The sequence below is a fragment of the Megalopta genalis genome, unplaced genomic scaffold (genome assembly GCF_051020955.1).
Source record: "Megalopta genalis isolate 19385.01 unplaced genomic scaffold, iyMegGena1_principal scaffold0057, whole genome shotgun sequence".
NCBI classification, from domain to species: Eukaryota; Metazoa; Arthropoda; class Insecta; order Hymenoptera; family Halictidae; genus Megalopta; species Megalopta genalis.
In genome coordinates, this window is record NW_027476126.1 from 948633 (window position 1) to 1020721 (window position 72089).

At 45.0% G+C, this 72089-nt stretch overlaps 1 protein-coding gene across 1 annotated transcript; it reads right to left on the reverse strand.

Annotated features, from left to right (window-relative positions):
- Positions 1 to 5735: 5735 nt before the first annotated feature.
- On the reverse strand, positions 5736 to 55482 carry LOC143261601 (uncharacterized). Its single transcript, XM_076527933.1, has 2 exons — positions 55354 to 55482; positions 5736 to 6533 (listed from the first exon to the last, which is right to left on the reverse strand). Exons 1-2 carry the CDS (start codon positions 55480 to 55482, stop codon positions 5736 to 5738), a joined length of 927 nt encoding a protein of 308 aa, XP_076384048.1.
- Positions 55483 to 72089: the final 16607 nt, after the last annotated feature.

A 72089-nucleotide genomic window follows, 5' to 3' on the forward strand; every position in this document is an offset into this window, starting at 1 on the left:
AATAAACAAATCCTTTACGACTCTTAATGCGATTATTTATTATTAAATCAGCTTTGCAAATCATTCGTTGAATTCTGTTCGGACATGGAATTATTTAAATTAAAATATCATTTACGAACTTTGTTAATCTTCACTGTACACCTTGCATAAAAATTTCATATGGTACACATGAGGTGTCATGCACACCAGAAAATTAAAACGGCTGTCACGGTTAAACTACATATTATTTCGGGTCCGAAAAATTAGTAAATATTCTACAGACGTTCTAAAATAAAGATGAACAGCTCTTTTTTTTTAAATATCACTTTTACATAGTAAAAAAAAATCCGGAAAGTTCACGCTTCGTGACTTGTTCAGTACTTCGAACGCGGCTCGAGTCCGTCCGGACCTTCTGCCAAAGTCTCGTGCTGCGGGCTCTCGAACTTCGCGTCGACACCGCCCATTGGTCAGTGTTTTTCGTTAATAACTCGTAAACAAAGCTGCAGATTGCATTTTCGCGAAGGAAAAAGTTACTTAGAATGACCTCAGCTACCCCACATTTCCGTCTTGCAAGACATTTTTGGGACACCCTGTATAATAAATACATATTTAAATATATATTTACGTCTTATTATAATATATATTAATATCTATATATAAAATATAAATCACAGGATTATTAAATTTATTAATATATTTTTTTAATAGATCAACTATAAATTTAGAAATATTATCTGTCCTCATAGATATATTTAAATGGATCCATTAAACAAATAATTAATATTTAATAAATATCTTTATACATTCATAGATTAATTAACAATTCTACTTCAAAAGAAGTAATCTAAATTTATAAATCTTTACATCTTAACATTATTCTTAAATATAATTAACTTATGATATACTATTAATTATTTAATAACATATAAATATTTAACCAATAAACAACTACTCGAGGTATATCTTCAATTTTTTTTGCAAAAGTTACGAGGCATCCTATTCCATTCTATTCTATTCTATCATCTATTCTATTCATCCTATCCAATTTCTCCAAATCCTATCTTGATTACTAGGTAGCCATCCGTGCTGAAAGAAGCATCGGCTGGTCCACGCAAACTCCCTTATAAAAAATCCCAATCGCATCGAACCTCTGACCACGCAAAGCTGCCTGGCCCTCGACTCGTAACATAGCAAATGTTCCTGCGTGGTTGCATGCATTGCACTCCTATTATCTCTTTTTACAATTCGCACGTCCAATAATTACATTCCATTTACCCCCGTCCCTGACGCATCTCAAGCAACTTTAACTTTAACAAACTGCGGCAATTATAGCCCATACACACAGATCTTGTACACTCCCACTGCTCACCAGAACACTCAACGTTGAAGTTCTCCACGTCATCTAGAGCAACAACCACTACAGGAGCTACAAGCTCAACAAAGTACAACAATCATAACAACGAACTCCTCTTTCCCTCCCTTCCACCCAACTCCAATAATCTTGAAACCTACCAATTCTCGAGCCTTAACACAAATAGTTAACTCCAACTCTCAGCACTTTTCCACGTACAATCCTAATTCAACTTGACTTGACCCCATCACACCCAAAGCAATAAATGGTAATACACCACTACTCACTCAATCCAACACCCCCACTTCCTCATCGCTGACTCACCCTACCCTCCTTTCCTCTCCACACCTATCCTCTACTTATCATATTGTTGCGAATCACTCCGTTTCTCTCGCGTCGCGGCATTTTATATATATTTACAATAAAGAATATAAACTATAATACAACTCAATACGATTATATTTCAGATCTTTCAATTTGAAATGTTGCTCGTTCGACGGTCCGATTTCGACTCTCCGATTGTCCGTTGGTAACACTCTTCCGTGGCAACACCTATCTTCTATTATTTTTTAAGGAGTTGTTCACAACAGGGCAGTTTCACATTACAGCGACTTGATTTGGACAAGTCACCGTAACAATATAATCATATTATTCACCATATTATTCAACGGCATCCTCTCAAGCCGGAGTTTTTTTGCAAATTTTTCTCCTTCAGTCACTCATTAAAATGAATTTTTTACATCCTGCAGGTAACCACAATCACGTAATTCACTTGATAAGTCTGGATTACAGGCAGCAACGGATCCAACATCACAGCATAAACAAAAAAAAACCACTCGTCAGCGTTTCACCAGGAGCCTAGAAGCAAGGTGCTACTTGCAAAATCGGCTCCCAAATGACACTGCCCCGCTATATAGATTTCGTGGCGAGTTCACAAGTAACATGTAATATACACTATATTTCTGAACATTTCGGGACCCAAAGTTTCGGGTTCTGACCCAAACTCAAAGAAAATTTTCGACCCTACTCTAACCTGAAATCTCAGATCCCTGCTTACCTCTAGTGTACAGTAAAGTGAACATTCTGACACCATATAGAGGGTGTACCAAAATTATGTTACTTGCGGAAATGGAGGGTTCCTGAGGTCAATTCAAGTAACATTATTTTGAGAAACCCTGTATAGCAGCGATAAAAATAGCCTCTACAGAATACGATAGAATACAGAAGTAAAATTCGCCCCAGGAGTTCACCCGCATTGACTTATTTAATTATATCATCAAAAATAATTTATTTATGATTATAGAGAAATAAGATTTTTGAATATTCTAACAATTTAATTGATGACGTTCGTCAAATTCGAAATTGTCAAGTTTACTGAAAAAGATATTGTCATTCCGAAACTAGTCTCGAACGCATCTCCGAAACTCGATCAAGCCCAAATTATGCAAATGACTTCATTTCACATAAAAACAATTTTTGAAATTGGAATGTTACGACCCAAAATATTGCGAAGAATGTATTGCACTGTTATATAAACAATATAAACATTTACCATTTCTGTCTTTTTTAAAAACGTTTACAAAACCTCCAATAAGAATGAAAAATTTCTTTCCTGACCGAGTCTTTTCCGTACTTCAACCTAAACCAATGCAGTGTATCGCAATCAGTAAAAATACAATCAGTTCGAAATACACAGCGTTCGTACTCAAGCACATAATATACAATGCGATTCCATTTCACAAGAAGAACTGCGATAAATACTGTCCAATATAAATCATAGACCTATTTAAACCAATGACACAACTATGAAAAACCTCAGAAATAAGTTTATTAATTGCATTAACTCTGCAATGCTATAAATGCTTGAGTTTGCTCGAAAAGATTCGACGCACCTACTTTTTAACTTTGCAGCTTACTTAATAGACAACAACAAGGTTTTGTCCTCGCAAAAGTTGCTACAACTAGACAATCTGCATTATCAATTTCATCGAATGAATGTTCCAACTTGAACATTTTAAACATGGATTTTTATAAATCTAGAGTATTCGATTTAATCGTGTCAGAATAGGAAGCAGACAGTAAATTGATCAACGAACTCGAGAAAGCAATATCTCTAGTGGCAGTAGGATTTGAATGTAGAAATCAATCCTCTGAAGCTGTATTGCTTGTTATCCAAATATGGTTGCAAGTTTTTAATTAATGGAAGGCAACAGCATATAATGACGAGTAAATAAAAATTACCGATCCAGATTTCAATGACTCTTGGTACTATTACTGCACAATTCTCAAAGCCTTGCTTCAAAAGTACGTCGAAATTCAGATCAATGTAGTCTTACTTTTCTTGTTGGTTACTTCCGCAATAGTCATCTGGATATCTGCTGAACACTGACGTGAATCTTGACATGAAAACTGCATCACTCAACTTCCATGTTGACCCAATCGGTTTTTGTTAACGGCAAAAACTGTAAATCATCAAGCAAGCAAATTCCTGCTTTCTGTATTTCCACTTCAATATTTACTAGGAATCGTGCATTCTTGCTATTTTTCATTATGTGATTAATATTTGTTGCCAGTTTACCAAGAATGTATCCACTGCGCGTTACTTTTCTAGTTATGTACACTATTTGAAATTTTGTAACCCTGAATTAATCAGCAATTATTCCGAAATACATTGGAAATTGAAGTCGATAGTTGTGAAGTTAACTTATCATTTTTTGAAAATGGCTATATTTGCCTGTAATTAATACTTAGGTAAGAATCGTTGTCGTATCCAGCCATAGTTGTCTTCGACTAATGAAACCAACGACTATTGTTACACTGCTTTCCTTCCTCCATATTATAACCATTTCAGGAAAACATTTAGTTATTTCGGGCGCGTAGAGTACAAGAAATGTTCTGCAAACTACCAAGAATGCATAGCTCTGCAGTAATAAAAAATGGAGAATTCTCAATCTGAATGTTCTATTTAATGCAACTCTTCATTTGTGGTGAAATTAGATGTTGGCGATTCCGTTACTGATTCCGAATATTGGAAATTTGTCAAGCAAAATGGCCCCGTATCTCCTAAATCAAATCGATCAATTTTAGATCGCCAGTCCATTACCTCCTCTTTACTGGTATTACTTGGATCGATGCATAAGAACTCTAGCGCGACGTTAGTTTTTTTACATTAAGTCGAGCTCAGCTGTTCGAGTTCGACGCCCGTCTAGGTAGACAACCCGTAGTAAACACTTCAAACAGTCTTTTTTTGCAGCGTCGCAATGTATTTATCACCTTCCAATAATCCCAATATCAAATCCGTTACCTATTTTTCGTTGTTTCCCATGCAGCGCTCTTCGTTAGGTCATTGCCTTCGTGCACTGTAACGAACTTTCAGTGCTGCTTAGTTTTCAATATTCACAACGAAATAAATAGGCCCTCACACCGCGAACGTGGCATTAGTTATCAACTACTGTTACGTAGATACATATAGTTGCGCTAGTATATATAACTCTAAGTTCTCTGCTCTTGCAGTCCAGTGTCTGTATACTTTTGTGCTTGCAGCCTAGCTTCGCTGTAATCAACTGCACTTGCAAATTTCGCTACAGCTTTGTAATCATAAATTGATCGCTTGATCGTATAAATTAGTGACCTTCATGATACATCATTAGATTTTATCATTCTATTGTATATTATGCTGCTCTGTACAAATCTTATTGGTTAAAATATATTTAGTGTTATTACACTAGCGTTCTTTACTATACAGTCCACTCTATCCAATTCATCCTTCCAACACTACTAGAGTTCCCAACGAAAAGATATATTTGCAACATAAACTTTTATAAGAATAACGAACTAGTAATTTTGAAAATTGTCGAACATTTAATTTATTTTTGCACTTCATGAGCCTTCCTGAGTACTACATATTTCCAAAACTTCATACTCCGGTTACGTAAATACATACAACTGTAAGATGTAGATGGTTCATTCTATTATATATTTCACATAGAACGTTATTATGATTCAGATTTTGATAATACTTGAGGAGGTGGGATCGGCGACGGGAAGAGAGAATTGAACCCGGTTACAATTAGACTATCTTTATTTACAATCGGAACTAAACCCGCGACGCTCGCGTACCGTTCCCGATGAGGGTTCTTACTGAACTAACCATTCGCTCACCGATGCATCCCATCCAGATCATTCTTTCTCATTCTCACGGTTCGCTTTCACTCTGTCCTGGCTAGACGCATTCATTCTACGCGACACTCAAACCAATCGTCTAGACATTCGCTCGACGCTAACGCACAGCATGCAGCCCGGCCCATTCGTCCAAACATTCTTACGCCTTAAAACTAAACACATGGCGGAGACGTGGCGCCGGCTTGTCGCCGCCACATCACCCCCCCGCCAGTGATTGACTCGATCACGAAACTTGCAATCGGTCCGGGAAACGCACTCTTCTTCCGGACCGTGTGGTGCGTAAACCCGCACCTGGTGGTACTACTATGGGGGGCGGCACCGCCGGACCCCGAGATGGTGGCGATGGTTGGGGCGGCTGCCCCGTAAACTCGCTCGGAGTGGGTGGTGATGATGGTGTTGGTGGCCCCTCGGACTCTCCAGGTAACGCTGGCTGTGTTGCCCCTGGTATCGTCGGCGGTGCTGGATCTGTAGCCAGCAAGTACGCCGGCTTTAGGCGATCTATGGTCACTGTGACCGCCTTGTCCCGGATACTGAGGGAGTAAGTCCGGTCCCCTCGCTCGAGGACCCTGTATGGGCCGTCGTATGGCGGCTGGAGGATTCCTCGCACGGCGTCGTTCCGCACGAACACATGCTCTGCCGTGGCGAGGTCCTTGAAAACGAAAACTCGTTTCGTCGAGTGATTGCTGCCAGGCGTTGGGGCGAGGGTCGCGAAATGCTTTCGTAATCCCGCGACAAAATCCCCTGGCAGCGGCAGCGACTCCGCTCTCTGTGGGACCAGGAATTCCCCTGGTAGGCGCAGTGTCTCGCCGTAGACCAGCTCAGCTGCGGTGGATTGTAAGTCCTCCCTCCAGGCTGCGCGGATGCCCAGCAAGATGGTGGGAAGAACCTTTGTCCAGCTGACGTTTTGCTGGCAACGGATTGCTGCCTTAAATTGGCGGTGGAATCTCTCCACCATTCCGTTTGCCGCTGGGTGATAGGCCGTTGTCCGCCAGTGGGCTGCGCCTGTTAACTGTGACAATGCCTGAAACAAGCGGGACTCGAATTGTCGACCCTGGTCGGTCGTCACGCGCAACGGGGTTCCGAACCGTGAAATCCAACCCTCGTAAAAGGCGCGTGCCACGGTCGAAGCTTCTTGGTCCCGAATTGGGAAAGCCTCGGGCCAGCGCGTAAAACGGTCGACGCAGGTTAAACAGTACCTGAACCCCTCTGAGACCGGAAGAACTACAATGTCTATGTGCACGTGCTCGAATCTTCCGGTCGGCGCGTCGAAACTTCCCGGCGGCGCGAAAACGTGCTTGTTTATTTTGGCGCGCTGGCACGGAACGCAACCGCGAGCCCAACTCCGGCAATCGGCTTTGACGGACGGCCACACATATCGTTCCGTCACGAGTCTCACCGTTGCTTTAACGCCTGGATGCGCCAAGCGGTGCATCGAGTCGAATGCGGCTCGCCTGAATTGTCCCGTGACGAAAGGTCGCGCAATCCCGGTAGACACGTCACAGATCACTTCAGTGTTCGAATCGGGCGGGCGTATCCGTTTTAGACGTAAATTGTTTTTTATTCTCCCGCTCATGTACGCCTGAAGTTCCGCGTCGCGCTGCTGAGACTCCGCCAAATCGGTGTAGCTGAAAGACTCTACCACTTCTTCCAACCTGGATAGCGCGTCGGCGACGACGTTGTCCTTCCCGGCGATGTGGCGGATGTCGGTGGTGAACTGCCCGATGAAATCCAGGTATCTAAATTGCCTGGGAGAACATTTCTCGGGCTTTTGTTGGAAGGCGAATGTCAACGGTTTGTGGTCCGTGTAGATGGTGAATGTTCGCCCCTCCACCATGTGTCGGAAATGCTTGATTGCCGAGTAAATGGCCAACATTTCCCGGTCGTACGCGCCGTAATTCCGCTCGGCGGCGCTGAGCTTCCTGGAGAAGAAAGCCACCGGCTGCCAATCCTTTCCGACCCGCTGCTGCAGTGCCGCACCTGCAGCAAAATCGGACGCGTCGCAGAACAAGGCGAGTGGCGCGTCGTCCCTCGGATGCGACAATAACGCCGCCTGCCTCAAACTGTCCTTCGCCTCGGCGAAAGCCGCGGTAGCTTCCTCGGTCCACGCCAACTTGGCGTTACCCTTGATGCCGTCGTGCAGTAGGTTATTGAGGGGCGCTTGTACCTGCGCAGCCCTGGGCATGAAACGCCTATAGAAATTTAGCATACCCAGGAACTGCCTCAGCCGTTTTGCGGTGGTCGGTTGGGGGTAGTTGGTGATCGCCTCCACCTTTGATTCCAACGGGCTGGTGCCTTTGGACGATACGGTGAACCCCAGGAATTTAACCTGCGCCTGGCCGAAAATGCATTTCGCCCCGTTGACGGTCACGCCGTACTTGTCGAGGCGTGAAAAAACTTCCTCCAAGTGGCGCAAGTGCTCCTCTTCTGTCGACGATGCCACCAGTATGTCGTCGATGTACGCGTACACAAAATCCAAGCCGCGCAGCACCTCGTCGATGAAACGTTGAAACGTTTGTGCCGCGTTTCGCAATCCGAACGACATACAGGGGAACTCGAATAGTCCGAAAGGGGTGGTTATCGCGGTTTTGGCGATGTCCTCTGTGGCCACTGGAATCTGGTTATACGCGCGCGCCAGATCTATTGTGGAGAACACCGTCTTCCCGTGAAGCGCGTGAGAAAAGTCCTCGATGTGCTTCACGGGGTACCTATCCGGCACCGTGCGCGCATTTAAAGCTCGGTAATCCCCGCACGGTCGCCAAGCGTCCTGTTCTTTTTTGGGCACCATATGGAGAGGCGATGACCACGCACTTTCCGACGGTCGCGCGATGCCGAGACGCATCATCGTCTCGAATTCTTGTCGCGCGTGCCTCAAACGATCCGGCGCGAGACGCCGGGGCCTACAAGCCACAGGCGGACCCGGCGTTGTGCGGATGTAGTGCACCGTTTCATGTTGCACTTGCACGGGTGTCCCCACTGGTCGCGTAATGTTCGGGAAACGTTGCAGCAATTCGTGGAATTTCGAATCACCGAAAATTGTCTTCACCGAGGGCGCCGATGGCCCGCACTCGCGCACTGAGCGTCCCGGCACCGTCATCGACGTCACCTGGTCTAAAAGTTTGCACTTTCCGACGTCCACCAATAGTTCGTAATGCGCGAGGAAATCTACGCCTATAATCGGCTTTGACACGTCGGCCACCACGAAACGCCATACGAAAGCGCGACGGAGCCCGAAGTCGAGGCTCAGCGTAACCGTCCCGTACGTGGCAATTTCCGACCCGTTCGCCGCATATAAAGCGTAAGATGCGCGTTCGCGGAACCCGCGAGTTTTCGATCGAGGAAAAACGCAGAGATCGGCACCGGTGTCGATTAAAAACTGCGTTCTCGTTACTCGATCGGTGACGAACAAACGGCGCGATGGTGGGCAGTGGTCGCTGGCCGTCATTAACGACTGCCCATCTCGTTTCCCGACGCGGACCAATTGCATGGGTGTTCGCAACGGAACGCGTTCGCGCCGAACTTGTGGTGGTAAAAACACTTCCCGCCTCGTAGCGCGGTTCGTCGTTCTCGGGATAGCGATCGCGCTCGGCCCGGGGTGGATGGTCGCCGTTGGGAAAAACGCGGACCGGGGTTTATCTCGCGACGAATTGCTGCGAGCTCCTGCCGAAACGTCGCCGTGAGCTGTGCCATCTTCGAGCACAGTTGTTCCTCGACTTCGCACATATCCCTCGACGGCCGTGCGACGGCACCCGCAGAGGCCTCGGCTACCCGCGTGCGTGGGCCCATCGTGTCAGCGATGGTGTCGGCCAAGTCGGCCACTCGGTCGAGCTCGACGTCTCGCTGCGTCGCCAGGATGACCTGCATGCTCGCGGGGAGCCGGCCCAACCACAAGGTACGCAGTATCTCCTTCGACACGGCTGTTCCTCCCAAGGTCCGCAGGTGGCGTAAGAACTGCGACGGTTTGCGGTCGCCCATCTCCTCGTGCTCGAGGAGACGCCGAGTCTTCTGCTCCTGCGACGCCCCGATCCGCCTTATCAGCTCTGTCTTGAGCCTAGTGAACGGCTCAGCCGGGGGATTCAAGATGATTTCGCGGACCTCGGCCGCGTATTGTGGTTTGAGCGCGCCCAGGACGTACCCGAACTTCGTCTTTTCGGTCGTAACGCCGCTCGTCTCGAAACTCGCCTCGACCATCGCGAACCACAGCTCGGGGTCGGTCGGCGAAAATTCCGGTATTTTCACCGCGACGCGGCTGACTGTCGATGCGGGCGGGGATGCCATCGTACCGGATAAACGTGCGAATGTCCGTGTTCTCTTCCGAAAACTCCCGATCCACTGCCACGAAACCACGAACGAAATGCGACTGCAAAATTCGTGTCGTTCGCTTCCTTTAGATCACGTCGGGGTCACCAATGAGGAGGTGGGATCGGCGACGGGAAGAGAGAATTGAACCCGGTTACAATTAGACTATCTTTATTTACAATCGGAACTAAACCCGCGACGCTCGCGTACCGTTCCCGATGAGGGTTCTTACTGAACTAACCATTCGCTCACCGATGCATCCCATCCAGATCATTCTTTCTCATTCTCACGGTTCGCTTTCACTCTGTCCTGGCTAGACGCATTCATTCTACGCGACACTCAAACCAATCGTCTAGACATTCGCTCGACGCTAACGCACAGCATGCAGCCCGGCCCATTCGTCCAAACATTCTTACGCCTTAAAACTAAACACATGGCGGAGACGTGGCGCCGGCTTGTCGCCGCCACATACTCAACATTCATGTTTAAACCCACAATTTAATTTAGTGTTGATAAAAGTGATGTCAATTTTGCAGGTTGTCTTCGCTATAGCATGCATGAAAGTAATATAGTAATACTTTACTATCCACACTTTATTTATGCATGATTCGTACTCAAGCCGCTATATGCATTATTCCGACTTGACGAGAAGGCGACTATACACAGTGCGGACACGTTGGTCGCAAAAGTCTTCTCGTTAGCTTTAAACTATACGTTAGTAGGAGTTACCGTGTTCGTTTGAACAGTTCAAACAGATATATGTATAATTTCCTTATAGTACAATACTGTGTATAGTACAAACAGAATTAAGTCTCATTACGAATAATTTCTTTCACGAACCATCACTGAACGCGACATCGGGTCGACACATTCGATGGAAGAAATAGAAAAGCTCGTCTCGATGACTACATTGTGCAACATATGTCCAAAATGATCTATTGGAATCAAAATATACTCCATAAATACTGCAGAATTCATTTGAATTGATAGAATTAAGAATTAACTTTCCTACCTCGAGTATAATGATATAAAAAAATGATCACGTTTTCAGTTAGCATTTATGCATTACTATCCTACAAATGTAAGTTTTATAAATAACGCTAAATATTTATTAATAAAAATAAGATCAAAATAAATAAAACTAATTAAAACAAACACTATATGGTACTACAATATAGTATATAGAGTATTTTCCCGAAACTACAGAGATTTAAATTATTGTAATATCATTAAAGAAATTTTTTTCACCAATTTTTAAAATACACCTGTGAGATTTATTATGTATACAACATTATTTAGAATACCAAAATTATGAAATTCTTTTTCGAAAATCATCGGTTGGTGTGAAATTGGTTTAGTCAAGTGTATCGACTGAGCACTGGCCAGAAAAGCATAGGACTACATATTTCCAGACTTGTGGTCGGGAGATTAACCGAATCAATTAAACCAGTTTGTTTCGCACTTATCCGGCTCGAGGGACCGGAATGTGTCGCGGATCCGGCTCGAAGGACAAAAATGTGTGTGCGAAGCGAGTCGAGTTTTTTCGACCCGCGATTGCGTTCGCTCGTTAGCGAATTTATGCCGCGGATGAGGATTCTACGGGAGGTCCTACGGAATGGAACAAGTTTATTACAAAAGATAAAAGGTAACATTTTCTATTATTCCAAACATGACTAGAAATATAAGTCAACATAATAAAAAACAGGGAGAATGTGAATGTGATTGTTATTATTGGGTATGGGCCTTGAGAAATGAAAGAGAGTGAGGAGAGTTCGTCGGAGCGTGTGCAGTTTCAAATGTTATTCTCTCGATTAGAATACGTAATTTCTGTTCACAATTTCGTTACTGTGAAAAATCATATCTTGCGGTTCTTCTTGAAGTTCTTTCGTTTCTTCATTTAGGTTTCTTCTTTCTTCCTCCTGAGAGCCTAATAAAAATTGTATGACATGTATCGGGGTGCATCGTTCTCCTATAATCGTACTTATAATGTCTAGTTAATCATGTTCAAGCTTTCTCGTGTCTGATTGAATGGAATGAGCATTCTTATATAATAATCCTTCCATTCCGAAAAGCGATGAAACGTATAAAAGAGCTTTAGAAATAGTAAGGAATTTAAAATTAGTTAATGACAGTGTAAGACGAGGCTTGAAGTTTATCATGGAATGTAATAGCTTATTAATGAAAAGTGAATATAATAAACAATTTATTTTACAAGTATTAGAAGATTATCGGTGACGTCATCCAGATGCCAGCAAATCAATCTGAATAAAAGCCGTATATTGACCAGTATGTGACATTTTATAAGATATTTCAATTAATTTTATTATAACGTATAATTATAAATTAAGTCACGATAATATTATATACATGTAAGATTACATTTTCATTATAAAAAATATTTAGTACCGCCTCTAAAACAGTGGTACACATTTATATTAAAATTAAAACGTACATAATAGAAATTTCAAATCTTTGAACCCGATGCGACACGGGTTACCGTTATCCAGTCGCTTTGAAATTTTACATACATTATTTTTTCACCCTCAGAAATCATTTTTGATGTTACATAGCATATTATAAACAAAAAAAAATCAATCATAAAAAATGTTTACCTTGAATGAATATCTAATAAGAAAATACGTACAACTCTAAAAATCCTCCACGGTATGATACTTCTTAAAACATTCCGGCAGAAGCTACTTTACCTTTCGCGCATTCTCACTTCGTTTCGCTTCGAATTTTATATTTATGTATGAACTTGGAGTCGAAGAGGTGTTTCAACTGATCTAAATTTTCCACGCATTTTGTAGTCCGGTAATTCGACAATTTGTAAAATTGCTTCTGCTATATTTATACCGTAATCAACATAAGTCTCCCTTTTTCAACTGTGAATAGCTTTATGCATAATGTAGGTATTGAACAGAGCCATATCTGACATGCAAAAGAAAAGTTTTCGGCATCCTTCGATGACTTTTTTCATGATTCGGAAACAGGCAAACAACTGATCTTGATGATCAACTGCACCCATAACCTTGTTATATTCCAGAATACATTTAGGCTTCATTACTTTCTGTAATTCTTTGTTTGATTACTCGACCATCTCTGCAGTTTCGTGTTTCATTGATATCATATACACGTCGCGCTTGTCCTTCCACCTCACAGCTATCAAATTATTGCAACATCTTCATATACATTCTCCTTTCTTCAAAATATGCTTTTGATTGGCGTTTGGCATATTTTTCCTGTTCTTGCGCACTGTCTCGATTACGTTTGCCTTTTTCTGGTGTAATTTTTAAAAACAGATTTGGTGAAGAGTACCAGTTATCCAGAGACAAAGTATATTCCTTGTTTATTATAAATTTTGACAGCTCTATCACAACGTTCTCTAACGCACTATCATTTCGATCAATTTTGTACTGGCCAGTATATATTTTAAATCCGTGACAGAAACCGGTACTTGCCTCGTACAATTTGTAAATTTTTAATGCAAATCAGGCTCTTTTGGATGGATTGAATTGTTTGTACGCTAAACGCTCTTTATATTTCATTAAGGATTCGTCTATACTGACATATTCATTGGGTGTGTAAATTTCTTTAAATTTTTCATTCCAAAGGTTGATGATAGATTTTATCTTTAGAAGTCGGTGATTACTATCAGCAGTTTCATTATCAGAGAAATGTAAAAATCTTGAAATTTGCCGAAATCTCTTAAAAGGCAACGTTTGTTTAAATATTGGCGTTTCTACTACAGCTCTTCTAGTTCAATACAGTTAAATATTTGATTTTTTTCACTTGACCCATCAAAATTCACAGTGCATAATGGGCCTTTATTTCATCTAAGATAACAGGATACCAAGTGTCGTCCACATGCCGTCTTTTCGCTCGTCGTGAATTGTCTGATGTGCGAAGCGATTTGTTTTCATGGTCAGCATTTCCCGAAACATGTTATCAAATGTAATAAAAAATAGGTCTAACATTGTTGGATTCTCGCTTAAATTATTTAAAATAGACGCTTTTATTCCATGATGTTCAGAATACTTCCAAACTATTGGTGTGTTTTTTACTTTCTGGCAAATCCATGATTGTCGTACCTTTCTCTTCACTACTCCCAACTATAATCATACGCTTTACACGCTTTGTGATTGGCGCAAACACGTTACTATCACTGGATTCGTTATCATTGCTTTTATCTAACACTTTTGTATTTTGCATTTTGTAGAGATTTCTTAAATTTTAATAACTAAACTGCTTTGTAACAACAATTATAAGAATCGCGACTAACTCTCGTTCGCGAGCCTGGCTCGTAATATTCATTTTTAATAAGCGATAGTAATATACAACGAATTTGTACAAGAAAACTGTTGTGGAAAAGACCAAGAATCTTTTTTTCAGGTTTAACGTCGCATCGACCTTCATGTCATTAGCGACGGTTTATTGTCCTGTTTCTTGTTTTTATTTCTTGGTAGATGTTGGTTTCCTTTAGGAATTTTACGACGGGTAGTATCTTGTATTTTTGTCTTGATATTTCGTATTTTCTGCATTCGAAAAGGACGTGGTTGGTCGACATAGTTTGGTTGCACATGTTGCAAAAGGGTGGTTCTGTTCGTTTGATTAATCTTTTTTTAATGTTATTGGAGCAGAGATCTTGAAATTCAAGTCGCTAATTTTATTGGGTTGATATGGCTTTCTTCTGATGTTATAGATAGCGGTCTCTTATTCTCCGTTTTGTTTGTGTTGGATTCTTCTGTCTCTATTTCCATTGTATTTGTCCTGCCTTCTTGATATTCGACAATACGTTGACCGATATGAATATATCATTGATGATTGATACGTTAATGCGGGGGGAGGGGATTTATATTCGGATCGGTTTGGGAACCGTTTTCGTTCGTGTTTGTATTGTTAGGACATTGCTTATAGCTTGATTGATTACGATTGAAGCAGATCTGTTTCTCTGAAGTGGTGAATATTCAGAGACTTGTTATAAACAAGTTTGTAGACTTGTCTTCTTCTGAAACTTAATATGTTTGCAAAATCTGGGTCTGTGATTACTGCTTTCAAGTACAGTGACTCGCATTAATATTCGGACACGATATTATTATAAAAATTATTACTCACTTTTATTATTTATGATAGTATTATTGAATCAATAGTTTTCTCATATAATAAAGCACTTCTTATAGTGAGTAGAAACATAAATTTTGTTTATTTATTGCGCATATTCTTTTGTATAATAAGCAAATCTGTTTGTCAGTAGAGGCACAAATTCTGTGTAGGGTATCGTCAAAATTAATTAAGAATGTGCTTGGAAATTTGTTCAGGACGTCGATATCGACGTATACTTGACGTCTGAAGCTGCACAAATTCAGGGTCAGATATCTCTGCTCTCAGGTCGGTTATTCTTGAGCAGAGTTTGATGTTATTGGTTCTAAATGCATTTTCAATTACTGAATTTGGGATGATCGATGCTACATTTGACAGCTCGATACGTTGGGTCGGCGAAATCATAGGACGGATTTCAATATTTATGTTGCTGATGGTAATTGATTTAAATATTGCTGTTATGTTGCTGATAGTTTCTTTGTTATCTAGGTACGTGCATACCCTACCGTTTGAAATTCTCGATATGTATTTGATAGATCTGGGGCCTATTATCTTTCCTATGGCTAATACATAGTCCCTGACGGAAATACCATCTACAGCATGCAGTATTATGGCTTGGTCCTTGGTTGGGGCGTATTCTCGTTTGGCATTTTCGTAGGAGGTGACTGATATAGTTTTGTTGTTGGCTCGGTTTCTTGAACTATTGGGGAGTTGGGAAGGATTCCTGTAGTCAGGATCTCATCCCAGATCTGATCGCTCGACATTTGTATCATGATACTGTAGGAAATGAATCGGCAAATTTATTATTCTGAGTCGAAGTTTTAAATTGTTTATTTCACAAAGGCTCGGCTCGAATAAACATCGTAATGTATTAAACAATCTTCTTATCGATCGCATCTCACAGCTAACACGATTCATTCTACAGATCGGCCAATCCTGAACTGTAGAATGACCATCCATGGTCACCAAAGAATCACAACTTTATTTCCAAGAGTTAGATCTTAAAAAATATACAATTCATATTACACAAAACGTAAATAAGAAATAATAAAAATAAGTCTTACGGAATGCAACAAATACGCATACAAACACACACAAACTTAAACTTATTCACAATGCGGTATCGTTTTAGTTTTCGAACAATCTGACACAATGCTTCATTTCAAACTGTGTCAAATTTCGAATCACTTCTTCAGATCTTGTCGATCTACAAGCAAACAGTCTAACGAATTTGGTATAAACCCATCCACTACTGCCAAAACATATATAAAACCTTTTCCACACTTCTCCGTAATGATCCACATGAATTGTCTGAAATGGTAGGTCACCTTTAGGTAAACTATGCAAAAACCTCTCCTGTCTACCACTAATTAGCTAAAATTCAATACATTTCAAACAATTGTTAATATATTGTTTAATCTTTTGTCGCATTTCCGGAAACCAGTATATTTGTCTTATGTCATCGATGACTTTGTCAATACTTACATGCCCCAAATTGTCATGAGCCTAATAATTTATATATATTTATATATATTTATATAATATATATATATATATATATATATATATATATATATATATATATATATATATATATTGTCATTAGCCTAATAATATTATTTTCTAAACACGCGGGTACGTAAAATAACAATTTATCATTATTAATTTTTCTATTTTCCTATAAACTAACCGTCCCTTAATTCATAATGTTTTTCCTCGCTTGTTTCCAATCTATTTCTTAATGCACGAATCGTATGGTCTTGATATTGTTTAATTCACAATGTCTCTTCTAAAGTATTAGGTTCCAATACTGCGTCAAGATATCATAGCTCGCAACTCATTTGAGTCGCTCGAATGTCCCGGTGAAATGTCGGGACGCACATTGTTGTTGTTAATCCTGAGCTCCTTAAACCGGTGGAACACGCAAACGTTCGTGAGTAATATCCTATCACTAAGCTTGTTCGACCACGGACCGTAAGTCCACAATGTTGAATCCTTCGGCGATGATGGTTCATGCACGTGATTTCTTCTGCATCCCTGCCTCGATGATGAAATGCTTTCTGGCAATGAATATGGGTTTGAGATTTTTCGAACATTTCTTGCATAATCTTCATTTCGTCGACTCCTGCGTTGCGCATCATTTTTGTTCCTACAGCTTGTTTACTTCTGAAAAAATACAAACATGCAAAATATATAGACATGTGCTAGAAAAGAACTATGTATTGCGTAGCAGTTTTTAAAAAATGCGGATCTATCAGGGACGGTGGTGGATTGTTGTTATACTAATTGACCGCGAACTAATTCGTAGCATACGATCCATTTTTTTATTCGATTGGATTTCACACCTCGTACCCAATTCATAATCGATTCGATTTCATCAAAATTCAATTCATGGCCGATATAGGTGTACTCTATTATTATCACTTTTCTTTTACTCATTATATCATTACCAAGTGTATTCAGAGTTAATAGTACATATATTTATTAAAAGGACAACCAATAGTAGTAGTAGTAGTAATAGTTGTAATCTAAAATTGTTGAAAAAGTAACTGTAGCCTCGGACAAAAATTAATTTATACTTTACTTGGGACTGAAGTTCGAAATTATCAGATTTCATTGCGCCGGTTTCTTAAGCGCGCACAGGCGGTAATATAAACTGTAACTTATAAATACACACCGCGATACACACCCATTATCGCCGGTGTCGTTAGAGCACACTAGCGGTAGCATACAATGTAAAACGCGATAAATGACCGTCTTTAATTGGTGGAGAGGATCACATCAAAAAGGTATATACGCGGACGATATTCAGTCGCGGTCTGTTAGTTGAAATTGGGCGATCAGTCGTTCGTGCATAACGTACATATATCTTCTTTAAAATAAAAATTATAATAAAAGTTTTAGTAAAACTTTGTACAGTAAATAAATAATCCAAGCCATAATCCCAATAAAAATAAATAATTAAATAATGAATTTTTAAAAACAAAGTTACAATTTTCTTCCTCTGTCATAATTCTTCGTCATCCTCATTATACAATAAATAATCATCTTTTCAAAAAATTTGTGTTTCCTCCTCTAACATAACCCTGCTTCATCCCTTCCATGTGTTATTCATTTCTGTTCGGGGCTGGAACTATCCCAGAATGGGAGACTGTTAGACGGAATGGTTGAACCTAAATAAACGATTAAATACATGTAAACACGTCGAGTCTTTATTACAGAATCGCAGACGCGATCAACAAATAAATGGTTTTAAGTATATACTTGATGAGAAAAATTCTCGGTCTACGTGGATGGCACAAAGTGGAAAAAAACAATTGGTCCCAAATGGTAGTCGCTACTTTAGCATAAACGAAGTACATATAGGGGAGGGGGAGGATACTGGCCTAATTATTGGCACACGTGTATTGTGCTGTGATCAGCGAATTATGCCTCGTATTTGCATGTTACTTGCGCGGTTTTATTCAGTAATTTACGTATATTAGCCGTGGCGTAATAATACAGAGCTAATAAGTAAGGTAAGAAATTTATTATGCTTGATTACCAATGAACGACTGTTTTATTACTCTTTTATACCTTTTGTCATTGTGGCGTACGTGATCGAATGCATGTACAATTATAACGGCGTACATGATAGCGCAGGTAAAAGGGATCGGATGTCCGAAAGATAGGCTGATCGAATGCGTCTCAGGTGGTCTCGCCTGGCACTCTACCCGAACGAATTTTCCTGCGTCATGAATCGAATTCCCGAATATCATGCATTATGTCGGGTGGTCTGCCTAGGAGCCTGTAAAATCCCGGAGTTGGCCTCATTTTCCAGCTTAACCACCGGTCAAAACGGGAACAACGTCAAAGCATTTTTGTTTCATATTTAAAGTGCCTTATCATTTCGTCCACACAAAATTTCACTTTTTTGCGTAAATAACAAATGAATCGAACGATTTATTTCATTTCTTCATGTATTACGTCAAAAATACTACCATATTGTGACGTGTATTCATTTTCCATGTATATGAACAAATAGGTGTTCATCCTCAGAAATATTGAGGTTCCTTATCATTTTGTCCGCCAGAGTATTTGTAGGATTGGGATGGGCGTATTCGAAGTATAACTTTAATGACGAAATAATTTAATAAAAATGTAAAAATGTAAAGATATAAAAATGGTACAATGGTCATGTGTACATTCACGATCGAAACTGATACATATCTGCGGTGACTCCGCGATCTTCTTTTATTTCTTCCTGGACACGTTCCTGGAATGCTGGAGAATGATCGCGACGTTCTGTTTCTTTCGGTTCAATATTTCGGAAGCTCTCGATCCTCCGGGATGCTTCGTTGCAGCATCGGTATCGCCGGTCTCGTTAGCCAATATCAGCCGATTACGATGCATCTGAAACAATAGTGTAAGAATGCCCGTAAGGATGCCAAATGAAAGGTAACGTAACGACCTTTGAGGTCCATTTATACAAACGTCACCGCGGGTACATCGTAAAACTCACACCAACAGATCAGTACGGTCCACAGACATGGCCTCGCCGTAAGACGGCCGGGCTGACGGAAAAGTGTTGTTCTGAACTACATCTGACCGTTACCAGACCGGATGACGAGGTCCTAACCTCGCTATTAAACTAAAAGAAGAATGGATTCTACTCAGCTACATCGGAAGCTAGGCTAATCCTCACGACTTGTTTTTATAGTTGTTGACAATCGACGACTATAATTCCGTATCGGTACACGGCTGGCGACGTTTTCATCAGCGAAGTTTGCTGTAAACGTGAAAATAGTAAAAGAATAAAGTCATTTCCAGGCTTATAAACATCAGGGAAGATATTTCTCACCTAAATATCAGATATTTCTCACATCTGAAAGCGGAGAGTTCGAATGGATATTTGATCGCCGACCGTGTGTCGCTGCAAGGCATTCCTGTTTCTTATAAGTTTCTTGATAAACTATTTTTCGCTTGTAGACATTTAAATTACAGACAGGCTGTGGATATTATTTCTCACAAACCAGGTATGTATTGTGAAAGGGATGACTGATATGCTATTTTTGAATGTATTACTTTACGAATGGAATGGAGCCGTTCTTCATTGAATAAGAATTTCATTGGCAGAAGTTGACGTTCCCATTACGACAGTTCTAGGTACTAAGTATTTTTTTACAATAGCAGTTAATGGTTGCTGTATCATATGATTCTAGGTAACTCATATTTAACAGACAGTTATTTTTATATTTTTAGGTCAATAACTCGCAGGGTACCTTATCACTTTAACAGCTATCCTAACAGCTACCTGCGATGAATGCTCAGTCAAGTGTTTTAGTGCATTGTATAATAATTAAATGTAGAGCTCGAAATGTCGACTAAAAAGTCGCTTATATATTAAGTGGCCGCGACATTTTGAAGTCGGAAACGATTGTCCTCGTTACTGCAACATGGCTACTTTGGGGCACTGCCGATCTTATGATAATTTCTGATATTTATTCTCAATTGATCTAATATATTCAAGATATATAACAGAATGCTTCAGGAAACATAGTGTCACAGAACGAAAACCATTTAATTTGACTAGTTCCCTTCACCTGTAATTTTCACAACCGAATCAAAAGTTTAACATCCTAAGATTTATGAAATGCGGAAACTAGCTTCTTAAATTTCTAATAATGGTTTGACGACATTTTGCCCTATGAATCAGGTTGCAAATAAAGACGAAAAAGATACAAAAAACATGCTTTCCAAAACAAAAGAATAAACTATTATATCTATAAAACTCGACAAAATTACAGAAAAATAATCAATAATCCACTGCCTAGATACATTTACGTCTTGTTTTAAGTTTTCGAAGTTTAGTATTTACCTAGAACTGATTACATCAAATTAGATCTAATTAGATCAGTGCACAGAAATCGACACACGGTAACTAGATGAGTGATCAGAAATTGGCACATGGTAATTAGAAAAGGCTCAGTTACTGGCGCATAGTAATTAACTTTTCATTTTTTAAGAGCGCAGTAATTCGATCGTAAACTGATTTTTATATTAGATTTTGTTAATTATTTTGTGTTCTTTTATACATTTCGGTTATCATAAAATTTGTATTTATATTATATAATAGACATCAATGTTAGAGGTGTGCGAGTACGGATCAGGACGGGATCTTGAAACTTTCGAGTTTTCCGAAAATGTTTAGGACTTCTTAAAATACTGGGAGCGCGTCTTTTTTTTAATACGGTCCTAGTTAAAAATTTTTAATTTCCATTGTTGCAGTTTATTTTGCAAAATTTTATATTTTTTAACAAACCAGAAAAGTAAGATATGTATAGTTTGATTTAAAATTCTCTACGTATGACAGTATGTAATAGCTTGGTTCTCTCGATTGCAACGATATTTCCAATTGTTGATAATAATAATTGGTAGCATAGGAAATCGAATGTTTTCAGGAATCTTGAATATTGTCGTCCCGATCTCGTCCCGACCCGATACACATCTTCTCATCCCGTTCCAAGCATCGGGTTTCGGGAAATCTCGAGTTCACGCACACCACTAATCAACATATATTTTAAATATTTTAAGAATTACGATAAGGGTTAAGAAAACCATTTAATTTGTCGAAAACTTAGGACGACACTTTAATGAACACTGTTGCGCACGGCACAAAATAACCGCCGGAAGTCGTGAGGAGACGACAACGATTTATTTGTTGGACTCCGCAGTCCTCGTTTACAATTCTTGGAGCACGGCTCCGTTCGACGTATAAATTGCAGCACGGCTACGAATTTGTTACGAAGTGAAGCACGGCTTCACTGAGACTATGAAATGGAAGCACGGCTTCGTATGTGCGCATGGGCGCTGAATAATACTGGTCTATAAGCGATAACGTTGTCTACCAAAAATCCCCCGTTATCAAATTTGCGGCAGTATATATAGACACCTGGCCGATGTTCAAGGAGAAGCATCGTCAGGCGTCGAAGGCCGGGTCATTGCCTCCTAAGGCAAAACGCCGCGTGTTTACAATGGCCGAGGCGAGCGTTTGACGGTCGGGCCAACGCACGTCGATCGTGTTATTGTCTTGCCGCCTCGCCGTTTATTCAACAAAAACGGCGAGACGGCGTACATCGAATGTCGAACGTGCGTTGACCCGCGGTCCGCGATTCGGCCGGAACAAACACAGTAAATAACCCACTTACCCTAGTAAATAAATATAGAAAAGAAAGAATATTGCACCGAGTGGCAGACCAAAAAAATTAACAGTACAAAAACATGAAATTCTTAGGATTATTAAAAAGAAGCCAGATATAAGTGCGTCTGAGATTGTATCAAAAGTCCAGGAACGAAATAAAAATCAAATGCATACAAGAACGATTCAGATTACATTGGGCAGGATTTAAAAGCAAAATTGTGAGGAAGCAATCGTACATCAGTGAAGTGAATAAAACAAAGAGAGTGGAATTTGCGAAGCAAATCTCTCTCTGAGTCGGAGAATTAGTGTTTATAGACGAAATAATGGGTAAACACTTGAATTTTGACATATGAAAGGAAAATTAACAAAAAAGTGCGGGTTAATTAGGAATGGGAATGACATACTATTTTTAATGGGATAACGATTCGAAACTTGCGGCTGATATGGTACGTCAATGACTTTTATGTAATACTATATGACTCCTATCGAGATCCATCCATGTAAATCGAGGATTGAAATTATCGAGCATGCAGCATTGTTAGTAGGCGTAGCCTCGCGTTACACTTGCGTCTACTTGAACATACTCGAACGACAGTGCTTGACAAGACATTCTGCAAGTCAGACGTTTGTTTCATGTCACCACACTCCTATATATGTATTTGTTGTTTGTAAGGAATTTATATGTTACGACCAACCTGTTCACGAAAAAGGCTACGCAAGGAGTGAGGACAAGCGACGCATGTTCGAGAGTCCCGCACAGCGACGTGGCGTGTCTAGCGGGTGAAAAAGTTATAATGTTCAAAATTATAACGTTCACGCGGTGGACGCGCCACAGCGCTGTGCGGGACTCTCTTTCTTCGTCACGACCTTTACAGCGTAATTGTATAGCTTTGGAAGTTGAGTTGAGAAAGTTGAGGAACCAACCTACAGTGGATTTTCCTTAGTTGGAAAAGTACTTGAGCGATTTATGGAATGCTCTTTAGAAATTGCGGTCTTTTGCGGACAATTCATCAAATCCTTATCGGTTAAGGATAAGGATCTGGCGAACATTTGAATTTCTCAAGGAATTATAATTACAAAGTAATTCAATTACAATGTAATTCGATATTGAGATCGCCATTTAATTAAAATACAAGGTGATTTGTAATTCAATAGGAGTATAATTACAAAATACTAAGTATTTCAATTACATTAAATACGAATTACAATGTACTTAATAAATAAATTAAAATATTATTAATAACTACGACGTAATTATTATTTATTGGACACGGTATACCGCATGAATAATAAATACTTAACCATTAAATGATAATTAATAAGTAACAATTGAAATCGTATTCGTAGTTAATAAACAAATTTTATTATTTCAAATAATTAATAAGTAATTGTTTTCTCTTTCATTTAAACTTTCAAACAACAAATAATTATACATACATATATATTATATTGTATTTCAATTACACTCGTGATTAAAATAATTCGTAATTGAATCAACATTCTAAATACATTCGAGAGGCCAATCATTCCCACGTTATCGCGACTGTGAACACTCTCCACTCATACAGGATTGTATACGCCTATCTTGAAATGTGATTGGTTTCTTGAAAATTCGTTCAATACCTTCTTGAGTGGTACCACTTATTACGTTTGCATAGGTCATTTTGCTTAGAACACGTAATTTTTGTTTGCATAAGTGCATGGTAGTTCTAGGTAGTTTTTCACTTACTACTGAGGGGGGTTGGGGGCCCCCCTTGACATGCCGAAAAAATTCAAAGTCGAACGAGTCACATGGATCGTAATCTAATCCGGGCTTGAATATGAGACAACAGGTACAAAATACATAATGCAAAGATGAAACATCCTTCTTTTTGTTTATTTTTAAATAAAATTTGCGTAAATGTGTTTGTAAGATTTTTCTGATTAAAATAAGAACAAACAAATTTTTTACCATAAATTATAATCAAGTAAGTATTAATATGAAAAGTATATTTATATTTTTTATAAAATTTGTAATTTTATAAGATATAATCTTACAAAAATTATATTGTATTTGATCTTAATTTAATCACAAAAACCTCACAATTACAGTGGGAAAAATCTTACAATTACCGATAAGAAAAGATAAGAAATAAAAAAGTGTCGCATTACATTATAATTATATCCATCCTTTATTTGCTGTCTACTTTTGCGTTTGTCGAAGTTGTATTAATATTTTTATTAATAATAAGGTAAAATAACTGTGGAAAATGATTAAGTTAATCGATTAATCATAAACACGTCATTCGGTGCAAACCGAGACGCATTAGAGAGCAGACGAAAAATACGTCGATGTAGTATGCAGTGATTTAACCTAAAAATTTTTAACTTCTTAACAACAGATTGCTAACCTCAAAATATGTAATTAAATATAATTACTTAAAACAGATTCAAAGTTTTGTTCATATTTACCAACTGATGAACGATGGCATTTTAAAATTTTTAAAAAGATTTGATCCATTTTGTATAACAGGCCACATGTTAGAGAATTTTTTCAGATTTTTCGATCGTAAAATGTGATCACAAAAAATAGAGAACGTAAAAACAAAACGGAAAGTTGCAAATTTTTCGGAAATGACAAATCTTGTCTTCGCCATTTTAATTCTATCGGAGGATATTGCCAAAAGCAGCAATCTCTGATGTTGTCAGCAATCTCTGCCAGATTTTTTGTGGGGGTGAAACAATGTTATAAAAAATAAAAACCAAACTTTCGACATTTTCTCCATACTTAACTTGGTTAAGTATAATATTGTCCACTTAATAAGTATATTATGCAATATTAAACGGTTTTACATTTAAAGAAACTATTATTTAACTAGGAACACGAAATTCAAGATATGCAACTATGATATGCGTGATATACAAAATCTTCGTTATGATTACAACGTCGTTGGTTGATGGAGCGAGCGAGATACGAGTCTTTTGAACGTTGTGCGAGCGCCGATGAGGCTAATTTTTTTCATAAGTATTGCTCTTTCTCGCTTTTTTTCAAAATTAAGTTCTTAATGTTTTAAATATATTTCGGATAAAGATATAGGCAAAAGTAATTTTTGAGCATTTTTTATTCCATCGTTTACCCGAATGTATATACTTCTTATTACAGTTTTATTTCACATTCTTTATATTAAATAGATACACGTGACTCCCATTAATATTCGGACACGATATTATTAGAAAAATTATTGCTCCCTTTTATTCTTTATGGTAGTATTATTGAATCGTTTCCTCATATAATAAAGCACTTCTTAAAGTAAGTAGAAAAATAAATTTTGTTTATTTATTGCACATGTTCTTTTGTATAACAAGCGATAAACAAGATTGTGACAGAATTTACCGTCGCAAAAATATTCGGACACATCTTAGATGCCAGAGTAAAATATTGTATTACATTGACGACGCCGCTAACACATATTGTATATAAATAAATAAAAATTCGTTGTAAGAACTCGGTACCACAGAAATTATTGGTGATATCAGACGCTTTACTTGTGAAAATGGGATGAAAAGGAAGAAATACGTCTTTTGAAATCCGACAATTGGTTATTTATCACAAGGGAATGGGATCTTTTAACAATAAAGCAAAATTAATGGAAACAATCACGAAAATATGGTCAGAAATTCCCACTGAGTTTTGTGTTCGATTAATTGAATTTATGCCACACAGATGCAATGCAGTCCTCAAATCCAAGGGTTATCCAACATCTTATTAGACTGTTATGAAAACTACAGTCAATGATACATCGCTGTTTTTCATTAAAAGTGATTATATAACTTAAGCGGCGTATGTTTCTATGCATTCATAGGTACCGAACAATTCTATCAGAAGCTTATACTATTTCTTTCGTCCTTTCCTAATTCGATGGGATCTCGATGTTGCAGGCCATCCTTGTCCTGCTCGCCTCTAGCGTACACATGTTCGTATCTATTGTCTCGAGTCGTCTGTAAGTCATTCCTCTGACGGCTTGATTCTTATCGTCGGAGACCCTAAACGAGAAAGCCACTTGAAGGTGCCATAAAATAGTATTCCCTGCAATTGCTGTCAAGGACGGAAGGACTGTCCTGAAACTATGCTTATCGTAAACGAGAATTTCGAAGCATTGCACAGCATATGGTGTATCTCGACGTATTTCGTTTCTTTTTTATGAAACCATTTCTAAATAAACCATAGACCTTTCCTAATATATTAAAGAATTTTGTCAGCTTCTTCTTTGTTGAAAATTGTGGTTCAAAATAATGAGGAAGAAAAATAATTGATATGTTTCTTTTTCGCAGGAATAGAGAAAAGACTGTGTCAATACATAATCTATTGCAATCAGTTTTTTAAATTTTTCAGATTTTCTGGTAGGGTTTGATCGTATATTTATTAGTCTACTTGGACTAAATGACATTAACGAAACTAAGGGAATCGTGAAAATAATATAAAATTTCGAGTTACTGCAGTAGCTGTGTGTGTGTGTGTGCAATGTAATTTAAGTTATAATTTTTTCCATAATTTAAATATTTAATCTTTTTAACTTACTTCTAATAAACGAATTTTATTATGTCTGACGGTGCATTATTTTTTAATACAATATTAATCGATCTCGTAGTAATATGACTGAAACTTTTGGATCGATTAAATATATGTACTACTCGATTAAAAACATCTAACATTTAACATTTTCAACTATTTCATCATAAATACTGTACGATATTTTTGCAGTATAATTTATGCTGAAATTCATTTGCATCTTGTAATTGCGAAACAAATGACAACCTAGCAGAGTTGTACATTATTTAGATAATAAATTATAGAAACGTTACGAAGAAAAGATATTTCTTCATCTTTATGCAATATTGTGGAGGGTCCTAATAAAATAAGTATCTTTATTCGATGTGTTTGAAATAAATAATTTTATTAGTCGAGAATTTGTCCGACAAATAAAAATACCACTTAATTATCAACACGTAACTACAGTGTTCCAGAACAAAAACAAATCAATATTCATAGAATCGTTTTTCAAATAAAGATAGGAAAGTGTCGAATATGTGGATGCTTGGTCTCAAGTTTCCGATTATGCTCTCTAGTTTTCATTTCGGGGTAATACAGTATCTAACAAAAAGATAACATACTTTAATACTAATGTAATTTTTATTTATGTAACATTACAACTAAAATACTGTTTCTATATAAATTTGCAAAATACCACTATAAACATACACAAATGAAATAAAATTGCATTTCGCAAGTGTAAACAATTTTATTTAAAAAAAGAGAATTTTTATTGAAATACAGTCGGACAAAATGTTAGCACACTTAACTAAAAATTATGTATGTCAATAAATCAAGCAATAATATTGAATGCCTAATGTTTTGTGGCTTCATCTTTCCACTTATTAACAGTCGTCATTATCTACGAAGTTTCTTTATTAGTTTTTTGTTCTAATTGTTTCTTATCATCTTCAATACATTTTTATCATTCGGCAATCTTTTGAAATTATCTGCCATTTGCATAATGCATGGTTATGATTTTCGCAACAATTTTCAACGATATGATCTTGCTGATTAATCCTCGAGAAAAAAATTCGCGGCATCACCCTGTTGAAAAATATGTACAGGGTATTCCTGAAACAATATACAAGCGGTCACCGGGTTATTCTTCATAAAAAAGAAATGAAAAAGATATAGAGTGACTTCTTTTTTTTTAGGATTTCGTTTTTGAGAAAACCAGGTTTTAAACCTTGCTTTGTACATACGCTTTTCCGGCTATAAGCGATGTACAGCGCTTAGCAAATTTTCAATCTCGATTTTCTCGAAAACTAAATCCTAAACAAAAAAATATTATTTTACACTTTTTTCATGTTTTTTTTTATTTGGAATTACATGGAGTCGCAACATAATTCTTAGTGAAATATGCCATCATTATTTTCCACCGTATTTCCATAAAAATTCTTTTTTTCTAAGTAAAATTGTTTAAACTGGCGTAACGTAATTTTATTTTATTTGTGTATGTTCATAACAGTAATTTACAAATCTGTATAGTATTAGAATCTCGGTTATTACCTTAAATAAATCTAAATTACGTTAATTTTAAAGTGTGCTATCTATTCGTCCGGCACTGTAGCTCGTTGAGTTTCTTCTTTGAGCTTCTTCACATGTCGCGAAGTAAAGATATTGTTACGAATTACTACACTTCTCCCGCGTCGCGGCATTTTATTTACAAAAGAGAACACGAACTATAATACAACTAAATTAAATTATGTTAGAGTGTTGATCGCTCGACGGTCCGATCCCGACTCCTCAATTGTCCGTTGATCAAACACCTCCGTGGCAACCCCTCTCTTCTATTTTTCTTTATGGAGTTGCTCACAACAGGACAGTTTAACATTACAGCGACTTGATTTGGACAAGTCGCCGTAACAATATTTTTCTACCAGAAAGTATCAGTGCACATTTCTTTTTACATCCATTTCCAATACATACATTTTTTATTCAAAGCGTATTTATTCGTGGCGTTGAATATAATTTTCATCTTTTATCTTTATCTTTACATGAAGGCTACGAATAGATTTGCGGATAACTTTTGCCAGAATTTTGAAGATTCAAACTTTTACATTCTTGAATATACCTTCATAAAGCAGAGATTGAAAACAATTATGACATCGGTTTCAGTTCGTGAAAGAATTATGGAGAATCCAAAAATTCCCATCAAACAGTTTCCATTGTTTAATGATGGAAATAAACAAAAAGCAATACAGCGTATCCAATTAAATAATGATATTTTATTCGAAGTATGCACACGTGCTATTTTATGTCCTTTATATCCGTTTATGTAACTGCGACAGGCTGACTAGAACGCGCTGATTGACCCATCAATTGAAACAAAAAACTCAACGCACACAATATAACTGCCGAGTAGCGACGATGTCTTCGAGCACCAAGGAGAAATGTGATAGTTGAATGCCGACATTTAAAATCGATATTATGTATGTAGGTCCATAACTGTTAATTTTCAGTTCTGTATGATAGCCAGATAGGATTAGTATGTCACTTACTGTGCCCATTAAAGTGGCGTCTGAAGTTTTCGATAAATTATATGATTTTCTATGTTGATGTCTTTTATGTTGTTGATGTCATATATGTTGATGTCTTTTACATAACTACTAATTTTATTATAATTGAAATATATAAGGAACATAAAATATTTAACAAAATATAAATAGTAGTTTTCGATCGAGTTACTGTGCCTTGTAAGAATGAAAAGTTTACTACTGCGTGCTATTTGAGCCGTTCAGTGCATACATCGATCAACTCCACTTTTTGAAAAATCTTAAATTTATGTGTCAAAGCACTTGCTATAGTCATAACTTTTTATATTTATATTAACTTCCCTGAATAATAAAAATTAACACCATTAAACGGCAACATTTTTTTGGCCATTGAAAAATAAGTAATTTATTTCAGAAGTCATTTTGATTAACTCCATACCCTAATGTAATCGTTGCTTTATTATCATGCATCAACGCTTTGTTTTAAACAGCCGAAGATGCTTTCCCCCCTCTCAATAATATTGGTAATAAAATCGCATCGACAAACAGATTAAAAAAAAGCGCAATGCAAACGGTAGTTAGTATAACAGTGATCTCGCACGCTGAATGTTACTGTCTACTTCACCATTATTGCACGGCCTACATATTTTCTTGGTCTTTTCATCATTACTCCCAGATTGTTTTTAAAGAAATAAATATTATACCGTTATAACCAAGATGAGTGAGACTAATAACAACGTGGATGACGAAAACAGTGATGGTTCTTCAATACGATTTATTAACAGAAAGTGTGGTTCAAGAAGACGTTTATCGTTTTCCTCGGATTCATCTGATTGCAACAGTACAAATTTCGCAACAAACACGTTGATTGGGAGGAAAAGAAGTTGTAATCCTGATAAATGGACACGAAATTTACAAAAGCATAAGAAAACAAAAGGTTTGGCATATAGGAATAGGGGAGGAAATTTAATACCTGCAAAAGCATTTGTCGATATAAAATGCAGATGCCGCCAAAAGTGCAACCAAAAAATTTTTTCAAATGAGAGAGAGACTGCCATGAAGGCATTTTATAGTTTACATAGTCAGCTCGACCAAAATATTTTCTTAAGAGGTTGTATTAAAGTCAACGAAATAAAAAGAAGGCGCCCCACGAATGAAACTAAAGAACGAAGATCACATTCTTTTACATATTACTTTCGAAAAGACACACGTGATATTCCCGTTTGCAAAAAATATTTTAGAGACACTTATCAGGTGAGCGATGGGCGGATATACAAATGTTGTCCTAAAGAACAAGTTACATCTTTGATCTGCGCAAAGGCCATGTTGCAAGCAATAAAATAGATGACACAAGTGTTATAAAACATATAAAGTTATTTCCAGCCTACCGTAGTCACTACACTAGAGCTCATAATCCAAGACGACAATATTTAGATCCTGACTTAAATATTAAGAAGATGTATGAACTATACGTCACAGAATGTGAAAAGGAAAATGTAGTACCAGTGAAAGAAAAGTATTACTATAATGTGTTCTCTACAAAATTTAATTCACATTTTAAACAACCATCAAAGGATACGTGTCAAAATTGTGATGCTTTGCAAATAAAAATTCAATCCTCAGACGGTGAGGCAAAGAAGATGGCAGAAATTGAAAAGGAAACTCACTTAGAAGAGGCTAAACGGGCTCGCAGTCAAATGGCTGCCGACCGAATGGCAACATCAGAAAAAGTTTTCTTATTTTCTTTCGACTTGGAAGAAGCTTTGGCCTTTCCCAAGCTGACCACATCCGTAGCTTATTATAAGCGTAATTTATATGTTTATAATTTCGGATGTCATGAATTCAGTAAAAATATAAGCCACATGTTTGTTTGGCCAGAAACTGAGGGATCTCGTGGGTCTCAAGAAATTTCATCTTGTCTAATAAAGTACATAAAGACTTACGCTACAAACTTTGAAAAAATAATAACATATTCGGATTCGTGTACCGGGCAAAACAGAAATATTAAAACTGTCTTAAGTTTATTGAAACTTGTTCAGAGTATGGAAATAAGAGCTGAGTCAATTGAAATGAAATTTTTGGTAAGTGGGCACAGCTATTTGCCTAATGACTCAGATTTTGCCATTATTGAGTCACGTGCGAAAAAAAATCAAAACATTTTTTCACCAGATGATTGGTACAAATACAATCAAAACATGTAAAAAGAAAGCTCCATTTCATCTAATCCAAATGACCCACCAAGATATTTTTTCAACAAAACCTTTAGAACAATCAATCATTAACAGAAAAGTAACCGTCACAGGCTTTCCAGTAAATTGGCTTAAAATACGCTGGATGAAATTAGAAAGGTCATTAATTTAAGAAAATCTGTATCAGGTAGACCGCAAATTTTGAAAAATATATATCAGCCTTTATTATATCCTAAAGGCAGAACTGTGACAAGGGAAAAATGGAGAGACATGATGGACCTGCTAAAATACATTCCTCCTGTTGAACATGATTACGATAAAAACTTGACAACAAATCGAAATGACGAATCCTCACATCCAGCTGATGAAGAAGACATTATTTATAATATTTCTGATGAATTAATTACAAATAATATAATATAACAGAACTGTGAACATTCATGTTTATGCAAAAGCTGTAATAAAAATATATAATAACTAACTTTTTCTGTAATAAAAAACTTAAAAATTTAAAGACTGAATTTAACTTTACTACTTTTTTTCAGTTGCCAAATTGATTAACTCCACCAGTCACATAAAAACTGTAACATTACTGACGTTTATTTTTTTGGCTATTCTTTCTTATTAATTTTATACAGCGTCAGATGAAAGCTATATCTGTATTTATGCATTCTACATTATATGTGTGAATCTATATTATAACAGGAATTTTAGAAAACAATGTACATCGTTTCATCGCGTTTCTCAACTTTTTCTTTTATGGAGTTAAGCGATGTGTGCACTGAACGGCTCATTTACTGAGCCTTTTCTAGTTATCATCTGCACACTCATCTAATTACTATATGTCAATCTCTGTGCACTGTTATATCTTGGATATAACCCGTCTTGCAGTCACAAAGTAGGAATGATTTTATGCCAAACCTACTCCTCTTCGAGGGAATATATTGTTTAAACGAGAGACGGCCTTTGTAGAGGAGTAGACTTTCGTCTATACATAACCGCTGGTATGGCTGAAATGCATTGATAAAAAGATGTTCGTAGCATTTCCACTACTTCATTTATTTTGTGTAAACGATCGGCAGTGTAGCCGACTATGTCCGTAAAATGCAACATTTTTAATAATGAAAAGTAGCGATCTCTACTCATAATTTTACTGAAAATATCGCTTCGGAGAAACTTATCTTTAGACCAATTTTCATTTAAGGATAGCTTTTTGGTTCGTGTCATTAATAACGACGCAGCAATAAAACAATATAATTCATCCACTTCCATCCCTTCTGAAGCGTTCAAGTGATCTCTTTTGAGCTGTCGACACCGGTAATAGTTTGTTTTTTGCACAATCAATTTAACTAAATCTTGAGAAAAAAGCAGTCTGAAGTAGTCCAAAATTTTCGACGAACGATTTAAATTGTTCCCTACTACTCCCGAATGATGTGGCGTAAAATCATGAATTTTTGGACTAAGCTTCTTTGATGTCCATTTGATGCTAGAAGGAGTATCAATTCGTACTTCAGGCTCTACTGCTTCTTCAAATACCGAGGTGCTAAGTATACGTGCTCGATTGTTCCTCCTTTTGCGAAATGCTAAATTATATTGATTTTCTTCATCAGAATCTCTTTTGGAATCAATGATTTCCTTTATCCATTGTTCTCCTTTCAAGCGTTTTACACTCATCCTGAAGGGAACTAAATTCAAATTGTAAGTTATACATTAAAAAAATTAACGATATAAGCAAACATTCCAATTTGTTTTTCGTAGCTTATCTATATATTATAAAACAAATATAATTAAGGCACGCTGTTGACTGTTACTAATTATATATTATAATGGAACGATTAGAACAGCCGGGAATTTTAAACACAGAATAGTAAAGTAATGTGTACTATAGAGAGTAATCATACCCACATAACTTTCCGTTGGTGCTGTTAACGGTGCCCACATAAAGTGCCCACATAACTTTCCGTGGATGCCGCCAATAGGCGGCGGTAGTACCGAAAGGGTTAATTGATTTAAGGTTTCCGTTACACCCTTGTGACCTGCGATTAATCTACTGCGAGCTTCTTCTATTAATTTTCATCGAATTTCATCTACTGGTGTGACAATGTTATCCGTGTTCGTAGGTTGTGGCAAAACTGGGCTAATATCTGGTTCGTCTCCATCAGTTGAACTGCTGTTCTCCTGGGATTTAGATTCGTAATCAGGTATAGACTAAGTTATACTTGGTTCACTGATCTTGGCAAGTGAGATTATTGGTAGATGTAATGGCGTAGATGAGGCTCCTGGGAGATTGTAGATGAGTGGAGTTTGCATCATTGTTTCTTCTAATCTTGGCTTCGCTGTTATCACAGTTTCATCTATTGAATTGCGTTTGCAAAAGATGCTTGGGTCGTCGATTTGGTTATTTCGCTATTTGGACGTTTGGCTCTCATTGAGAGTGTGGGTTGTGGATGACTTAAATGAATTTAACGCTGTCTTAAATTCCCACGTTTTCGACGTTATGTTCGACGTTTTTTTCCTGTGGCAGAATAATTATTCTTGAGCGAATTTAAAGTATGTGGAAGATAAGCTATGAAAAATATGTCAGGAATGTTCTTCGTATGTCACACTTCCAGTGAACATTTTCTATGACTTCAATCAACTTTCTACTTGACATTATTAAAACCCCAGAGTAACTATGAGAAGAAAATAAAATAAAACATTTGTCTACAAACTCCTATTAAAATTTGGACGAAACGCGCCTAAGTATTCTCCATGTTTTTTATTATGTTGACTTATATGACTAGACATTTTCGGAATAATAGAGAATGTTACTTTTCATCTTTTGTAATACACTGGTTTATATACACTTGACTAAACCAATTTCACACTAACCGATGATTTTCGAAAAAGGATTTCATAATTTTGGTATTTTCAATAATGTTGTACAGATAATAAATCTCATAGGTGTACTTTAAAAGTAGCTGAGAAAATTCTTTTTAATGATAATATAATAATTTAAATCTCTGTAGTTTCGGGAAAATACTCTTTATATTATACTATGTTGTAATGCCACATAGTGTTTGTTTTCATTAGTTTTATTTAATTTGATCTTATTTTTAGTAATAAATATTTAGCGTTATTTATGAAACTTACATTTGTAGGATAGTAATGCATAAATGCCAGCTGAAAACGTGATCATTTTTTTATATCATTATACTCGAGGTAGGAAAGTTAATTCTTAATTCTATCAATTCGTAATGAGACTTAATTCTGTTTGTACTATGCACAGTATTGAACTATAAGAATTATACATATATATGTTTGAACTGTTCAAACGAACACGGTAACATATAGTGTATTTGTTTGTATGATAATAAGTTTGCTCGAAAAAATTTGAACGCAAATTGTTATATTAAGTTTAATGTACAATTCATAACTCCTACTATCGTATAGTTTAAAGCTAACGAGAAGACTTTTGCGACGAACATGCCCGCACTGTTTATAGTCATCTCCTCGTCAAATCTGAATAGTGCATATAGCGGCTTGAGTACGAATCATGCATAATTAAAGTGTGGATAGTAAAGTATTATTATACTACTTTCATGCTTACTATAGCGAAGACAACCTGCAAAATTGACATCACTTTTTTCATCACTTTTTTAAATCGTGGGTTTAAACATCAATGTAGAGTATTATCAGAATCTGAATCATAATGTTTTATGTGAAATATTATATAATAGAATGAACCATCTACATCTCACAGTTGTATGTATTTACGTAACCGGAGGATGAAGTTTTGGAAATATGTAGTACCCGGGAAGGCTCATAAAGTGCAGAAATAAGTTAAATGTTCGACAATTTTCAAAATTACTAGTTTGTTATTCTTCTCAAATTTCCAAATATGTTGCAAATGTATCTTTTCGTTGGGAAGGATGAATTGGAGGAAGGATTGGAAGGATGAATTGGATAGTGGACTGTATGGTAAAAAACGCTGGTGTAATAACGCTAAATATGTTTTAACCAATAAGATTCGTACAGAGGAGGTTATAGATGATATACAATAGAATGATGAAATGTGATGATGTGTCGTGAAGGTCATGAATGATACGATTAAGCGATCAATTTATGGCTATAAAGCTGTATCGAAATTTGCAAGCGCAATCGATTGTAGCGAAGCTAGGCTGCAAGCGCAAAAGTATTACAAGCGTAATGTGAATTGCGCGCTCAAGAGCAGAGAAGAATTTCAAGCGTAACTATATGTATCTACGTAACAGTAGCTGATAACTGAGATGACAAATGAAAACTAGCCACGGTCGCGGTGTGAGGGCCTATTTATTTCGTTGTGAATATTGAAAACTAAGCAGCACTGAATGTTCGTTACAGTGCACGAGGGCAATGTCCTAACGAACAACGTTGTATGGGAAACGACGGAAAATAAATAATGGTCGCGCTAGAATTCTTATGCATCGATCCAAGTGATACCAGTAAAGAGGAGGTAATCGACTGGCGATTTAAAATTGATCGATTTGATTTTAGACACACGGGGCTATTTTCTTCAGTGCACTGGATCTGTATTGGAAAATTTATAGTTGGGTCGGGTTGTTGCTTGACAAATTTCCAATATTCGGAATCAGCAACGGAATCGCCAACATCTAATTTCACCACAAATGAAGAGTTGCATTAAATGGAACATTCAGATTGAGAATACTCTATTTTTTATTACTGCAGAGCTGTGCATTCTTGGTAGTTTGCAGGACATTTCTTGTACTCTACGCGCCCGAAATAACTAAATGTGTTTCTGTAATGGTTATAATATATGGAGGAAGAAAAGCAGTACAACACCCACTCTTATGTTATTCATCGAAACCAAATTATTCGAAATGCATTAATGATACTACTGCAGCTTGGTTTCAGTAGTCGAAGACAACTATGGCTGGACTGTTAATTATCTCATATCTTTCGATATTAGAGCGATGCTTCCCTAAGTATTAATTATATGTAAATATAGCCATTTTCAAAGAATGATGAGTTAACTTCACAACGATCAACCTCAATTTCCAAAGTATTTGGAAATAATTGCTGATTAATTCTAGGTTCCAAAATTTCAAATAGTGTGATATACATAACAAGAAATGTAACCTGCAGTGGATACATTCTCAATAAACGGGCAACAAATATTAATCACATAATGAAAAATACCAAGATTGCACGATTCCCACTAAACATTCAAGTGGAAATATAGAAAGCAGGAGTTTTCTTGCTTGAAGATTTACGGCTTTTATCGTCAGCATAAACCGATTGGATTAATATGGAGATTGAGTGATGCCCCCCCCCGTGTCCGCTACCTTGTCGTGGTGGGGGGGCTTCGTGCCCTAATGATCCTCAAGGCTGTGCCGGCGGGGATTTTATTCCCTGGCAGGTTCTACCTAGTCGGAGTGGCTTGAGGTGAGGGGCCAACTAAAGTCGGACACATACCGTAAACCTGTGGTCATGTTTTACAGGAACGGGGGTCTTGCCTTAACCGGCCGGACCGCGAGGATGACAACCTCTCTAAAAAATCCCTAGTCCCAAGCAGTGTTGCGCGGTGAAGAGGGCGTAGCTGGAGTAAGCGCCAGCTATGGTTGGTGGGTGCACCAATCGTTAGCGGACAACCCCGGGGTACCTGGCGACCCCCCGGGCGTATTAGCCTTCCCCGGGTATGGCGGCTCTACCCGGGGTGACCTCTTTTCCGAACATTCTCGTGGGATCAACTATGGATTGTTCACAAATTAAAAAAACCGGGGAGGAGGGAAACGAGAGGGAGAAGGAGGCGCGCGTGGCTAGCGTGCGCCTCGAGTGCATGGATGGGTCGGTGTTGCGGGAACTTCCCGCAACACGCGGCAGAGAGAGGTCCGCTGTGGACCTTGACGAGTGCGATGGGGGAGAGGAGTCCGACCACTCGGTCTCCTCTCACCGCTCTTCGCAGAGCGCCCCTGGCTCCTCAACAGGGAGGAAGAGGGGAAGACCGCCGACTACTGGTCAGTACGTTGGCCTCTATGAGGCGAAACGTAAGCTGACGGAGGCCAACAGGGGCCTCATCGCGGCAATTTTTGACCAGGTGGCCCCGGGGCCGCAGCCCGGGAGATCGGTCGACCCGCTTCCGGACGAGGTGGAAATCGCTGCGAATCTTCGCAACCGTCCGACGCGGGAGATAGCGGCGTCGATAATGGAGAGCCTGGACGAAGTGGCCAAGATCTCTAATGCGACAAGGGAGTTGCGGCCAGTCACGGTGCGGATCCTGCAAGCGGCGGCCCTGAACAGCCGGGCGGGCGTTGCGGAGCTGACAATGAGGTCAGCTTCCGACGCCACCCGGCTGTTAGAAGCGGAAAACGCTCTCCTTAGGGAGCAGATGGCGGAGTTGCGGACCGAGGTGGCCCGACTCCGTCAGGCGGTGGAAACGAGGCCGGCAGCAGTCGAGATGCCTCCGCCGCCGGCCCCTGAGGGGGGCACAGGGCCGCTGCTGAGCGCCGGCGCCCGAGGGCCCCAACGTCCTGGGCGAGGGAAGCCCTTGCCGGCGTCCGCAGCGGTGCCAGCAAATTTGCTGGCACAGATCGGCTCCCTGATCGATGCCAAGCTGGCATCGTTCAGGAGGGAGCTGATCCCGCGGGTGCAGGATCCGCGGTCGGTGCCACCCGTGCCATCCACCCCCAGCCTGTCGATAGACAGGAAAGGGGGGAAAAAGGGTGGCAATAGAGGAGGGGCTGCGGCCGCTAAGGCGGCACAGATGCAGCCCCCACAGCAGAGGGCTGCCTCTGCTGTTGCGCCGCCCTCTACCGCACCTCCAACTGAGGTGTGGTCGAAGGTTGTTGGCCGAAAGGCCAAAAAGGCGGCTGCCGCAGTTAAACCTGCGGCGGCTGCCAAGGCCTCTTCGACCGGGAGGGCGGCGAAACGGGTGGCACCGGCTGCCCCCAAGAAGGCTCCCCTGCCGCCGCGTCCGCCCCGCACGGCTGCCGTCACGATAACGGTACCGGCCGGCGGGGCTATGACGTATGCCGAGGCAATGGCCACTGCCAGGTCAAAAGTTGACCTGGCAGAGATTGGCATTGTCTCGATGAAGCCGAGGAGAGCGGTGACGGGGGCTCTAATTTTGGAGATCCCCGGCGCCGACGGGACTGCCAAAGCCACCGCCCTTGCCACGAAAGTGGCCGAAGCGCTGGCAGGCACCGGCGTGAAGGTCGCGCGCCCGGTAAAGAAGACCGACCTTAGGGTGCGCGGCCTGGTCGATTCGACCACGCCGGCTGAGGTTGCCGCGGCAGTTTCCCGTGTGGGAGGGTGCGACGAGGGGGAGGTGAGGACCGGCGAAATCCGGTGCCCTACTGCGGCTGCACGCAAAGTTGCGGTTGCGGGAAGGCTTACTGTGGGCTGGACCCAGGCGACGGTCGAGGCACTCAGCGCCCGGCCCCTGCAGTGCTATCGCTGCCTTGGCCTAGGCCACACTAGGCAGCGATGCACTGCGGCCGAGGACCGGTCCGAATGCTGCTTCGGATGCGGCAGTCTGGACCACAAGGTGGCTGGCTGCACGGCGAAGCTAACTGCCCGCTCTGTGCGGGAGCAGGCAAGCCGGCCGGCCACCGCCTCGGTGGCCGGGCGTGCCCTGCCAGCGCGAAACGCGGCAGGGGAAGCAAGGGGAGGAAAACCGCGGTGGCCAAGGCGGCGGCCACCATGGCAACTAAGCCGAAGGTGGCACCAAAAGGTGTCACCATCGCGCCCGCGGGGGCGGATGGGGCCGAAGAGGCCCCAGACGCCACCGCTCCCGCGGCGGCGATGGATGTAGAGGCCTGCCCATAATGGGGCCCAAGGGCCCTATAATACAGGCCAACCTGAACCGCTCGGCCAGGGCACAGGACCTTCTGGTGCAATTCCTGGCCGAGCGGGGTGCCGGGTTGGCCGTAGCGGCGGAGCCGTAGAGGATTCCCGACCATCCACATTGGATGGGTGACCTGAGCGGCTCCGCCGTTATAATATGAGCAGGCCGGCCGGGGTCCCCGGCGTGCTCCGTTATCGAGCGCGGCCGGGGATACCTGGCCGTTGACTGGGGCGGCACCGCGGTTGTGGCGATCTACGCACCTCCAAGGTGGTCCCTCGAGGAGTTCGAGCAGTATCTGGACGGGGTGGGGAGATGCGTCTCCCGCTGCCAGCCCCGTCCGGTGCTGGTCCTGGGGGACTTCAACGCCAAGTCGCCGGCTTGGGGTTCCCCCAGGACAAACCCGAGGGGCCGGGAGGTGCTTGATTGGGCGGCGGGACTCGAGCTCCGTCTTTTAAACACGGGCTCGGTCCATACGTGCGTGCGGCACAATGGGGGGTCCATCGTTGACCTTTCATGGGCAACGCCCCCCGCCACGCGCCGTATTACGGGGTGGAGGGTGGCGGAGGAGGTCGAGACACTATCAGACCACAGGTACATTGTTCTCGGCCTTTCCGCCGCCCCATCGACACCCCGACGTCGCCCCGCTGATGAGGGATCGCCTCAGCCGCGGTGGGCGCTAAAGCGCCTCGACCAGGACGCTCTGATGGCGGCAGCCCACGTCGTGGCCTGGCCGGCAACACCGGCCGGGCCAGTCGACGGGACAAGGGAGGCCCATTGGTTCCGGGGCGCAATGACGTCCATTTGCGACGTCGCCATGCCCCTGGCCAGGGTTTTCCCGAGGAAGGCGGTGTACTGGTGGTCGCGCGCGATAGCGGATTTGCGCACAGAGTGCGTTCGCGCGCGACGCCAGTGCGGCCGCGCCCGTCGACGACGACGTTCCGACGTGGAGCTGGCTATCCAGCTGTATGGGCGATACAGAGAGAAGGTGGTCGCCCTGCAGCTGGCCATCAGGCAGGCAAAGAGCCGGGCCTGGCGCGACCTTCTCGGCACTATTAACCGAGACCCATGGGGGCGCCCATACAAAATGGCGATGGGACGATTGCGTCCCTGGGCGCCCCCTGTGACGGAGAGCCTGGATCCGGGGATGCTCGGACGGGTCGTGGACGCGCTATTCCCCGTCAGCGGGGAGGCGTCCCGGCCCGTCCCTCAGCTAGAGGGACATGAGTGGTCCCCGGATCTGGAGGTCGCGCCGGAGGAAATGGCCGGGGTAGTCAAATGGCTTCGGGGCAAGAATACTGCCCCGGGGCCGGACGGTATCCCCGGCCGGGTCTGGCTGCTTGCCATGAGCGTCCTGGGCGAGAGGCTGAGAGGCCTCTACTCCGGGCTCCTGAGGTCCGGGGTGTTCCCGGACCTCTGGAGGAGAAGTCGGATGGTCCTCTTAAGGAAGGATGGGGGGCCTGCGGATTCTCCCTCCGCGTACCGGCCCATTTGCCTCCTGGGCGAGGTGGGCAAGATCTTTGAAAAGATCATTGCTGCCCGCCTCACCAGGCACCTGTCCCGCGTTGGCCCCGATCTGGCGGACTGCCAGTTCGGCTTCCGGGAGGGGCGATCGACGGTCGATGCAATTGACCGTCTAAAGTCCCTCTCGGACAATGCCGTGGCACGGGGCGGGGTGTGCGTGGCGGTGTCGATCGACATCGTCAATGCATTTAACACCCTGCCCTGGTCCGCCATTAGGGAGGCCCTGGTTGAACTCCAGGTGCCTCCCTATCTGAGGCGGGTGATCGGGGCCTACATGCGGGGCAGGTGGGTGGAATACCCGGGCCGGTATGGGACGATACGGAGGGAAGTGGACTGCGGGGTCCCACAGGGGTCCGTGTTAGGACCACTCCTGTGGCACCTGGGATATAACGCAGTCCTGAAGGCCCCCCTGCCCGACGGTGCCACTCTCGTCTGCTATGCAGACGACACATTAGTGGTCGCCGTCGGGGACACCTTCGAGAGGACCATCCGACGAGCGGAGGTTGCGGTGGCAGCCGTCGTCGCGAGGATCTGCGATCTGGGGCTGAAGGTGGCCCCGGAGAAGGCCGAGGCCGTCTGGTTTGGACGGCCTTGGTCTCGGCCACGGGCCAGATCGTGGATCTGGGTTGGAGAAGCCTGCGTCGAGGTGAAGTCCGAGATCAAGTATCTCGGACTGATCCTCGACAGCCACTGGAGGTTCGGAGCACATTTCGGCCGTCTCGTCCCCCGAGTTGAGAGGGCGGCGGCCGCGTTAGGCCGCCTGTTGCCCAATCTTGGGGGGGCGATATGGTGCGCCGCCTATACCTGGGCGTGGTGCGGTCCATGACCTTGTACGGCGCCCCGATTTGGGCGCCGTCTGTGAGGGCAAACCAGCGCAACACACTGTTGTTGCGCCGGCTTCAGAGGCAGATGGCCCTTCGCCTCATAAGAGGCTACCGCACCACGTCTACCGTGGCGGCGCTTGCTCTGGCGGGTGAAATTCCCTTCGAGCTGCAGGCGGCGATGCGCGCCTATGTCTATAGGCGCATATGCATCGCTGGCCGGGCTCGGGGGGACCCGCCGGAGCAGGAGGCGGTCGAGGGCTTCGAGCTCCAGGCCCGGGGACTAGCGCTCGCCAGATGGCATGCGGAGCTTTGCTCCCATGCCGCCGAGCGCGTCCCCGGGGCTCTCCTGCCGCACTTCACCTCGTGGCGGGAGAGGCGGTTTGGCAGGCTCTCCTACCGTGCGACGCAGGTATTCACCGGGCATGGCTGCTTCGGTGTCTACCTGTGTCGCATCGGTCGGGAAGCGACGACGGTGTGCCACCACTGTGGCGCGGAGGAGGACTCGGCGCAGCATACACTGGAGGTGTGCCCCGCCTTTTCAGTGCTGCGCCGAGTCCTAAGTAGGGAAGTTGGTCGCGACCTCGCTCTCTCCAGCTTAGTTGGTGCCATGCTGGAGAGCCCGACAAAATGGGCGGCAGCCATAGCCTTCTGCGAACAGGTAATGTTGCAGAAGGAGGCTGCCGAGCGGGGGTCGCCGCGAGCGGGGGGTGCGGCGTGTGCGCCCACGCCTAGAGACCCCCCCCCCCGAGCAGCTGATAATAGGCGGGCGGCGGGTGTACCAGATCATGCTGGTTTAATTACCCGCCGCCCGCCAACCGAGGATGTCCTATCAGGAGTGGGGGCGACGACAACTTGTCGTCGCCCTCGACGGCCGCCGGTGCGGCCGTAGTGACGAGGCGGTGTGGGGTGCGGTCCCCCGTACCGCCGAATCAAGATGATTTATGGGGGGAGGATTAATCTCCCCCCCGGGACGCGGCCGGCCACCGCTCCATCCTGGTGGCCGGCCAGGCGAGGGGGAGCCGCGTTCGTGTTCTTAAGAGTTCCCGTGGCTCCCCCGTTAATCGCCAGCGCCCTAGGCCGCCGTGGGGGTTTTAGCGGGTCGAACCCCGCACTACCCCCGCCCCGCCATCAGGGCGATTCCATTTCACAAGAATAACTGCGATAAATACTGTCCGATATAAAACATAGTTCTGTTTAAACCAATAACACTACTATGAAAAACCCACGATATTATCCCCCACGATAATAAAAAAAAAAAAAAAAAGATTGAGTGATGCCATTTTCATGTCAAGATTCACGTCAGTGTTCAGCAGATATCTAGAAGACTGGTTCTTCGGCTTGAGACTTTGTATGGCGCAATTGCGGAAGTAATCAACAAGAAAAGGAAGACTACATTGATCTGAATTTCGATATACTTTTGGTGCAAGGATTTGAGATTTGATTTTGGATCTTTCATACCAAACTTTCCTGAATTTGGTTAACGGTCTGAAACATTTACTTCTCGGGGTGAACAGGATCGGAAGCGATTGTGCGAAGTCGTGTATATTATCTATGAATCAAATTGTGCAGTAATGGCACTAAAAGTCATGTAGAAGCAAACTTGAAATCTGGATCGGTAATTTTTATTTACTCGTCATTATATGCTGTTGCCTTCCATTAATTAAAAACTTGCAACCATATTTGGATAACAAGCAATACAGCTTCAGAGGATTGATTTCTACATTCAAATCCTACTGCCACTAGAGATATTGCTTTCTCGAGTTCGTTGATCAATTTACTGTTTGCTTCCTATTCTGACACGATTAAATCAAATACTCCAGATTTATAAAAATCCATGTTTAAAATGTTCAAGTTGGAACATTCATTCGATGAAATTGATAATGCAGATTGTCTAGTTGTAGCAACTTTTGCGAGGACAAAACCTTGTTGTTGTCTATTAAGTAAGCTGCAAAGTTAAAAAGTAGGTGCGTCGAATCTTTTCGAGCAAACTCAAGCATTTATAGCATTGCAGAGTTAATGCAATTAATAAACTTATTTCTGAGGTTTTTCATAGTAGTGTTATTGGTTTAAACAGAACTATGATTTATATCGGACAGTATTTATCGCAGTTATTCTTGTGAAATGGAATCGCGTTGTATATTATGTGCTCGAGTACGAACGCTGTGTATTTCGAACCTGCAATTTGGTACGATCACTGATTGTGAGAAACTGCATTGGTTTAGGTTGAAGTACGGAAAAGACTCGGTCAGGAAAGTAATTTTTCATTCTTATTGGAGGTTTTGTAAACGTTTTTAAAAAAGACAGAAATAGTAAATATTTATTGTTTACATAACAGTGCAATACATTTCTCGCAATATTTTGGGTCGTAACATTCCAATTTCAAAAAATCCTTCTCGCTAACATTGTTTCAATTTGTTTCTCTAAAAGATGCAAAGTTGCAAACTTTTCTATTTCTCCAAAATCCAGAAATTCAATTAGAATATTAAATAAATTATCCGCACATTCGTCTTATATAAGCATACCTTTTCCTTCGTAGAATGATCGTCGAAATATCTGCACCAAACTTGCCAAAATAAAACTTGCTAATATTGTCGTATTGTATTTATTGTTGTCGTATTGTTACTTGTTCTTGCTTCAACGAAACACAAGTGAACCTAGCGCTGTTTCAACATTTTGAACTAGAAAACGCGCGCTACACTAGCGCTTATACGGCAGCTTAGCGTACTACACCAACGTCGACCGCCGATATTTGCTTCACAATTTACATGGTACACAACCGTAGTTTAATCAAAAATTAAAAATAGGCAATAATTACCTATAATCAAAGACGTGACAATGAAATATGAAGCCAATAGCAATATCCACACTTGTTTATATTCATAAATTATCACACAAAGAGTGTGGAACTGGCCAACAACCTTCGACGGCAGCATCACACACATGTTGTGTGAGCGGTCGTTAAAGTGTTAAAGTCTAATGAATATTCGTTGATACGTAATACATATGTGGCATTATTTTTAATTGTACCGTTATTTGTTAATTAAATTTAGATCTTACATGTGCAATTTTCAATTTGTTAGTGTGTACTATACGTAGATTACCTTCAATTAGTATTTCTATTCGGCAAGATTTCTACAACTTTGTGTGGACCACTATATTGGTTACAAAATTTTCCTATTTTAGATTCTTTCATAAGATAAATTAAATCTAATGGTTCATAAACTTCTTTAATTTGCAAATTTGAATTTTGTCGTCGTTTTCTATTTAACATTTCATCATAATTTTTAGGACTAGAATTTATTATATCGTTCGTCGATAATTGTTCGACAGGGATTTCAGGTTGTGACGGTACTTCTTGAGCTTCGGAAGTTGGGATGCGTAGATTATCTTCTCTTTGAAGCAAGGACGTTTCTTCTATCCTTGTCCTTTTTCATACTGGATCGAATATCGGCGAGATGTCTGACGAGACAGAAGATGCTTACCTTTTTCCTAATAACGGGTTGTATCTCGAATATCCATCGTTCGTTGTCTCTAGGTCCATGTAGTCGTCGATGAGAAGGATGAGGGGGTTGTCCGGTGGCAGATAGACACGTCTGACTAAAGGGTTCGACCAGAGGAGCATGATGCAGGCGTGGGTCCCCAATGTATGCCATACCGGGAACGACATCCACTTTCTTCCTTGATAATTTCCATCAAGTTGATCCATTTAGGGATGGCTTCATACGATTTCGAACAATCTTTGGAGAGGTGAGGCCTTGCGCATTTAACACGTGCCGGGGGCCGATTGCAATTAGAAGAATAATGGCCAGAAGCTTGGCATCTGTAGTAACTGAGTGTGCTTGATCCTGGACATGTACTTGTCCCTGGCCCTGAATAGGAATTTAATTTTGTAAATATCCTGGTTTGAGGTGCCCATTGAGAAGTTGACTCTGTAGGCGGTTGAGTCTTCAATGAGAAAGCAGGCTGTGGGATTTATTCCTTGCAAAATAATTTGTTGGATTATTTCCTCGGGAGTGTAGTTTGGAAGACCTTTGAGGACCATTGCCATTGCTCTTTCGTTCTCGACTGTGAATATGTAGAAGGTGATATTTTTAGCTTGAAGACCTAATTTTAGTTTTTTGAAATCTTTGATGGTTGAAAGTTAAATGTGGACATTCTTTCTGTTATATTTTAGTGAAAAACTGTTGCCATAATAGGCAGTTAATTCTTTTTCGAATTTATCAGCTGAATATTTGAGAAGTTGTAAATATAAATGGGAGGTGGTTTTTGTGTTGGAGCCTCCGGATTTGCAACAATTTTTTGTCTAGAATCGTTTGAAGTTTTGCAATGTGTTGTCGAGGCGTGTGGCTTGGCAACAGCAGATGTATTGACTACGGGCTTGTTGTTGAAAGAACTAGCGTTACTGGAGTCGTTTGGATTGTCGAGCGCGGTGAAAAACGCGAAACGGTTATGAACAGGAATGTTAGGAAGAACGGGGAAGTTAATGTTGAAATCATTTGAATCTTGATCGGTATTATTACGTCCTGGTTTGAATTTAGTACTGGATTCAGCTATAATATGTGTTTTTTTTAGAATTTTTGAGTTTCGTGTTAGCAGGAGATTTTTTTTAGTAAAAGTCTGGATTGTGTTACGTCCCGCGAGTCTCGACGCGTAAAATATATAATATATCGCGCGATTACCGCGGCTAAGACTTAGATCACAACTTTTGGGGCACGCGACGCGGTTCTTTCGCGTATCCACAGGGCTTCACGAATAACGCGCTGCGACGGGTGTACAATTCAAACTCTAACCTTTATCGGAGAACCTAATTTGTCGGTCGATCGCACGCCGGCTCGCAATGGTCCTCAGGAATTTCGGGGTGCTGTTCGCTCTCTCAGGACGGCCGTAGATCGATGTTCGGTGCAGACTCCGGTGGCTGGATCGGCGACGGAGGTGTGCGAGATTACCTCGATGACGCGTTCGGAGTACTGGTGCTTCGAACGATACGGCCCGTAAACGAAAGCTTTCGCCAACTTTCTTAGTTGATGGCGACGACCGGCGCGTTTCGGCATTCGTTATTTGTTAAGCAAGAATGTAAGAAGGACGGTCTTATCCCTGCTGCGCCCAGATCATTCGGGGTGAGATCGGTACAAGCGCTTTGGGAATAATGTCGTTAATTGTATTACGCATTCGTGCAGATCATTCGGGGTGAGATCGGTACACACGAAGGCGGAACAGTTTCTAAGTGAATATGTACGAATGTACGAATGTATTGCCGAGTAGGGAGAGAGTCTAGGTAATTAATGATTGCAGAAGTAGTAATAACTAAAATATATTCTAAGATATTAACGATACAAGGACTTAGTTACTAACGCGGTGATTTGAGTTTGAATGAGACTTTGAAATAGAAAAGAAACTTCAGTTGAATTAGGGGAATGGCTTGCAGGAGGAGATGACTTCCCTCGCTGGAGCCTGGAACGAGTCTGATCGGTTGTGCGGCCGCTCTGAGCTCCTCCGGTCCTCGGCGGCCATCTTGCCGGTAGGTCTTGGTGGGGAGTCGTTGTGGTGGGGCGGTCGCCGGAGTGGGGCGGCCGCGTTGAGCGGGTGACGTCAGAACTAGGAGCGTGTCTTTGACGCGCTCGGGCGGAATTTCGGACTTAGAATAATTCGTTCTATACAGTAGATTCGAGAGGTACGACTATACTAACTTATGTTAACGTGGTTATATGCTATACTCGATATCGCTAACTTATTCTATACGTGTTTCGTATAATATGGTCTTACTATTACTACTTATTGCTATTCGGGTATATATGTATATATATATATATATATATATATATATATATATATATATATATATATATATATATGTTCTTATGCGACTAATTTAATACGTCGGAGGACGTAACAATTGGTTTGAGTTTTACTATCTCAGAGTTTAGGGATATCTGAGAATTAGGAGATTTGTAGACTAGAGGTTGAGTTGAATTTTGTAGAGCATGACTGCTCTTGAGGCGAAGATTCTAGTTGCGGCATACTGGGTTCATTGGTATGCAGATTAGTGAGATTGTTAAGAAGAACGGTCGTATCGAGAAACAATCGAAGTGTTAACATTGATACAGTACAATGTATCAAGTTACAGTGTTAACAATTATGCGACAGGAATTTTGTTCCTCCCGAAGTAATTTCGAGGTCCTAATTAATTCTTTCATATCATTTGTAATGGGTTCGAATGCTTTATTGAAATTTTCACCATTAAATATTTCATCGAATAATTCTTTCAACTTTTTGTTCTCGACAAATGGCCAACAAAGATCTTCTTGCTGGCAAAATATAACGCCAGCCGATAATGGTTTCCAAACACCCATGGTTAACACTGTAACTTGATACATTGTTCAATGTCAATGTTAACACTTGGATTGTTTCTTCTGTCATTAACGAGTCTACTCACGATATTATCGAAAGTCTTAAATTTTAGTTCATTAATTCTTCTAGAGCATTCCAATGTTCTAGATATTGAAAAAATGCTACCTATTTTCTCCACTGTTGCGGCCTTTACTACAACTCGGACCTGTACAAAAAGAAGAATGCCAATGAAATGAACAACAATCAAGTATATAGCATGATAGGAAACAATTTTACCGATTATGCCAATCTAGTGGTTTAGACGCGGTAAGTCAATTTCTGGATTTTAGATCCAGCTGTGAAAGAGAAGGAATTTATCGAAGACATTCCCCGCAAAGTCTTTCTGTCACTTCGAAGTTGGCGCGCGAAAATTTGTCCACTATGGCGGCCGCTAGAGTGGAAACTCGAAGTGGCGCTGGTGTACAGTGATATCCGTCGCTGCCAACCCTCAAAAATTTCCACAAGTTCGCTGCAGTGGCGAGTCTTCACTAGATGGCGAAGTCGGTGATGGCCGCAGGCCCGCCGGGAGCCAATGGGAAGCCGCGACGGCAGCGCGACCCCACGCCGACGGTGGCCTCTCGAAGCTCGAGGTGGACGCACGTGGTTTTAAATTTTAAACTTTCACAATTCTTAAGCTATTGTCACACACGATACGTCAAATTAAAGGTCTTGTCGAGTAAATCACTTCTGTGTTCGCTGCTTGGACCTGCGATACGTATTTCCGGAGAAATCCGGCCGGAAAGGTCGGCGTGCCTAAGCACGTGGCCGCGGTACACCACACTTTCACTCGCAGATTTTTCGTCAATCTTCGGCCGATTTACACAGTTCTTGTCTCAGAATGATCCTCACCGTTGGTACTTTACTTTCACACACAGTTTGTAATTGTTCCACTTGATTTTAACACTTTTTACGAATGTTACACGGAGCACGGCGTGACGGCGCGTCCTCTCCATGCGACACCTGGCGGCAGAGTCCCAGTAGATAGGGACATTTATTGTGAATCTGGACACCGCGAAGGTGGCGCAGATATGTTTCCTCGCCAATGTTAGCATACACAATGATGATTACGTACCCCCCGACGGAACACCTGCGAGGGGTCCGAACGTGGGTAAATCGCCGCCTTCGCTCATCATTCATTAGGCTGGGTACGGAAGACCCAGTCTTAACTCCGTGTCCGTGTAAGGAGTGTTCAAGTTTATTTTGAGTTGGGTAGGCCGTGCTACCTACTCCGACTGTGTGTAAAGGTTATTAGGAGGGTTTTGCTTCGCCGCTCGACCGCGGCGGCGGGTGCCCGCCACTGCCCTCCGCAGCGACGGCACTCTGCCACATGTAATCACCCCCTTTTCCACACGACAGCGCTGATTATGCAGCGTGCTAGGTTGGCGAGTGACAGCTATTCTTTGCTCGTTGGTAGTGTTCCAGGCGGCTGCCCATGGTTGGTGTCCGTCTAGGGTGGATAAGCAAGTTGCGGTTGGCGTGGCAGAGCTTCGCCAGCTACGGTAGCGGGTGTCAAGCACCTCACGCAAGCACCGCGGCCGTTCAGCTCCACAAAACCGTGATGGGGAGGAATCTATGATAGGGAAGGATGGGACTAGGCAGGGCGGGTGCCATAGCCCTTTTTTGCCGCAAATACAGACTTGCGTTGCCCGGTCTCCGCCGCGTGGAGGCGGGGTTGGACTTTGGAGACCAGTAGATAGGGACAGAAGTCTCGAGTGATTTAACGTGCAGCACCTGCCCAAAGGCTTATCCACACGGCCCCCATGGGCGCGGAATTGAGATACGCTGAATAAGCGCGCTCCCACATGCCAAGCCATGCAGGAGCTACCAGTTACTACGAGGACGCGGACTCTCGTCAGCAGACAACTGGTGGTGCCGAGCCCTTTCTATGCTCTACCGGCTCAGCAGGTCGGTTCCCGAGCTGAATACCGCAGCTCACCCGTCGAGGCCCCTAACATAGTAGATAGGGACATCTAGTGTGAATCCGGTCACCGCGAAGGTGACGCGGATATGTTTCCTCGCCCTTACGGGCATACAAGCTAAACTGCCATCTACCCCCAGTCCAACCACTGTCAAGGAGAGGGGCCAAGGAAAAATCCGCACGTGCCATTGAGCCGTTTGCAATGGACGAGTTCTTTAGCCGCTAGCGAAATTCTGGTTTTACCCTCCTTTCGCTAGCGCCCACGGGGAACCACGGGGAGGCGAACTCGTGACGCGACGCCTCGCGTTCACTAAGCGAAGACCTAGGAGGAAGGATGGGAGTTGGGAGGGATGGGTAGGGGTTTGGGGTTGTTGGTGGGGACGTGAGTCGTCCCCTTCCGCGTCCTGGGGAGTACAGGTCTCTGGGGTTACCTACATGAAGCCCTTTAGCCAAAGGGCTTCCCTACAGAAGTCGGAGAAGACCTGGAATGCCTCTGGAGACGACACGAAGTGTTGTGCCGCTTCCGGCCATTTCCAGTCTCCGGCTGGGACTACCTCGCGGAGGGCTTCTCTCTGCGGTTCGAAATTAGGACAGTCGAGGAGGAAGTGATCGACCGTGTCCGATCCGTGACCACACGCGCATTCCTCACCGTCGGAAACTCCGTACGCGCGTAGGCGCGACCGGAAGTTTCCGTGGCCGGTGAGGACTTGTGTGGTGTAGTGTTTCGGTTTCGTCCACTTGGCCGCCACTCTCTCCTCTATGTTTTTGAAGAAGGCGTAGGTGGTGCGGCCCTTGTGGGAAGAATTCCACATGGATTGCCACACTTTGTACGCCTCGACCGCTAACCTACGTTTAGCATCGTCGGCCTCCGCCGGAACGACGATGCTACCTAGTCTAGCGTCTTTACCTGTGCGCGTCTCGTACAAGGCTTTGGTTTGCCTGAGCTTAACGTCAATGGGTGTAGCACCGGCCACCACGCACACGCTGTCCCACGATGACCGGCGCATACCGCCGCGATGAGAGCGCGGCGCTGTGCAGCTCTCAGCACCTTGAGCCCCCCTCCCGTGCACCGGTCGGCCCACCCGGCAGCAGCGTACGTTGTCACCGGGATGAAAACCCCACGGTACACGGCGGAGAGCGCCCCGAAGCGGAGCCCCCATTCACGCCTTGCCATTCTACCCAGTTTCGCGAAGAGCGAGCCGACCTTGTCACTTATATAGTTGCAGTGGGTTCGAACACCCATGCCCCTATCAAAGTGGACGCCGAGGTACTTGACGAAGGGTTTAAATTTCAAGGGCTTATTTCCGATCCGAATGGTTGGTGGCCCTTTAACTAAATCTAACTTGGAAGCGCGGACTGCCGTGCGTTTCCGGTCTGGGCTCGATCCTCCCCGTCGGCGTATCCTATCTCTCTCGATATATCCGCTGCGCAGGACAATCGCCTCGGATTTCTTTTCGGAGATCTCTAGCTTTGCTGATCTGCACCAACCTAGGATCAGATCAACAACTCGTTGACCTTCGATCTCTACGTCTCTACGACAGTTTCCGCCCACGAGGACGATAAGGTCGTCCGCGTATGCGACGAATCTATTCTCGACTGAGGCCTCGAGAGACCTCAAGAGATCGTCGAACATCAGGTTCCAGCACGCCGGGCCGAGGACGGAGCCTTGTGGGCACCCCCTCGTCGCGCGCTTGGAGACTCTTTCCGTTCCGACGGTGAGACTGACTTTGCGGTCCTCGAAGTAGTTGGAGACCACTTCGAAGACGTTGCGCGGGCAGTCTCGGTCCCTAAGACTCTTCAGAACTAAGGGCCACCAGACGTTGTCGGAGGCTCCGGAAATGTCGAATAGCAGCGCTATCACATGCTGATGCTCCAGGGCATCAACCATGCGGCGCAGCTCGACAATTGCATCTTCATGTAGATAGGGACAGTTTAGTGTGAATCCGGCCACCACGAAGGTGACGCGGATATGTTTCCTCGCCCGTTCGGGCATACACAACTAAGTTTCCATCTACTTCCAGCGGCCTCACGTTCAAGGGAAAGGGCCGAGGAAAAATCCGCACGTGCCGTTGAGACGTTTACAATGAACGAGTTCTTTAGTCGCCAGCGAATTTCAGTTTCCGTCCATCTGCTGGCGCCCACGGGGAACCACGGGGAGGCGAACTCGTGACGCGACGCCTCGCGTCCACTAAACGAAGACCTAGGAAATCGGGATGGGTGTTGGAATCGGGATTTTTCCTACCGGAAGCCCTTTAACCAAAGGGTTTCCCGGCAGAAGGATGCGAATACCTGGAACACCTTTTCCGACGACACGAAGTGTTGTGCCGCCTCAGGCCATTTCCAGCTTCCGCTAGGGGTGATGTCTCGCAGAGCCTCTCTCTGCGGGTCGAAGTCCTTGCAGTGGAGAAGGAAGTGGTCTACCGTGTCCGACCCGTGACCACACCCACACGCCTCACTGTCCGCAACCCCGTACGCGAAGAGGCGCGAACGGAAATCCCCATGTCCAGTGAGGACTTGTGTGGTGTAGTGGTTCGGTATCATCCACCCGGCCGCCATCCTTCTCTCGATGCTGCTGAAGAAGGTGAAAGTTGTGCGGCCTTTGTGGGAGGAGTCCCACATGGATTGCCACACCCTTTTCACCTCAGCCACGATCCTAATTTTCGCATCGTTGGTTCCCGCTGGGACCACGATGTTACCGATCCTGGCGTCCATATTTCTCCTAACCTGGTAAAGGGCTTTGGCCTGTTGTAGCTCAAGTCCGATAGGGGGGGGGGGGGTACCGGCCATCACGCACATGCTATCCCACGATGACCGGCGGTATGCACCAGTCACCGCAATGAGAGCACGGCGCTGAGTGGTTCCGAGTATTCCCAGCTCCCCTGCCGTGCACCCTCCGGCCCATCCGGCAGCGGCATAAGTCGCTACCGGGATGAAGACCCTGCGGTACACAGCCGAGAGTGCTCTGAAACCGAGCCCTCATCCTCGTCTCGCCAACCTGCCAAGTTTCGCGAAAAGCGACCCGACTTTGTCGCTGATATATTGACAGTGGGATCGGACACCCATGTCCCTATCTAAGTGGACGCCTAGGTATCTAACTGTATTCTTGAATTTAATTGACCTCGCTCCGATCCGAATGACCGGCGGTCTCTTCTGAAAATCTACTTTCGATACGCGGACTGCTTTTCTTTTTCTATCGGGACGCGATCCTCCCCGTCGGCCTATTTTTCCCCTGTCTACGTACCCATTCCGGAGTACAATCGCTTCCGATTTCGAATCGGATATCTCTAACTTAGCTGTCTGCACCAACCTAGGATCTGGTCGACAACGCGTTGACCCTCGATCTCTAGGTCTCTGCGGCTGTTTCCCCCCACGAGGACGATGAGGTCGTCCGCGTATGCTACAAACCTATTCTCAACTGAGGTTTCGAGTAACCTCAGGAGACCGTCGAACATAAGGTTCCAGTATGCGGGGCCGAGGACGGAACCTTGCGGGCATCCTCTTGTCGCGCGCTTGGAGATCCTTTCTGTTCCTACCGCGAGACTGACCTTGCGGTCCTCGAAGTAATTGGAGATTACCTCGAAGACGTTGCGCGGACAGTCACGATTCCTAAGACTACCTAACACTTGGGGCCACCAGACGTTGTCGAAGGCTCCGGAAATGTCGAAGAGTAGTGCGATCACATGCCGATGTTCGGGGTCATCAACCATGCGGCGCAACTCGACAATTGCATCTTCAGTCGACTTTCCGCGCGTAAACCCGTACTGTCTGCTGGAGATGCGTCCCGTCGCCATCGCCGTCTGCTCTAGTCTGCTCTTAAGGAGCTTCTCAAACGTTTTCCCGATCACGGAGAGGAGGCATATCGGTCGGTAGGACTTTGGATCCTTCTCGCCCTTTCCTTCGCCTTTCAGGAGGATTCTCAGAGAGCCCACCTTCCAGGCGGAGGGGAAGACGCCCCATTGAAGGCACCCATTGAATAATCGCGTGAGTTCCCCGAGGATCGTTTTCGCGGAGGCCTTCAGGACCTGTACCTCAATGAGGTCCGGTCCTGGCGCCTTTCTATTTCCGAAGGAACGAATTGCTCCGGCCACCTGCACCAAGGAAAAGGGCGAGGCGTCGGCGGTATTCGGGGCAATTCGCGCCTCTTCCCGGAGAACCCTTTGTGTCGGCGAGTCGAGTTCAGGTCGGTCGTCAGGGACGTGGGCTTCCAGAAGCTCGCTGGTGGTTTCCAAAGCACCGGTTGTGCTTTTATTGTTGCGCCGGAGTGTGCTTATTACTTTCTCTACACGGAGTTTATTTGCCTGGAGCTTGTATACGATGCCCCAGGGCTCCGTGTTCCCGTTCGACGTCACGAAGTTTTGCCAGCTTTCCCGTTTCGCCCTCTTCACCTTCCTGCTGTAGTTCCGCAACGAAGTATGGTACTCCTGCAGTTTTTGGAGGCGGGAGGGTCCGTCTATCGTCTTATGGAAGGCACGCCTCTGCCTGTACACGGCCTTTTTGAGCTTCGTTAGCTCTTTTGTCCACCACGGGTTGGACTTTCTAAATTTCCTCTTCCTAGGCATCGAGGCGGTGCAGGCGTCAGTGATGACGGCTGTGAGCGTCTCTGCCATCCTACTTACATCTTCCACCGACCCCAAACTCAGGACTTCGAGCCTCGACCGTGAGTGGTCGGACAGGGCCTCCGAGAACCGCTCCCAATCCGCTCGACGAGTGTCGAACCGAGAGTTCGCTGTTCCCTGATTTCCCGTCGCGGCCCTAGGTGCCCGCAGTCGAATATCGATGGCGTTGTGATCGCTAGTCGTCCATTCGCTTCTTATTCTCCAGTCCCTGATGTATGGGGACATGGAGGGGGACGCCAGGGTAACGTCGATGTATGACGATCCTTTTGGCGTCCAGAAGGTGGGTGGTTGACTAGCGTCGTTAGCTACAGTTAATCTAAACGCGGAAACTAATCTTTCTAACTGCGCTCCCTTCTCGTCTGTGCTGTGCGAGCTCCAGAGCGAGGATTGCGCGTTCGCGTCGACAGAAATTATCACTCTCTTCCCGCTCAGTGCCAGGAGTACCGTCTCCAAGTGCTTGAGGTGCTTCTCTATCTCGTCTTGGTATTGAAAATAGTGAGACACCGCGTAGAAGGAGAAGCCGGGGGTCTGCACTTCCGCGCATACGCAGTGCGGGTTACTGAGCTGTGAGATGAACGTGACCTCAAAGTGAGGGTTGGGGATGGCGACAGCGGCCCACGGGGAGTGGGTTTTCACCGCCGCCACCCTCACTCCGGTCCCTAATCCGTTTACCCTATATCCTGCGCCTTGCTTACTGACGTGTAGTTCCTGCAGGAGCAGGACGTCCAGTCGCTTTTGCGCTATGAGTTCCCTGATTTCGCCCGTTACTACAGCTGAACGTCGCATGTTCAGCTGTAGGACCCTAATTCCCGTGGCTACCGGATTTCCTTTTCTTTCTTTTATTTTCTGGGCTCCACCCTGCCCTTGGGCTCCCTCAGGCCCGATATCACCTGGCCTAGGCCCTACAAACACCCTACTTGGCTCTGGGAGGTGAGGTCGCCGACCCTCAAGCGTAGACACACAGTCAGGCCCCAGTCCTTCGCAGTGGCAGCATTAGTTTCCCCCATGGAAGATGGAACACACCAATCGATTCCTGAGGTACTCATAGCGGGAACCACAGAGGGGTCTCTGCTTGCTAGCCATGCACCCCTTTGTCTGGCTTCTACCTAATGGCCGTTGGCGGTCGGCTTCCACGAGAAAAGGGATACATTAGCAACTCCCGCCTGTAGATAGGGACATTAAGTCTCTAGTGATTTAACGTGCGGCTCCTGCCCAAAGGCTTATCCACACGGCCCCCATGGGCACGGGATTGGGATATCGCCCAATCAGCGGGTCCTCGAGGGACTACCGGTATACTCCCAGGATGTAGGTCCTGTGAGCAGACAACCGGCGGTGCCGAGCGACTTTCCACGCTCTACCATCTCTGGAGGACGGTGCCCGAGCTGTACCATGCGCAGCTCACCCGCCGAAGCCCCCGGAAAGGAGCCTCTGACCAGCATTCAGCCTTACCACTGCCCCCGCGATGGTCCTACCCATGACCGGGCCGAGACAAGCCTCGGGGGCGCCCGGTCCCCGCGGTACCAGTCGTGATCACTGGTTGGATCTTTCGTAGCAAAGCTACTACCAATTTGGGAGGCCTACACTCCCGGCATTGGTCGGCCAGCGCTTCGGGTTCGTGGTGTCGCTACTCACCAAAGGTCCTTACAGGAATCAGCTGACAGGACCCGACAAGTCGTATCCTACCGACCTTTCAACCTGCAGGGAACCCCCCTGCGCCTCGGATACGCCAGGCTTCACCCGTCCACCATTTCGGCAACCTTCATCCTTCTTCTCGCAAACATATTCTTAGCCATCACACTAAAACATTCATATGTTGCCCTATCACCCAACACACTCGCCACATCCACACTTCCATCCTCACACACTTTCACACCGCTTTCATTCAACCTTCGGAGGTCATCGTACCATTTACACCTAACCAAAACGTGCTTCCAATCCTCATTTCCTTCATTACATCCACACATCCTAGTTTCACACAATCCACGTTCCCATAAAAAGTCATTCATACTTCCATGCCCAGTCATCATGAAACATACATACAAACTCGGTTCAAACTCAACATTCTTCCATGCAAAATGCACATTCTTTATATATTCATACGTTACCCGTCCTTTCTCACTTGCATGCCATCTTCGCTGCCACACCTCTCTCATTCTTTCATTCATAAATTTTTCTTTCTCACTCTCATCCATTCCAGCCATTTCATTATCACTCAATAACTCATTCTCTCCTACATTCACACCATGCTTCACTTTCCATATCATGCCTCTCCTTCTACACTCCAGGTCCCAGGGGAGTGTACCCATTAGGACCTGCATGGCTTCGGTCGAGACAGTCCTGCACACATTCAAACAGGCATACAAAACTATTCTTTGACATTTATTCATAATTTCTCTTGCATACTTGTGTCTCATCGCATCACACCATACGCTTGCACCATACATCACACACGCTTCAAACAGACCTTTGTATATCACTCTCATGCCTTTCTTCCTCATTCCCCACTCACGTTTCATTACTCTACTCATTTTCCCAACCACTTTCGTTATCTTTTCCTTCAATTGGTTCAAATGTATTTTAAATTACATTCTCTCGCTCATCCATATTCCCAAATATTTTACACATTCAACTCGCTTCATAGCTTTCTCATTCATACGCACATTCGGACATCTTGTATATGCCAAATTCCCTTTCATCATCATCATTACACTCTTACTTTCAGACACATTCACTCCCACATGTTTTCCCCATTCACAAACAATTCTCATCCATTCTGTTCCCTTCCTTTCCAGTTCCACTCGATTACGTCCTTCAACCATCAATACTAAATCATCCGCATACGCAATGCACTTACATCCTTCCATATTCAGTTTCGTCAGCAAATCATCCATCATAAGGTTCCATATAAACGGTCCACCTATGGAGCCCTGTGGACATCCACGCTCTACATGCTTCCATACTATTTCATTCACTCCAGTCATACAAACCATTCGATCCTTAAAATAGTCCTTCCATAACCCAATCTCATCACATTCAATCTGTCTTAACTTTCCAATCACGCGACTCCATTCTAAATTATCAAACGCTCCTTTAAAATCAATAAACATTCCCAGTACATACTTACAGTTACTCTGATGCACACAATCTTTCACTTTCAGCCACGCAGTTTCAGTCGATCTTCCTTTCATAAATCCCTGTTGCGCTTCATTCATTCTTCCATCTAGTATTTTCCCTAGTACTGATAATAAGCATATCGGCCTATAAGAACCAGGATCACTCTTGACTTTATCGGGAGACTTTAGTAACACAATCAGACGCGCTTTCTTCCATTCACTCGGAAATGTATCCGTTCTCAGGCACAAATCATACATACTTTTGATCCGTTCCGGAATCGCTCGCCACACTTTCCTCATCATTTCCGCATTTATACCATCGAGTCCAGGTGCCTTTCCCAGTCTCATTTCTCCAATTGCTCTCTCTATTTCATTCCATTCAAATTTTTTCTCATTCTCTTCATTCACATCATCATTCGCTACACTAGTGTTATCACTCATTACTTCATCCCTAACATTCATTCCCGATGCCGGGAAGAGATGGTCCATTATCGCACTTGCACTTTTACTCCATGTTGCAGTCATTGTTCCATTTACATACACAGTATTCAAACATTCATTTCGATCTTTCCCACGACATACTCGGTAAACGGGGCCCCACGGGTCCTCGTTACTCCATTTACTCACAAATTGCTTCCAACTTTCTTCCTTCACTCTGCAGATCTCCTTCTTGTACTCATTCACGCCTCTCTTATATTCCAACACTTTTTCATTCACATTCTCTCCTCGTCGTCGAGCAATCTGCATTTTCTTTCGCATATTCCTTACATCCTTCTTCATTCTCTCTAACTTTTCCGTCCACCACATAATCTTTCTCTTCCTTTCTTTCTGATGTATCTTCAACCACTTATCATTCGCACTATAAATCCACTGCAACATTTCGGCCACCAACTCATCCGCACTTTTTCCATTCGTCGTATTTAGTTCACTCATAATCGCACTTTCTCTTAGAACATTCATATACCCTTGCCAATCAACGTTCTTACAAGTCCACCTCCTCCCAGCATCGAAACATTCCATTCGCTCTTCATCACTTGTCATTTTAATACTCACAACATTATGGTCACTTATTCCCCATCCACACTCCACTTTCCATTCAAACTGACACCTGGCACACGAATCACTCACAACAGTCACGTCTATATCACTCTGTCCATTTGGGCCTGAGAACGTGTACCATTCACTCGGCTCGTTTATCACTTGCATTCCATTCGCTATCACCCATTCTTCTAGTTCTCGTCCACGCATTTCATTTTCTCTCGAGCGGCCAGCTCCCTTACTGTACCATAAGGGAGACACAGCATTCGCATCCATACCAAACACAATCTTTCTTCCTCGCAAACACTCACACACTGCGTCCATGTATCTAAGATACCCCTCTATATCTTCACCATATCTACAATACACGGACACCACATACAGCTCACCAAAGTGTCCCTTCAGCCATACACACACTCCATATTCATTTGTACATTCATTCACACAAACAGCTTCTATACATACGTCATTTACAACTATAGCTGATCCAACCCATTCACTCTTGTTCATAAACACTTTCATACTACCTGGCAATCCTTTCACACACCCATCTGCAAACACATATGGCTCTTGTAGCATTGCCACACTTATCCTTTTTTCATTCATGCTCACACCCAGATCACACATCACCGTATACGCCCGCTGACAGTTACACTGTATCATACTTAAACTGCCTCTACTCGTAACTAATTCTCATTCTCTCTCGTTCAGCCACACGCAGATATTCCGGACACTGTTCAGACATAACCGAGTGGTCGCACTCATTCCCTTTCAAACGACAATTACGACATACATACTTATCTCTTACGCAATTCATTCTCACATGCCCTTTTTCACAACATTTCTGACATAAATTCTCCTTTTCTTTACATTCTTTGGCAATATGCCCAAACCCACAACATTTGAAACACCTCATTACACTCACATATTCTTTAAACTTACATGCTCTCCATTTCACATACACGCGTCCTTCTTCAAATAATTTATTCATCATTTTCACATTCATTTCCACTATTACGCTTCCTACACTCACATCCTTTCTACTCCTCCTACTTACTACTCGTACTTTTTCCTTAAACTCATCCATACTCACACAGTCCTTCAAATTTTTCTCATACAACTCATTCATAAAATCTCCTGGCATTTCGTTTGGGACATCGAATATCATGATCTTCGGTCCAATTTTTCTCGGCATCTCGACCTTCAACCCCACTTTGGAAAACTTCTCACAGTCTCGCACTTTCTTTAACTCATCCATACTGACTGTCTCGATAGCCAATCCACCGCTTCTAATCTTTCGTACCGCTTTCACCCTCACATTCAGTTTCTTGCTTACTTCATTCATCACCTTCTCTCTCACTTGCTCACTGGTCATTTTTACCTTGTCATCCTTTGGTTTCACAATTACCGCATACTTCTTCTCTTTTGTTTCATTCACTCTACTTTTTTCACTCTGCTTTATCACATTCACTCCAGCAACACTTGCATACGTCCTACTCGATGTAACAGGCACACTTGCGTTTTTCACACATTCTTCTAATCTTCCTTTTAGTCTCTCATTCTCGCATATCAGCCTCATCATGCATTCTTCATATTCACTCACACAGTTCAATACAAGTTCACTCACACCTTTCGACACGCGGTTTGTTTCATTGAATATGCACTTCCTCAATTTCTCACCCACTGTTCGCATACACATCATCTCATTCGCTTCCGCATCCCGGACATTCGTTGTTTCACATACACTCATAGTCGACCTCATACTTCTTTCATCCTCATCACTCGACTCATTCTCTGCTATTTTTCGCCTCTTGCTCAGACTTCTCTTTCAGAAGTGCTCTTTCAGCACTTCCCGGCTCCCTATTGCTACTTTCTCCCACCTCCTCACTCCTTCCCTCCCCCAAAATAGTCTCCAAGTTAATTTTAGAATTTTTTTTCCTCATATTATTCCCACGAGTATGGGGGATAGACGGTCAACCTGGGCAGAGCCCCCTATGCCCAGGCAAGGCTATATACAAGTAAACTTCGCCCGGCGTTCAGAGGTTGGTCGCTAGTGGCTGGTGCACCCACCAGCCACACCCCGATGCCATCGATCGGGGTGTACCCCATCGCCGCGCACCATAGCTTAGGGTTAGGGATTTTTTAGAGAGGTTGTCATCCTCGCGGTCCGGCCGGTTAAGGCAAGACCCCCGGGCCCGTGAAACATGACCACGGGCTTACGGTATGAGGTTCAATTTTAGTCTGGCCTCTCACCTCAAGCCACTCCGGCTAGGTTAGACCTGCCAGGGAATCAAGTTCCCCGCCGGCACAGCCTTGAGGATCATCGAGGCTCGCAAGCCCCCCCACCACGACAAGGTACGAACCACGGGGGGGGGGTGTAGATAGGGACAGAAGTCTCTAGTGATTTTACGTGCGGCAACTGCCCAAAGGCTTATCCACACGGCCCCCATGGGCGCGGAATTGAGATACGCTCAATAAGCGCGCTCCCACATGCCAAGCCATGCAGGAGCTACCAGTTGCTACGAGGACGCAGACTCTCGTCAGCAGACAACTGGTGGTGCCGAGCCCTTTCTATGCTCTACCGGCTCAGCAGGTCGGTTCCCGAGCTGAATACCGCAGCTCACCCGTCGAGGCCCCCAACAACTTGAGGCAGGGACAGAACAAGGAGGGAGGGAAGAGGTAAGGGTGTAGATAGGGACAGTTTATTGTGAATCTGGCCACCGCGACGGTGGCGCAGATATGTTTCCTCGCCAATGTTGGCATACACAATGAATGGTTACCTACCCCCCGACGGAACAGCTACGAGGGGTCCGAACGTGGGTAAATCGCCGCCTTCGCTCATCGTTCATTAGGCTGGGTACGGAAGACCCAGTCTTAATTCCGTGTCCGTGTAAGGAGTGTTCAAGTTTATTTTGAGTTGGGTAGGCCGTGCTACCTACTCCAACTGTGTATAAAAGGTTATTAGGAGGGTTTTGCTTCGCCGCTCGACCGCGGCGGCGGGTGCCCGCCACTGCCCTCCGCAGCGACGGCACTCTGTCACATGTAATCACCCCCTTTTCCACACGACAGCAATGATTATGCAGCGTGCTAGGTTGGCGAGTGACAGCTATTCTTTGCTCGTTAAGGGAACTAGGCGGCTGCCCATGGTTGGTGCCCGTCGAGGTTGAGTAAGCAAGTTGCGGTTGGCGTAGCAGAGCTTCGCCAGCCACGGTAGCGGGTGTCAAGCACCTCACGCAAGAACCGCGGCCGTTCAGCTCCACAAAACCGTGATGGGGAGGAATCTATGATGGGGAAGGATGGGACTAGGCAGGGCGGGTGCCATAGCCCTTTTTGCCGCAAATATAGACTTGCGTTGCCCGGTCTCCGCCGCGTGGAGGCGGGGTTGGACTTTGGAGACCGGAGATAGGGACAGTTTAGTGTGAATCCGGCCACCACGAAGGTGACGCGGATATGCTTCCTCGCCCGTTCGGGCATACACAACTAAATTTCCATCTACTTCCAGCGGCCCCACGTTCAAGGGAAAGGGCCGAGGAAAAATCCGCACGTGCCATTGAGACGTTTACAATGGACGAGTTCTTTAGCCGCCAGCAAATTTCAGTTTCCATCTATCTGCTGGCGCCCATGGGGAACCACGAGGAGGCGAACTAGTGACGCGACGCCTCGCGTCCACTAAACGAATACCTAGGAAATCGGGATCGGTGTTGGAATCAGGATTTTTCCTACCGGAAGCCCTTTAACCAAAGGGTTTCCCGGCAGAAGGATGCGAATACCTGGAACACCTTTTCCGACGACACGAAGTGTTGTGCCGCCTCAGGCCATTTCCAGCTTCCGCTAGGGGTGATGTCTCGCAGAGCCTCTCTCTGCGGGTCGAAGTCCTTGCAGTGGAGAAGGAAGTGGTCTACTGTGTCCGACCCGTGACCACACCCACACGCCTCACTGTCCGCAACCCCGTACGCGAAGAGGCGCGAACGGAAATCCCCATGTCCAGTGAGGACTTGTGTGGTGTAGTGGTTCGGTATCATCCACCCGGCCGCCATCCTTCTCTCGATGCTGCTGAAGAAGGTGAAAGTTGTGCGGCCTTTGTGGGAGGAGTCCCACATGGATTGCCACACCCTTTTCACCTCAGCCACGATCCTAATTTTCGCATCGTTGGTTCCCGCTGGGACCACGATGTTACCGATCCTGGCGTCCATATTTCTCCTAACCTGGTAAAGGGCTTTGGCCTGTTGTAGCTCAAGTCCGATAGGGGGGGGGGGGGGTACCGGCCATCACGCACATGCTATCCCACGATGACCGGCGGTATGCACCAGTCACCGCAATGAGAGCACGGTGCTGAGCGGCTCCGAGTATTCCCAGCTCCCCTGCCGTGCTAAACCTGTGCTAATCAGAAGGAGTCGCCGTCTTCCGTGGGAATTAATTTACCTTTCTGATGGGACTTAAGTCCCATTCTCTTAACGTTAGTGGCCGCACTTGATACCTCCAACTGATTTGCGCGCTGCAGCCCCTGCCAAGGAGTTTATCTGAAAAAAAAAAAAAAAAAAATCTGAGCCCGGGGTTTTTTTACGGACGCTTTGAAAGATGGTGCATTGGTAGCTATGGAGTTTATCTGTTTTTTTTTCTTGCTACCTCCATTTCTTCGGCCACCTGCACCGGATTGTCAGCGAAGGCCGAGATAGAAACATTTTCGTCACCCATCATAACGCCCTCCGTTGTCTCGTCTGTGGTCTTCATTATGTGAGTCGGCTATGATGCTAAAGGTCTGCTTGACCCCTCTGTTCAGGACCAGTCATCGTACATGTCCCTAATATACTTTCTGATGATTGCCGGAATGCCCTTAAGCACCAGCCTATCCTCCTTAGCTGAATGGGGGACGGTATCAAAGGCTTTGGCTGTATTGACGATAGTCACCACGTCACCACTTTTCTCTTTCGTCACTCTCATGACCCTGGCCAATATGGAAATGTTAAGCTTACAACCATCCTTTTTTGTGAATCTCTTTTGTCCTAGTGCTGTTCGTAATTTTGGTTCGTAATATTTTTTCTAGTGGGCGAGAAAATATCCTACCCAGTAGCGATCCTATAGCAATAAGCCGCCGGTTTTGCACATCTTTAGAATCTTTACCCGGTTTTGGTATGAGAGTGGTCCTATCCCCCCCCCCCCCAATTGTGTTGTGTAGGATCCGAACTGCACTAATAGGTTGTAAAACTTGACCAGGGCATGAAGGAGTGAGCAACATACTCGTCCCAGAGGTAAGATGGTCTGCCTAGCCCGCAGCAGCATACGTTACGATTGGAAGGGACAGTCTGCGGTACATATATGTAGTACGTATGGCCCGATGCCTCAATCCCCAGTTCGACTTGGCAATCTTTGCTAGCGTATTCAGCGTTCGCACAGACTTAGCACTCAAGTACTCAACATGGGAATAAGTTTCCAGTCCGTAATCGAAGTACACATTATGATACCTAACGGAATCTTTCATGGCGATACTCCGATCTCCTACTTTTAAAAAGGCGGCGTTTCTCTATTGAACTAGCCTTTCAAGAACATCACCTTGGTTTAGGCTGCAGACATCGACAATTTTTGCTGGTCGCACCAGCGAGAAATGATGTCCGCCACCAATTGGAGAATGCTTTCTAGATCTGCACTGTTATTCGCGTAGACCAGGACGAGCAGATAGTCTGCATAGGCTACGAGCCCACAAGAAGGTCCGGTGTTCGATAGGAGATGCAAAACCTTATCGAAGATTCAGTTCCCATAGCTCGCACCGAGAATCGATCCCTGTGGACAACCTTTGTTGACTTTCTTCTTCATTGCGTTGAGTATGCTCGGCCATCAGGCATTGCCAAAGGCTTCAGCGATGTCGAAGAGCAGACCCATGACATACTTTTCTTCACGACTGGACACAAGCTCCCTCAGCTTTACCACGGCATCAGTCATGGATCGCTGCGGCCTGAATCCGTATTGCTGATCAGAGGCGTAGTCTGGGTGCCAGAACAAGTTAGTTAATCGCATCACGATCAGCTTCTCCAAGACTTTACCTACTACCGAGAGTAAGCAGATTGGCCTGTAGGACTCCGTCCTAGGTCTGTCAGTCCCTTTCATTATCGTAATAATGGACCTAAATTTCCATCTAGCAGGAAAGATTCCGTGTTCCAGGCATCCGTTGTAGAGTCGGAGGAGTTCATGGCGGATCATTCGACTCGAGCGTTTTGAAACCTCCGGCTCAATTCGGTGAAGGTCCAGATACTTTCCGCTCTTCAGTCGGGTTGACCGCCGCGCTAAGCATCGAGTGAGTGAAAGGACTTGCGTTCTCTCTTACCGGCGCGGAAGCAGCTTCCCTCCTGACGCGCACATGATTCAGAGAGTCGTTCTCGGTCGAGTCGTCTGGAATTAGCGGTGGAGTCCCAGTCTGTCGTGAAACCCAGGGCAGTACGAATGTTAGAGACGACTGCGCCAACGGTCATCTTCTGCCTTGTGATCTTATACATAACGACGCAAGGTTCTAGTAGCTCTAATAGCGGCTTTGTAGGTCTTCCTCTGTTTAAGATACTCGGTCCTCGTGGCCACCTTCTGCTTATCCGAACATGCCAGATTCTGGGAGGCTCGTCTAAGTTTGCGGACTCGCCTCTTCTGTCTTGTCAAGTCTGTAGTCCAACATGGGACGGATTTTGAGTGCCATCGCTTGGTTGGCATTGAGGAATTACACGCTTGGATGGTCGTCTTTTGATCTTCTGTGCAAGATGTTCGACTTCCCCTCTATTCAGTGGAACTGGGGATAGATTCCTCTTGCATTACAGCAGCGCCTTATCGGACTCGTTTGCGCTTTCGAGCCGGTATCTCGGTTTCGTCAATGCCTATCTTCAAAGAAAACTATCACTTGGTGATCACTAGTCTTCAGATCCTTGCGGACTTTCCAACCTCGCACCTTGTCGCATACATCAAGTGTAGCTAGTGTGACGTCGATGTAAGACTGTCCACTAGGGCTGGAAAACGGCTGAGCGTTTCCAGTCTCGTTCAAGACAACCAAGCCATGGCTCACGATAAACTCTTCGAGCTTACGGCCTCTCGCGTCCGTCTTCGCGCTACCCCACAGGGTTGATTTTGTGTTGACGTCGGCGGAGATAATGACTCGGCTGTGCCTCAGTGCATTAAGAGCTCTCTCCAATCGTGCCAGACCGGATTCAACTTCTTCAGAGCATTGGAAATACTGGCTGATCAGAAAGAAACTCCCAAACGAGCCTGAAATGCTAGCACAGGATATATGCGTGTCGCAAAAGTTAGACACCTTAACCACGGTTAGATCCGGGCTTCTGATCGCTATTGCAGCCATCGCCGGATTACCTGCCGTGATCAGCCTCGTTCTCAAGCCTAGCCCGGGCACTGTATCCCGCCAGCTATATGGCTCTTGTGCGAGCAACACATCCGTCCCTCTCTTATGGATTTCAGTCCGAACCTCGTCGGCCATGTTTCGAGCCCGCTGCATATTATGCTGCATGATTCGAATGACTCGTGAACGTAGTCGGTGGTTTGTACTAATTATTCGTATTTTGTTCGGGATATCTCCAGAGCTAGCGCTTCCTGATAGGAGGCGCAAGCCGGGTCCCGGGACTTGTGCTTGTAGTCTCGCCCTCTGTCCTTAGAGCAAACCAGAGGTTTGATCTTCTTGCTACAAGCGCGAAGATATGCCCCTTTTCGGTGCAGTGACCGCATACATCCTCTTTGAACTTGCAGCGCTTGCTTGCCCGAAGCGCTGGTACCGATAGCACCGTAGTATCGAGACGTAGTCTTGCACGCGGCAGGAACTCCATCCGAGGTACATCCGGCCATCTCTCTGTTTCAGTCGCAGACGGATCTGCAGATTGACGGACACAACCCAGTTAGCTGTCTCCGGGGTCTTGCCAGCCATGTGGCTGACTCTGATCCCCGATGACACATCTTTTTGAGTCATTTCGCAGAGATTTTGAGTTCCCTTGGACGCGCTTTTTGGTCCGCCCTGACCGCGGCGAGCTGACCTTTGTCGAAGCTGTTCCTTTGGACCAGCTCCAGGACCAGCTCGTTGATTGCCTCAACCTCGGATAGGATGTTCGATCTGGACGGAGATCGACACGGGTCGAATGGAGAAGGTCCGCATCTCGGATACCTTCCCAAAGGGTTCGCCTCGAATGAGATCGAGAGGCAATCCCTTGCGCCTGGAGATCGCCCCCTCGCTCTCTTTGATTTTTTGGTGACGATTTTCCAGCCGTCACTTGCTTTTCTTTTTTTTTTATCGTGGGGGAAATCTGCTGGCCAGACACCCCCGCCCCGCGCGGGGGGGCGGGACGGGGGTAGTGCGAGGTATGACCCGCTAAAACCCCCACGGCGGCCTAGGGCGCTGGCGATTACTGGGGGAGCCACGGGAACTCTTAACGAACACAACCGCGGCTCCCCCTCGCCTGGCCGGCCACCAGGATGGAATGGCGGTGGCCGGCCGCGTCCCGGGGGGAGATTTATCCTCCCCCATGAATAATCTTGGTTCGGCGGTGCAGGGGGCCGCACCCCGCACCGCATCGTCACGACGGCCGCTTTTCAATGAGGGTGCCCAGGGCCCTCGCCCTGGGTACGGCGGCCGTCGGAGGCGACGATGTTCGTCGCCCCACTCCCGGAATAGGGAGGACATCTTCGGTTGGCGGGCGGCGGGCAATTAAACCAGCATAATCTGGTACACTCGCCGCCCGCCTATTCTCAGCTGCTCGGGGGGGGGGCTCTAGGCGTGGGAGCACACGCCGCACGCCCCGCTCACGGCGACCCCGCTCGGCAGCCTCCTTCTGCAACATTACCTGTTCGCAGAAGGCGATGGCTGCCGCCCATTTTCTCGGGCTCTCCAGCATGGCCCCAACTAAGCTGGAGAGAGCGAGGTCGCGACCAACTTCTCTTCTTAGGACTCGGCGCAGCACTGAAAAGGCGGGGCACACCCCCAGTGTATGCTGCGCCGAGTCCTCCTCCGCGCCACAGTGGTGGCACACCGTCGTCGCTTCCCGACCGATGCGACACAGGTAGACACCGAAGCAACCATGCCCGGTGAACACCTGCGTCGCACGGTAGGAGAGCCTGCCAAACCGCCTCTCCCGACACGAGGTGAAGTGCCGCAGGAGAGCTCCAGGGACGCGCTCGCCGGCATGGGAACAAAGCTCCGCATGCCATCTGGCGAGCGCAAGTCCCCGGGCCTGGAGCTCGAAGCACTGGACCGCCTCCTGCTCCGGCGGGTCCCTCCGAGCCCGGCCAGCGATGCATATGCGCCTATAAATATAGGCACGCATCGCCGCCTGCAGCTCGAAGGGAATTTCACCCGCCAGAGCAAGCGCCGCCACGGTAGACGTGGTGCGGTAGCCTCTTATGAGGCGAAGGGCCATCTGCCTCTGAAGCCGGCGCAACAACAGTGTGTTGCGCCGGTTTGCCCTCACAGACGGCGCCCAAATCAGGGCGCCGTACAAGGTCATGGACCGCACCACGCCCAGGTATAGGCGGCGCACCATATCGCCCGCCCCCCCCACGAGATTGGGCAACAGGCGGCCTAGCTCAGCCGCCGCCCTCTCAACTCGGGGGACGGGGCGGCCGAAATGCGCTCCGAACCTCCAGTGGCTGTCGAGGATCAGTCCGAGATACTTGATCTCAGACTTCAGCTCGACGCAGGCTTCTCCAACCCGGATCCACGATCCGGCCGGTGGCCGCGACAGAGGCCGTCCAAACCAGACGGCCTCGGCCTTCTCGGGGCCATCTTCAGCCCCAGATCGTGGATCCTCGCAACGACGGCTGCCACCTGCCTTGGGGCATCGTGTACAAGCTGCAAGCGAACAAGCTCCGTGTCGAGAGGGTGATCAGCACCCTCCGGCGAGGCAACGAAAACACCACGAGCGCGATAGAGACCGCCAACACGCTTCTGGAAGCACACGTCCCGGACGACCGGCCGGAAGATGACACGCCCGAGCAGCGAGATACTAGAGAGAACGCGCGAGTCGCGTCAAACACCGCGGACGCCTCTCCGTTTTCACCGGACGAGGTCGCGGGAGCGATTCGCACGTTCAAAAACGACAAGGCACCAGGACCGGACCTTATCGAGGTCCGAGTGCTGAAGGCCGCCGCGAAAATAGTGTTAGGACAATTAGTTCGCCTCTTCAACGGGTGCCTTCGTTGGGGCGTCTTTCCCCCCACCTGGAAGGAGGGCTCCCTCAGAGTGCTCCTGAAGGGAGAGGGCAAGGACGTGAAGGACCCAAAGTCCTACCGACCGATCTGTCTCCTCTCCGTCGTAGGGAAAACCTTCGAGAAGCTCCTTAAGAGCCGACTCGAACAGACGGCGATGGCAACGGGACGCATCTCCAGCAGACAGTACGGCTTCATGCGCGGAAAGTCGACTGAAGATGCAATTGTCGAGCTGCGCCGCATGGTTGATGCCATGGAGCATCGGCATGTGATAGCGCTGCTATTCGACATTTCCGGAGCCTTCGATAACGTCTGGTGGCCCTTAGTTTTGAAGAGTCTTAGGGATCGAGACTGCCCGCGCAACGTCTTCGAAGTGGTCTCCAACTACTTCGAGGACCGCAAAGTCAGTATCACCGTCGGAACGGAAAGAGTCTCCAAGCGCGCGACGAGGGGGTGCCCACAAGGCTCCGTCCTCGGTCCGGCGTGTTGGAACCTGATGTTCGACGATCTCCTGAGGTCTCTCGAGGCCTCAGTTGAGAATAAATTCGTCGCCTACGCGGACGACCTCATCGTCCTCGTGGGCGGAAACTGCCGTAGAGACCTAGAGATCGAGGGTCAACGAGTTGTTGACCTGATCCTAAGTTGGTGCAGATCAGCAAAATTAGAGATCTCCGAGAAGAAGTCCGAGGCAATTGTCCTACGCAGCGGATATATTCAGAGAGACAAAATAGGCCGACGGGGAGGATCGCGCCCAGACCGTAAACGCACGGCAGTCCGCGCTTCAAAATTAGACCTAGTTAAAAGGCCACCGACCATTCGGATCGGAAGTAAGCCCTTAAGTTTCAAACCCTTCGTCAAGTACCTCGGCGTTCACTTTGATAGGGGCATGGGTGTTCGAACCCACTGCAACTACGTAAGTGACAAGGTCGGCTCGCTCTTCGCGAAGCTGGGTAGACTGGCGAGGCGTGAATGGGGGCTCCGCTTCGGAGCGCTCTCCGCCGTGTACCGCGGGGTTTTTATCCCGGTGGCAACGTACGCTGCTGCCGGGTGGGCCGACCGGTGCACGGAGGGGGAGCTCAAAGTGCTGAGAGCCGCACAGCGCCGCGCTCTCATCGCGATGACCGGCGCATATCGCCGGTCATCGTGGGACAGCGTGTGCGTGGTGGCCGGTGCTGTACCCATTGACGTTAAGCTCAGGCAAACCAAAGCCTTGTACGAGACGCGTAAAGGTAAAGACGCCAGATTAGGTAGCATCGTCGTTCCGGCGGGGGCCGACGATGCAAAGCATAGGCTAGCGGTCGAGGCGTACAAGGTGTGGCAATCCATGTGGAATTCTTCCCACAAGGGCCGCACCACCTACGCCTTCTTCAAAAGCATAGAGGAGAGAGTGGCGGCCAAGTGGACGAAACCGAACCACTACACCACGCAAGTCCTCACCGGCCACGGACACTTCCGATCACGCCCACACGCGTACGGAGTTTCCGACGGTGAGGAGTGCGTGTGTGGTCACGGATCGGACACGGTCGATCACTTCCTCCTCGACTGCCCCAATTTCGAACCGCAGAGAGAAGCCCTCCGCGATGTAGTTCCAACCGGAGACTGGAAATGGCCGGAAGCGGCACAACACTTCGTGTCGTCTCCAGAGGCATTCCAGGTTTTCTCCGACTTCTGTAGGGAAGCCCTTTGGCTAAAGGGCTTCACATAGGTACCTCCAAACACCTGCACCTCCCAGGACCCAGAAGGGGACGATTCACGTCCCCACCAATTAATTACCCCAAACCCCTACCCATCCCTCCCAACTCCCATCCTTTCTCCTAGGTCTTCGCTTAGTGGACGCGAGGCGTCGCGTCACGAGTTCGCCTCCCCGTGGTTCCCCGTGGGCGCTAGCGAAAGGAGGTAAAACCATAATTTCGCTAGCGGCTAAAGAACTCGTCCATTGCAAACGTCTCAATGGCACGTGCGGATTTTTCCTTGGCCTGTCTCCATGACAGTGGTTGGACTGGGGGTAGATGGTAATTTGGCTGTGTATGCCCGCAAGGGCGAGGAAACATATCCGTGTCGCCTTCGCGGCGACCGGATTCACACTAGATGCCACCGCAACCTCCGCTCGTCGGATGGTCCTCTCGAAGGTGTCCCCGACGGTGACCACCAACGTGTCGTCTGCATAGCAGACAAGGGTGGCACCGTCGGGCAGGGAGGCCTTCTCCAGGACCGCGTTATACCCCATGTCCCACAGCAGTGGTCCTAGCACGGACCCCTGTGGGACCCCGCAGTCCACCTCCCTCCGAATTATCCCGTACCGGCCCAGGTATTCTACCCACCCGTCCCGCAGGTAGGCCCCGATCACCCGCCTCAGATAGGGAGGCACCTGATGCTCGACCAGGGCCTCCCTAATGGCGGACCAGGGCAGGGTGTTGAAGGCATTGACGATGTCAATGGACACCGCCAAGCACACCCCGCCCCGTGCCACGGCATTGTCCGAGAGGGACTTAAGGGCCCGGGTCGCCGCACACTATGACGACCCACACATAGAAGAAAACCATATACGTATATTAGTTTTAGAGGTTTCTATCGACCAAAACTGACGCTTTAATATCGAAGTATGCAGTTCACAAGTGGAAAATTTAGATTCCGGAAAGACTAAACGACTGGGCTTCGGATGTAGAAATATCCGTTTTGCAGTTATTGCGGAGATATTTGCAATATTCGGCCAGAGTGGTGTCAATCTCACGAGCATGACGTCATAAGATGGCCGCCGCTAACAGTTTTTCGTAAATATCGAGAGATATAGAGCTCGAATCGAAAATTCACAACCGAAGCCCAGTAGATAAGGCACGTGCAAAGGCAATGGAGTGTATTTTCAGTTGATTTCTTAGTTAATTAAGACACAGGAGTAGTTGATAGGAATTGTATCCGAAACACCAGCTCGAGCTTCCGACATTTCTCACTGCTAGCGTCACAGTTCTCTTCCAACCAACAAGCTGCACCACAGCGAGCTTGCCGGTATAGTTACTTACAGTCGATAATACCGATCGACACAAATTACATAGTTTTATACTTCCATTCCAAATATTTTGACCATTACTATACCAGGGGAAGGTGGCGTGCGGGGCAGTCGTGAGCGGCGCGGCAGTTCCAGCAAGAACGCTCGTCGAATATTGTAAATATCTCAACAATAATAAAGAAATGGTCATTTCTACAACCGAAGCCCAAAAGCTTAGACTTTTCTGAATCGAAATATCCAACTCCCAAACTGCTCACTGGAATATTGGCACGTCCATCTTGGTTGATACGAACAGTTGTCACGAAGATATTCTGCCGCGCGC

Bases quoted from the DNA above. Each gene is read 5' to 3' on its own strand.
- LOC143261601 (XM_076527933.1), bottom strand. From the start codon at position 55,482: ATGAGTACCTCAGGAATCGATTGGTGTGTTCCATCTTCCATGGGGGAA. The intron at 6,534-55,353 runs GTAGGGTGTTTG...CGCTTGTTTCAG, and splicing joins ACCTCACCTCCCAGAGCCAA to GCATTGTCACAGTTAACAGG.